We start from the raw sequence: 71,256 nt of genomic DNA, 5'->3' as shown, positions 1-71,256 counted from the left end.
TGGACTGTAGCCCGCAAGGCTCCTGTGTCCACAGGATTTCCCAGGCAAGAAGACTGGAGTCGGTTGCCATTTCTTCTCCAGGGGATCTTCCTGACCCCAGGGATCGAATCTGTATCTCCTGCATTGAATGCGGATTCTTTACCTCTGAGCCGTCAGGAAAGCCTACAAGGGATATAGACAAACCTTATAGAGAATGCAGGGAGGTCTGATCCTGCCCCAGCTCAACCTCGCCTATCTACAGATCTTCCAGGGAAACATCCAGGAAACAGAAGATGAGCAAGAAAGAGGAAAGACCATTTTTCTTAAATTGCTGTACGAATTCCTTTTTCCTTGTGTCGCTTTCTAAGCTTAGAAGCATCAGTCATCCTTGTATCAGTCAGTACACTGCTCCGGTCTCCCACCGCTGCATTTCTGACTCCTCCCAGGGGAGACAGCATGCACTGCTGTCTGTGGTCCATGCTTCAGGTTTTACAGAAGCTGACATCTGCCAGTCTTCCAGTCAGGAGACTGCCCAGGTCCACAACTGACTGCAGGGGAGGAAATCCTACTTGCTTACAGGATAAGCCACATTCTCCAATAGCAGCTTTATCTATAGCAAAGATGACAATTTGATATTCATATGCCTTGTTCCTCCTCTTCTATCTCTAAATTAGTCCAGAAGTCAGATGAGGAGAACAAGCTTCTCATTTATCGTACTCCCTAAGACTCAAAATTTAGTATAAGTTGGTGCTTGGGGTCCAAATCCCAACCTTTATTTTTTTTTTCACAATCAAATTTATTTACTTTTAATTGAAAGATAATTGCTTTACAATACTGCATTGATTCCTGCCAAACATCAGCATGGTTTGGGAGGAGCCAAGCAAATGACTTGAGGCCCACAGTTGTTGCTGTTCAGTTGCTATGTCCGACTCTTTTTGTGACCCCGTGGACTGTAGCCTGCCAGGATCCTCTGTCCATGGGATTTTCCAGGCAAGAACACGAGAGTGGGTTGCCATTTCCTCTTCTAGGGGATCTTCCCCACCCAGGGATCAAACTAGTGTCTCCTGCGTTGGCAGGCGGATTCTTTATCCCTGAGTCACCAGGGAAGCTCTGAGGCCCACACAGAGGGGACAAAAAATGAGAGAGATTTGTTGAAGAGGTAGATCCCATTGGGTACTGTGGGTGAGATCAGCATCCAAGTGCGGCCTGACTAGAGAGGGAGGGGCCTTTCTGCGGGAGTGGGGGAAAGGCAGCAGTGTGCAGGAGGAGAGGTTTGTCATGGCTGGGCAAAGGGAAAAGCTCCTCTGCAGTGTCAGAAGTGGGTTTTACTCATGCCATACAGGATGGCCCCTTCATTCCAGAGGCAAGGGGGTGGCTGATGTTATAGATCAATAAAACTGGGATAAGTCGGGGGGAGAGGGGAGGCAATAAAAAGCTCGAAGTTTGATTGACAGGTTTTAACTTTTTATTTTGTATTGCGGTATAGCTGATTAACAAAGCTGTGATAGTTTCAGGTGAACATTGAAGGGACTTGGCCCAGTATCTGGGCTTCCCTGATAAATCGGTAAAGAATCTGCCTGCAATGCAGGAGACCCCAGTTTGATTCCTGAGTCAGGAAGATCCACTGGAGAAGGAACATGCTACCTACTCTAGTATACTTGGGCTTCCGTTATGGCTCAGCTGGTAAAGAATCTGCTAGCAATACAGAAGACCTGGGTTCGATCCCTGGGTTGGGAAGATCCCCTGGAGAAGGGAAAGGCTGCTGCTGCTGCTGCTGCTGCTAAGTCGCTTCAGTCGTGTCGAACTCTGTGCGACCCCATAAACGGCAGCCCACCGGGCTCCCCCATCCCTGGGATTCTCCTGGCAAGAACACTGGAGTGGGTTGCCATTTCCTTCCCCAATGCATGAAAGTGAAAAGTGAAAGTGAAGTCACTCAGTCGTGTACGACTCTTCTCGATCCCATGGACTGCAGCCTACCAGGCTCCTCCGTCCATGAGATTTTCCAGGCAAGAGTATTGGAGTGGGGTGCCATTGCCTTCTCCGAGGGAAAGGCTACCCACTCCAAATTCTGGCCTGGAGAATTCCATGGACTGTATTGTCCATGGGGTCCCAAAGAGTTGGACATGATGGAGAGACTTTCACATTCTCCCCCAAACCCCTCTCCCATCCAGGCTGCCACATAACATTGAGGAGAGTTCCCCGTGCTATATACAGTTGGTCCTTGTTGGTTATCCATTTTAAACATAGCAGTGTGTACATGTCCATCCCAAACTCCCTAATTATCCCTTCCACTCATCCTTCCCCCCAGCAACCATAAGTTTGTTCTCCAAGTCTGTGCGTCTCTTTCTATTTTGTAAGTTCATTTGTATCATTTCTTTTTAGATTCCAATATAAGGAATGTCTTCTCTGACTTATCTCACTCAGTATGAGAATCTCTGGGTCCATCCCTGTTGCTGCAAATGGCATTATTTCATTCCTTTTAATGGCTGAGTAATGTTCTATTGAATATATGTACCACATCTTCTTTATCCAATCCTCCATTGACAAGTCTTTAGTAAACATCACAGTACGTCTGAGAGTGTGCTCAAGACTGAAGACACACTCGGTGATGAGCAAAACAGGTCTGGCTCTGCCGTTGGGGCTTTATCGTAGTTTCTCCAAGGTGTCTTTTTTTCTGGTTCCTTTGAGGCTTGGGGAGTAACAGAAACTAATATTCCCTTTTAGGGGGTGCTGTCAGTACCCAAGGCTTGTGTGTGTTGACTTTCTATTGTTATGAGCCGTAAGGAGATGAGCAGGGAAATCACATCCAGTGACAAGAAATAGCTCAATTGACCAGAAATAGGAAGTCTGTCTAGGTGGTGTCCTTTCTGTCCTCCTTTTCCATGGCTAAGAAGCTTCTTATTAATACACTTATATGTCTATTTCCATAGGGGTGTGGATGAATGAGGTGTGTCTGGGTTTCGGGTCCTGAGTGTGAAATAAATGTCAACCTGTCCATTTTTCTCTCCTCCCCCTGTGCTCCCTATGAACATCAAAGAAATCAGACCCATGTGACTACACAAAAGGGATCTTGTTTGGGAATTCACCTTGTTCAGAGAGGGAAGCACCCAGCCACCACCACCAGTAAAAGCTTAGTGACCAAGGCAAGGCACACCCCTTCCTGGGGTCTGTTTCCACATCTGGAGTGGATGGAGTTGGCGTGGCTCAGGGGTTCCCACCCTGAGCTGTGCATCAGCCTCCTCTGGGAGCATTAAAAATACAGAGTCAGGACTCCAGGTCCAGAGATTCTGATTCACTGGTCTGAGGTGAGACCTGGGAGTCTACATTATTCCTAAGCAACCTTTCTCCTCTAATGATTCTGGTGCAGCATGGAATCCAGACAAACTGGGTGAAAATAGACCACCCAAGCCATGCAGATCACACGGGCTTGTAAAAAGCGAGGCTGAGGACAGAGCTGTGGCTTCAGCGAGGGTGTCAGGATGGTCATGGGGCCTTCAGCCTTGAAAGCCCAGTGGGCAGTTAGCGCTGAGCGAGAACAAGAGTGAGACAACAGGAAGCACCGGCTTCCTCCTTCTGGTGTCTGAGGAAGTGGGTCAGACCCACCCACTGGGGATGCTCCTGCTGGTACCTGTGCCCCAGGAGCCCTGGACCGATCAGTTGCATGTGTCTGGGAGACGGGGGAGTTCTCTAGTTGGAGAGTCTCCTTGTTGGGAGCCTCAGAACACAGCTCATTGTAGTAAGGATTTAGGACAGCCATCACTCCAAAGGGCTCATAAGGAAGATCTCTCTCCCTGCCGGCTGACTGCTGCTGGTAGGGATCCAGGTGCTTCCTTTGGCTGCTTACGGAGGCATTTTGTCCTTTTGGCACTCTTCCTTTATCAGTCTCCTATCTTTCCGGAGCTCCTGGAGCCCTCAGTTTCCTGATGCAAGATGAATCCAGATAGAAATCTGATCAGGCACCCCCCACCAACTTGGACTGGATCTGCAGCCACACAGTTCACTGGCCGGACATTCAGATGCCCTAGTTGGACCAAACTGCTGTAGCCAGGGACAGGGCCCACAGCTAAATTATGAGTGTGGCTGGATCCATTCAGCAGGGATGGCGGTGAAGGGAGGTGGGTGACAAGCAGTGACAGGCACCTCTGGAGAATTCTCTGCAGCCTGCCCCGTGCTGGCTGTTTGAGCGAGGTGGGGACTGAGAAGGGCAATACCCCAAGTATTCAAAGTTCACATTAGGAAATTGCTACCAAGTATTTGAGGTGAGATCCTGGGTGTCCTTGGGATTCCCAGGTGGCTCAGTGGTAAAGAATCCACCTGCCAATGCAGGAGACACAGATTCGATCCCTGGGTGGGAAAGATCCCCTGGAGGAGGAGATGGCAACCCACTCCAGTACTCTTGCCTGGAGAATCTCCATGGACAGAGGAGCCTCGTGGGCTACAGTCCATGCGGTCGCAATGAGTCAGACACAACTGAGTAGGCACATACCCTGGGTGTCTACATCAGGCCCTGCGTGAGGATGAGGTGTGACCACAGGGCTGTGCATCCAGGAGGTTTATTGCTTTCTTAGGAGGTGAAACCTCAGGTGGGCACAGCTGATTCCAGAAAATGCTGGGGACAGAGTAGGTTAGCCAGGGACGCAGCAAGCGTGTGGTGTCCTCAGCTGGGGCTTCTCTGTAGCACTGTGTGCTGTGGCCGCTCCAGACAGCTATCCCGGGAGACTGGTGGCCTGGCAGGGATACTGCTGCCCCCGACATGCACCCGGGTCCGTTTCGGGCGCTGTCTAACAAAGACACAGGAGTCCCTCCAGGGGATCTGGGAAGGAGTATGACATGGTCCCAGATTCCTGATTCTCCGTGCTACGATGGGGCTGTTCCTCTGAGCCTCCTCCCTTCCCTGGGCCACATTTCCAAAAGGTCACTTTTGGGGTGCCCTTGGCCTGAGCGGCTCGGAGGGGCCGTGCTAACAAAGGCTCTCCAGGAGGCAGGGCCTGGCTCCCTCCTCCTCACATGCATGGAAACACCAGGAGGTCATTAGATTCCCAGGAGAGCTCCCCCTGAGACCGGAGAACGCATTCCACGCCAGCTTTAGCGGTCGCCTCAGTCGCCGGGGGAAATTGCCTAGGATGCCTAGGAACCAGCCAGGCAGCAGCTGGATGGTGTGACACCCGGCCCGCATTTGAAGGGCTTGCTGTGTGGCTGCAGGGCAATGACCTTGAGCCACTTCAGCTGTGAGTCCAGGTGTTTCAGGACAAAGCCCACGCAAAGCGGAGGGTAGAAAGAGAGACAGCCCAGAGAGAGGGAAACTGGGGCCGGACACCCTCCCCCAAGCAGCGGGGGTCAAGCGACTGTATGTCCATCTCAGGGAAAGGTCACTGCAGCCACAAAGGTGTTGTCAAAAGTTCCACCACCTGGGGTCTGGGGCACAGGACTTGCAGCACGTGGGTTCCTCCTTTCTTGCCTTGGGGCATCTCAGAGGCTTCAGCCAGTCCCAGGAGCCACAGCAGCTCCATCCTCCCAGTTGCCCAGTCGTGGGGACCACGACTGAAGCACCCCTCCAGCCAGGTCTGGGCCCTTTGGGACACCTGATGCCGGCTGTGGCCTCCCAGCCTTTTCTGCTTCTATTGGATTAACCTGACCTCTGGGATGAACTTTCCCTGCTGGTTATTTGAGGTAAACCGGCAGCCCCAGGGCTCTAGTGGAGCAGACTTACCATCATTTTTGTAACAAGTTCTCTGCAAGCTAAGTCACTTCAGTTGGTTCTGACTCTTTGAGACCCTATGGACTGTAGCCCGCCAGGCTCCTCTGTCCATTGGGTTCTCGAGGCAAGAATACTGGAGTGGGTTGCCATGTCCCTCTCCAGGGGATCTTTCCAACCCAGGGATCGAACCCGCATCTCTTGCATCTCCTGCGTTGGCTGGCGGCTTCTTTACCATCAGCACCACCTGGGAAGCCCCGACCAGTTTCCTGCTCCTTTGCTTTTGTTTTTGAATTTTCACCCTTAATAATTCCGTGGTAAATACCATGGGCACACAGTATCTTTTCCTAAAGAGAGAATCCCCAAAGTGAAAAAAGCTGCATCAAAGGATATAAGAATTTTTACAACTCTTTTCAACTTACTTTCCAAAATATTGTGCCACTTTATTATGTCATCATCAGTGTATGGAGAAGAGTACCAGTTTCACCCTGGCTCCACTGGGTGTTGTTGTTTTTTAATTTTTTTTTCTAATTTAGTACTTTAAAATATACTACTTCATTAATGTTTCAAGTTTCATTTCTTGGATTACTAGTGAGATCCAATATTTTCCCATTTTTATCTACCATGTTTTCCCTTTTCTAAATTGTTCTAGACATCCAAGTATGCCTTACAACTTCTAATGCATGCATAACAAATATCACAAAGCATTAATATTGGCTACATTGACAAGAAAAACACGCTGAATTTCCAACTTTGCCCACACATCTGCTGGAAATTAAGTGTGTTTTTCTTGTCAGTGTAGCCAATACTAATTCTTTGTGATATTTGCTATGCACGCATTAGAAGTTGTAAGGCAAGCTTGGATGTCTAATAGGCCACTCAAATTTAACATATATTGAAATGGAACCCTCGATTTTCCTCCCTAAACCTGCTGTACCTTCCCGGCTCTTCCCCATCTTAGTAAATGGCATGACAATCCACCCTAGCCCACATCCTGAGTCTTTCTGGATTCCTCCTGTTCCCTGATGCCTCAGGTCTCATCCACCAGCCAGGCTCCCTCCTCCAGCCCTCCCCAACCAATCAAGCTACCGCAGTCACTATTCATCACAGAGCCTTAGGTTTCCTTCTTTCCTTCTTGCCACAATCGGAAATTCTCTTGTTCACTTATTAATTTCTTAAATAGTGTGTATCTTCTCTAGATTCTAGAGTCTAGAATATAAGCCCCCTGAGGTCAGGCACCTTGCCTGCTTGATTCATCACTGAAGGCCCAGTGCCTAGAGCAGTGTTTATTCCTTAGTGTGCATGCAGGCTCCGTTGCTCTTTGCAACCTCATGGACTGTAACCCACCAGGCTCCTCTGTCCATGGGAGTTTCCAGGCAAGAATACCGGAGTAGGTTGCCATTTCCTCCTCCAAGGGATCTTCCTGACCCAGGTGTGTCTCCTGCATTGGCAGGAGGATTCTTTACCACTGTGCCACCTGGGAAGCCCCATCCTTTAGTGGGAGCTCAATAAACACATGTTGAATGACTGAGTGAATGAAATTGACCCTTATAAACTCATTTAAATGTATATGAAGGAGACTTTAGGACATGGAGGATTAGTGCATTGGCCTTCAGGATAGAAAGTTCCAGGGTAAAACTGGGCTGTGCTGCCTACTGTGTGATCTTGAGCACGTTGCTTAACATCTCTCTGCCACAGTTCATTCACTCATTTTAAAAAATGAGAATAATGATGCCATTTTCATAAGGTTGAAAGATACATTAGGTAAGGTGGACAAAATGCTTAAAAATTAAGATCGACTGTAATTAGCACTTAGAGGAAGTCAACATTTCTTTATGAACTTTTCTCTCTGGTTTCTGGGCTTCGAAGCTATTCTCTTCTTTCCATTAAAGTCTCAATTAATATTAAATGATATTTTAGTTTTTATGGTATACTTTTTAAAAATACTTTTAAAATGTTTACCCTTTAATTGGGATTCCCAGGTATCTCAGTGGGAAAGAACCTGCCTGTCAATGTAGGAGATGTGGGTTTCATCCCTGGGGGAAAATCCGCTGGAGAAGGAAATGTCAACCCACTCTAGTATTCTCACCTAGGAAATCCCCTAGGCAGAGGAGCAGGTTGGGCCGCAGTCCATGGGGTCACAAAGAATTGGACACAACTGAGCATGCGCCCTTTAATTAGTTTGTAACTTACTTGGGTGTATCAAGTAAAATGAACTTCTAAATGCTATTGGCACCATTTGTTACGCTTTCTTTATCACACATTCACTTTTTATATATAATACGGTATTTTTCCTGGCTGCCCAGTGTGTCTCCGTGTCCCCTCTTGAACTGGGACTGTGCTGTTTCACGGAGTGGACTAGACCTCCTGAGTGTTGGAAGATTCCGCGACATTCTCTGCTGGCAGACTCAGAAAGATGTCTGTTTGGAACAAATGTTTATTCTGGTTCCAGGCCCTCGTGAGACTACTTGCCCTTCTTGCCCTTGGGTTCCTTGAGATACCAGCATATCCTGCTACAAATGTCCCCTTTTTACTTGGGCCAATTTAAACAGGTTTCTGTAACTTGTGACTGAAAGAATCCAAAGGTAAACTTCACCTTTATAATGGCCTGAGGAACATCCCCAGCCAGTGAGGCTGTATTTCTACATGTCACGGAGATTAAAATGCTGTCCCCAACATGGTGTCAGAAAGTTACCTGCCAACAGGGTCAGCAAAAGACAGGAAAGCCTTCAGGACATCCACATCCAGCCACACATACCCACCCTGCCACCACCTCGATGGTGGTAGGTACCCCAACACTATGCTACAGATTCAGACAAAGCCTGAAAGCTGGGCTGTCTGACCCATTCAAGGCTCCATCAATGCAATAGGCCATGGTAAGACCAAAAACCAGAGAAAATAAAGTATGTGGAAGTGAGTCTATCAGTTCCATAGGCCATTGTAAGACCAAAAAACCAAAGAAAATAAAGTATGTAGAAGTACTTGCAAAAAGCCATAAAAATATATTATTATTGCCTTGTTTCATTCCAAAAAGGATATGGAATTGCATACAAAAAATATTATTTTTGAATATGTCTAAGGATCTCTGTCTTAAGATCATAAAAAGGCTATCAATCTCATTTTTCAGCCTATAAAGGCATTAAGAGTAGAGATTGCTCTGGACTTGCCCTTGACCCTACATGATACTTCATCTCTTGTTTTCTTTGAAAAATCCTTAATATTCCCTTGGGTTTTACTGATTAATTGGCTCTCATTTGGGGAGGTGACATGTGACACATTTTCTTAGATATTAAGTACATGAGGGAAAATCTGGTAAAGTTGGTGTGTGTTTCTAGTTGTGTTTGGTTTGCTGTCCTAGAGAAGGCAAGGGTGCCAAGGAGAGGTATGAGAAGGGCTGACAAGACAGAGCAAAAACTTGTGACTTCACTCCCCCAGGCAGAGGGAAGAGTGACTCAGCCGGACGCTCCATCTACAGGAAAACCGTCCAAGCTTGCGCATTTCCCATCAGCCCTGCACCTACTGGGATCTCCTGGCTGGCACGGACTCTGTACGGTCACCTGGTGTCCCCGGTGCAGGACACCCCGGGGCCTTTTTCCTACTCAGTCAGTGCCAGTGGGTGGGGCCGTCTTCCAGTTACAGGCAGAGCTAATAACAGCAGTCAGTCCACCTGTGGATCGTGCAACACAAAGCATTTCAGAAAGCTTGAACACACAGAGAGATCTTGCCTAAGCAGAGGGACACGGCCTTTTGTGCAAAAAGGCACAAGCCAATTTAGAAAGTGAAAACACTTGAGTATTCGATGCCCGCTTCGTGCTGCTCTAGGTTTACTGCTGGCTGTGCCCTGGCCTCCCTAGTCTTTACCACTTGCTCCTGGTCCTTCTTGTAGAAAGACTCCTGGAGTGGAGTGGCCACATTTCTACCTCTTTCCCCTTTCTCTGTTTTCTGGGAGGTGACTCTGTGGAAATCCACCTCAAATGCATGCACAGGCAAATGAAGACCCAGAAAATGTGCTGGGGCCATTCTAAACACTGAAAGGTTAACACGGGGGAGAGAAGCATCTTTGAGTCCCAATACAGGAAACTCCTTTTTCCCCTGTCCTTCTCAGAGGCTTGTCAACCAGGGGATGTGTGCGTGCATGCTCAGTCATATCTGACTCTTTGCGACCCCATGGACTGTAGCCTGCCAGGCTCCTCTCCATGGGATTTCCCAGGCAAGAATACTAGAGTGGGTCGCCATTTCCTTCTCTAGGAGATCTCCCTGACCAGTGGATACTTCAGGGGAAATAGAGGCAAATTTGTTTTGTTCTCACTGCTCACTGTATCCAGCTCAAAACAACGTCTGCTGGCAGCTGACCGCCTCTATTTATCAGGAAATGCTGGTCCCCTTGCTTTTACCACCTGCTTATTCAAACATTTAGAGCAACAATTTACATACACCCCATTAGAAGTTCTTCCCAATTCAAATGAGTAACTGCTAGAGGAAATCTTTTTTCCATGACCTGGAGATTTGCTTGAAAATGAGGGGATCTTAAGCAAAGAAAGGCAAGTGATAGGCTTATGCTGATGTCCCAAGCTCACTCCACTATATGGTTCAATGGTAGGTGAAGGTAAAGTCTACGACAGGCCAATAGTTCATCTCCCAATTAAACGTCTCATGGCTCTTTCTGGTCTGGAGAATGTATGTGATGCCCCAGGAATTGTCCAAGTGGCTTGTCCATGCCTGGTGGATACCTTAGCACTGGTCTTGGATTTCCTGGACCTAATGGGCCTGTGAACTATTCAGATAACTCAGACAGAAACTGACTGATTTAACAAATACTTCTGTGAGTAACTGTTGCATGCTACGGACCATGCCAGGCCTCAGATGTGGAAATTTTTGCATTGTTTCTCATCTGGATCTTCCTGAGGAAACTCAGCTCTCAGAAGCTCCTAACCTCGTACACAGTCTTAGGTCTCCTTAGAGACTCAGATTTTTCAGCTATGAGTCCTTTCTGCTGTGTGAGACCTTCCCTTTGAAAAGTCACAGGGACAAAGGGAAGTAAGAGGTCTGGGGGCCCCTTTCTTCCTTGAACCAACCCTCAGTTGTGTTCTCTGATGAGGCCTCTCTTTGTCCAGGAATGCACCCTGGGTTCTGGTTCCTCTGATAGGAGTGAGTTCTATGCACATGTGGGAACTCGCAGAGGAGCAGATTGCTTTAGGGCATTTTGGAGGCTCCTGGTAGGGAGGTTCTTTCCCTTCTCCAGTGTTGTTTCCAGTGTTTCAGTGATGGTGTTGCCCTCCATCAGGTTTCTGACTGCATTAGCTATCGGCTTCAGGACAACAAACTATCCCCAAACTCAGTGGCTTAAACCAGTAATGATTACTATGTTTTGCGATCCTGTTGGTTGGCTGGGCAGTTAGTTCTACTCTACATTCCGTGAGCTGTCACTTATGCGGCTGCATTTGGTTGAGAGCTTGTCTGGAGCCGGAACATCCAGGATGGTTTCACTCACATGTCTGGCCCCTCAGCTGGGGCTGGAAGAACAGGGAGCTGACTGCGCCTTTCCCACCCCAGGCAGACTCTCGTCCGTCAGTTCTCCGGCCTAACCTTATCCATGGTGGCCAAATCCCAAGAGGCCAAAAGCAGACCCTATCAGGTCTTATAAGTCCTTGAGCTTGGAACTGACCGAGCACCCCTTCCTCCACATTCTTTTGCCAAAGATGATCTCTGTTTAAGGGGAGGAGAGAGAACTTGCACTGTGTTAGGAGGGGCGGCATGACCTCACATGGAGGATGGAATTGTTGGCGCCATCTCTGAAAACAATTTGCCACACTAAAGAAAGAAAGGAAGTCCACAAAGGGATAGATGTTTGTATGGCTCAAAGAACACACAAGTTGCCATTTTCTTCAACGTCAGTGGGCTTCCCTGGTGGCTCAGCTGGTAAAGAATCTGCCTGCAATGTGGGAGACCTGGGTTCGATCCCTGGGTTGGGAAGATCCCCTGGAGAAGGAAACGGCTACCCACTTCCGTATTCTGGCCTGGAGAATTCCATGGACTGTATAGTCCATGGGGTCTCAAAGAGTCGGACGCAACTGAGCGACTTTCACTTTCAATGTTTATATTGTCTCATGTTGCCCCCTTGCAGGATTTCCAGCAGAATCAAGTAGAATGCCACTTTATTGACAATAGTATATTCTCATTAAAATCAAAGGCCTTTAAAACTAATCTGTAGAGACAGAAAGCAGATCATTAGTTAGTTGCCTGGAACAGGGGGGTTGGGAGGGGGTTGACAGCAAAAGGGCATGAGGAAACTTCTGGGGGTGATGGAAAATATTCTCTATCTTGAGTATTTGTGGTGGGTACACAATGAGTTTGTCATAACTCATTCAGCTGCACACTTAGAACAGGTGCATTTGATTGCATGTAAATGATACCTCAATAGGGCTGGTTCAAAAAATCAAAACTGACTTACTAAGAATACTCAGAAAGACCAAGTTTGAAAAAGTGGTTAAACAAAGCCAGTGTTCGGGGTATATTATATTTACAAACAATAGCAAATTCCTTCGGGGAGGGAAAGGAAGCAGCGGGCTTCAAGGGGATGTTTTGTTAGTTACAAAGCAGGATACACGTTACCATGTGCTGCTGCTGTAATACTTAAAAACATCTGCTATCATTTTCAGAATGTTGAGTAGGTGATTTTTGGTATTTTATAGATTATTGAAGAGTGACTACATCCTGCTTCCTGGGGTGCGGGAAGAGCTGGGGTCACCTCAGAGCAGAAACAAACAACAAAATGTGTTACACCATCTCAGAATTAAACTGGTACCTGCACTAGGAAAAGCTGAGTGGTGAACCTACAGGGACTTCCCAAACGTCATGAGTCAAGATCCTGCAAAGCTGACGCGTTATTTGGGCTCTGAGGGGCAAGCTGGGTTCTGAGGGTCAGGAAGGGCTGTCTTGGAGGACGTCGGGGTGTGGTGGGTACATGGGAGTGTTAAGTGAGTTTCATCTGCCAAACACATCCCCCCTGGACACGTGGTAACAGCACCAGGGACTGCCCAGCTCTGAGATCCAGCCCTGGAGAAACAGACTATCTTGGGTGAGCAGAAGAGGGAAGAATGTTTAGATTTTCTTACGCATTACAAAGGCTACTCAAGAATGCCTGCATCAAGACTTCCAGGGGTTAAGAATCCACCTGCCAATACAGGGCACATGGGTTCGATCACCGGTCAGGGAACAAAGATCCCACAAGCCGTGGAGCAACTAAGCCTGTGTGCCACAACTACTGAGCCTGCCAGGCCTAGCGCCCATGCTCTGCAACAGCAGAAGCCATGGCAATGAGAAGCCTGCATACCACAACCAGAGAGAAGCCCCTGCTCACTGCAACTAGAGAAAGTCTGTGTGCAGCAACACAGCCAAAATTAAAGAAACCAAAGAAATGGGAAGGTCTTAACATTTCTCCCTCTAGAGACTTTGGATTAGGATGTTTTAACCTTAAATCGGGGCTTCCCTGGTGGCTCAGTGGTAAAGAATCCACCTGCTATGCAGGACGGAGAAGGCAATGGCACCCCACTCCAGTACTCTTGCCTGGAAAATCCCACGGACGGAGGAGCCTGGTAGGCTGCAGTCCATGGGGTCGTGAAGAGTTGGACACGACTGAGTGACTTCACTTTCACTTTTCACTTTCATGCATTGGAGAAGGAAATGGCAACCCACTCCAGTATTCCTGCCTGGAGAATCCCAGGGATGGGGAGTCTGGTGGGCTGCCATCTCTGGGGTCACACAGAGTCGGACACGACTGAAGCGACTTAGCAGCAGCAGCTATGCAGGAACTTCAGGAGACATGGATTTGATCCCTGGGTCAGGAAGTTCCCCTGCAGGAGGGTATGGCAACCCACTGCAGTATTCTTGACTAGAGAATCCCTTGGACAGAGGAGTCTGTTGGGCTATAGTTCATGCGGCTGCAAAGAGCTGGACATGCGTGAAGTGACTTAGCAGCAGCAACTTTCTTAAATCATAGGGATAAAAATGTCTAAGGGTAGATTACACAATGGGGAGATCAGAAAACCTCTCCTTAACAATATTGTGTAAGGAAAAAAATCTTCCTAGGATTAGCATTCTTCCAATGAAGCCATATATAAAACCACTCCCGGCACGTCCCTGGTGGTCCAGTGGTTAAGACTTCACCTTCCAAAGCAAGGGCTGCGGGTTCAACCTCTGGTCAGGAAACTAAGATCCCACGTGCCTAGGGCCCAAAAAACTAAAATATGGAACAAAAGCAATACTGTAACAAATTCAAAAAAGACTTTAAAAAATAGGAGAAAAACACACACACACATCACTCCACCTAACCTGCCCCTTGTAAGACCCCAGAAAACACGAACAGCATCCCCTGAGGGTTGTGGATCATCTGGAGACATGGGTGTGATTTTATAGTAGCTAAAATTCCTATGCCTTTCGGAATGTCCATTTATACTTGGTTCTGTCTTCTTTTATGCTTCTAAAATTCTCAAAAGTCTCTCTACAACCTTTAATTCGAGGGTCAGAGTTCTTGGTGCAGGGTTTCCAGGATACCCTTAGAAGTAAAGGCACAAAGACAGACAGACGCACAGTACCTCTGGTTCCCCATGTGCTTACAAACTGTCAAGTGACTCAGAAAGCCCAAGCGCTAACCCTGACAGAGTCCAGAGGGAAAGGATGACTTCATCTGAAGCCAGCCCAACGGAGAGGGCGCATCTGTCATCTCCGTGACAGTGTTCCAGGCTGAGCGCGGGCTCCTGGAGGGGGATGCGCGTCACGGCTCCGCTCACAACGGGCTGCCTCATCCCCGAGAGCTCCCAGCCCCAGAAAGGTCAGGAACACTTTAGGCACGTCTCCCCAGACTGGAAATGGGGACTGGCCACCCAGCCCTTCGAGAAACTGACTCTGAAGGGTGTTTTCCCGAAGCTCCCTCTCCTGTGCCTGAGGAAACCATGTGAGTAATTCCTCGCCTCTTCCAGATGGGGCCTTCTGCAGCCACCAAAAACCCATTTGAAGCTTTCCTTATTCATGTGGACCGAGGTCTCTCTCCATGGCCGCTCAGGGCTTAAAGGGGACCAGCTGTTCTGCAGTCTCCCCGAGGCTCTGCAGCTGTATCTGGGAATTGATGTACACTGTGGTGTTCACTCCTGATCCTCCAGCACAATTCTGCCTGGCTAGAAAAACAAAAGGCTTCACCTTCCAGCTGCTAAAATTGACCAACTACTTACCATCATGCCATGAAGTAATATATCATTCAGAGCCCTTAATTGCAAACAACAAGAACAACAAAAAAATCCACACTGCAAGGTTAACTAGCAAACTGATTTACTGAAGGATATTGTATGGCTTACGGAATGCTCTACACCCTGGAACAATACGCAAATCACCTTCCCACCATGACTGGACTGCAGGTCCCATTGGCACTTTAGATACGGAGATAGAGAGGCTACACCACCTCTGCCCCTGCTATCCCGAGATCCAAATGAGTGCTCCCCTCAGCCGCTAGGAGAGAATTCCTTTGTGCTTTCTCACAAAGGTGCACCTGATTGATGGAAACTGGGTCACATGCTTGCGTTCTAGCTACAAAGCATTCTGGGAAATTTAGTTCTGCCCTAAAAGTAGGGTTAGTCACTCCGTCGTGTCCAACTCTTTGAGACCCCACGGGACTGTAGCCCACCAGACTCCTCTGTCCATGGGAGTCTCCAGGCAAGAACACTAGAGTGGGTAGCCATTCCCTTCTCCAGGGGATTTTTCCAACCCAGGGATTGAACCCAGGTCTCCTGCATGGCAGGTGGATTCTTTCCCGACTAAGCCACATGTCTCTGCTCTTTCCCTTCACCCAATGCACTTACCAAATTCCAGCTGTAACATTACTTCCTCCAAGGAGCCGCGCAAATCCTCTGCCGTGTGCCCCCATAACTTGGGTCCTTCTCCATCCACACCACTCATGCTATGTGTTCAATGCCTGATTCATTGTCCAGACTTGACTCTAGCAGGGCAGGAACCATGACTATTATTCACTGCCATATCCTCCAAACCTGGCATATAGTAGGTGCTCAGTCAAGTACTGGTTGTTGAGACAGCAAGGGCGCCTGAAAGACAGGGGCCTTCCAGGGTAGCCTGGCGTATGTGAAGAAACAGTGTCACAGCTGGGGGAGTGGTCAACCACGGAAGCCTGGAAAAGGGAAGCCCAGGGTAAACGTGGCAGAGACCAGCCAGGCACCGTGGGTTGCTTGAGCTCAACATCATAAGCACCTATGATGTGCCACTGAGCCCCTACTACGTGCTAGATACTAAACTAACCAAAGAGTAAAACCTTGTGAAGTCTAATGTGGGATTTATAGGTAGTCCAGGGGAGAAAAAACCGTCAGGCTTCTAGAAACTCTGACTCTCCCAGCAGGCATTACACTCACCTGTTGTTGAGGGTGATGTTCCAATTATTTAAGTGATATGGCAGAGGTACTGACCAGTCAGGACAAGATCCAGCCATTAAAAACTTTTGGAGTCATTGGGAGGAACTTCCTGGTGGTCTAGTGATTAAGAATCCACCTTCCAGCGCAGAGGATGTGGGTTCCATCCCTGGTCAGGGAACTGAGATCCCATATGCAACTTCCACAGACCACAGCTACTGAGCCGCTGTGCTGCAATGCAAGATCCTGAATGCTGCAGCTCAGACACGACACAGACAAAAAATAAATTAAAAAAACCTTTTGTGGTGTCATGGAGTATATATTTTGCTGAATATCCACTCTGAACACAAGCAGAGACCCCTACCCTTTACCCTGGAATTGTACTTCTTACCATACTTGCTCTGAACAACACCCACAAAAGAAAGGCCCTGCCCCCATCCCATTCCCCACCCACGTCTGTTGAGTTGATCGGGCTGATAGAACTGGAGCACCTTATTTCTCTAAGTGATGGCTTCATGGCACTGGTCTCCTGTGAACCTCCTTAGGTCCTAGCACCACTGAGCTGTGGTGACCTCCTTTCTTTAGGGCCAGCCTAACTTGTGAGCCCCCTTCCCTGCAACTCTGGACCTCTCGGGGGTGCCAGGCAGCTGTTTTTGTTGGCTGCCATCTGCACCTATGAGTGTGTGCTGGATCAGAGCAGGTACGGTGGCCTTTCAGAAGACAGGCCCGGAGCAGTCTTCTAAGAGGCTCCTTCTGATGTTGCAGTCATGCGGGGGCTCAGTACCTAGTAATTACAAACTGGTGACAGATTTAGTCTCAGATCTCAATACCAGACACAGGGCAGATAGCCAAGGGCTGCTACCCGGAGGCTTAGGAATTAGTATAAGAATCAAGCAAGAAGGCGATGGCACCCCACTCCAGTTCTCCTGGAAAATCCCATGGATGGAGGAGCCTGGTAGGCTGCAGTCCATGGGGTCGCAACAAGTCGGACTCAACTGAAGCGACTTAGCAGCAGCAGCAGCAAGCAAGAAAGTGCTGAAAGGTGGGAGCCTGGAGTGGCAGGGAATGGGAAATTAGGCAACTTCTGTGTGTGTGTGTATGTGTGTGTGTGTGTTCATTCTCGTCAAAGATGCAGCAATTTGTGCTTCTGTGTCTAAAAGACCCCATTTGTGTCAGACTAAGTAGTGCTGGGAGCCCCCCTCCCAATTGTTGCTTGGGCTTCAGGTTCTCCAAAGTGGATTTCTTTTTCAGCAGTCTTAATCCTGGCTCTCCCAGACATGAGGAGGGTAATGATTGATCCTCAAACGTGTTGACGTCAACTCTTTCCAAGTACCATCAGAGCTGGGGGCACCATACAAAGGCTGAATATTAGCTACAGACTGGCTGCTGGGCTGTCCTTAGAGAACAGTGGCAGTTGTTAGGGCTGTACAGGGTGTTATGTGTGTGTTTGGAGGTGGTGTTGAGAGAAGCCCCTACAGCAGGGAGGGAAAGGCACAGCCAGACCCTCATTTGGGCGCTTCTATCCCAGGAGCTTTCTCCCAAGAGCTGTGAAATAAATGAAAGCCCTTTAGAAGGCTGCCTGGCCCAGGGGAGTCACAGAGTGTCAGCAGGAAGAGGCTGAGGACAGAATAGGCAGCAGGGGTTAGAACTGGGGTGGGGGGCAGACGTCCCTGCTGGTCCAGTGGTTAAGAATCTGCCTTCTTATGCAGGGGACGCAGGTTTTAGGCCCGGCCGGCGAACTGAGATCCCACATGCCACAGGGCAACTAAGCCTGCATGTCACAACGAAAGATCTGGCATGCCGCAACTAAGACCCGATGCAGTAAAAAATAAATTAAAAAAAGAACTGGAGTGGGGGCTGCTGGGAGACACCATACTTCAGACTCTAAGACGGGGGTTGCCCAGGCGGCTCAAAGAAGTGGTCTCTAACTGAAACAGTAAAATGCATGGAATTCCTGCATGGAAGAGAAAACTTATCTTAGAACTCTCACATTGGGTGAATGGCATGAGAGGACACAGGCCAGAAGAAATGTTCTCAAAGTGTGGTTTGAGGATCCTCTGCCTGAGAATAAGTTTGAAATCAGGGCTTCCTTGGTGGTTCAGATGGTAGAGTCTGCCTGCAATGTGGGAGACCCAGGTTCAATCCCTGGGTCGGGAAGATCCGCTGGAGAAGGAAATGGCAACCCAGTGTTCTTGCCTGGGAAATCCCATGAACAGAGGAGCCTGCTGGGCTTGTTTGGGGTTGCAAAGAGTCCACGGGGTTGCAGAGTCGGACACGACTGAGCGGCTAACGGCACACTGCCTGAGAATAAAATAAGGTGTTTGCCAAAAAGGCAGATTCTTGGGCCACACCCTGGGCCTACTGAGCTGGAACCTCCCAGGGTGGGGCTTGGGTGTCTGCTCTTTTATCTGGTGACTCTTAAAACCAGCATGGTCCAAATGCTACCAGGAGGTCACACAACCCAGTGAGGAAGCAGAGGGGATGGCTTCTCAGCTTATTAGGAAGTACCACAGAGGAAGGCAAAGTAGACAAACGCATCTTCCTTTGGATCCTGAAATTTTTGTCTTAAAATTTTGCTTTGGTTTTGAGAACTTAAAATGTGAAGAGACAAAGGCATGGCTTCTCCACCTTCCCCCGGAACCCCCATGGGCCTTGAGTAATCTGTGAAAGGTGATCTGTTTTACCCCACCCTCACAGCCCATTTTCCGCAGGAACTTGACTTCTAGAGGGGGTCTCGGCCAATGTCTCCGAGAGAATATGCTGTTCCTGACTCAGTGGGGTCTCCAGGCCTGAATACCCAAGGCCAACATGGAGGACTTAAAAATAGAGGCAGGAGGTGCAGTCAGACAGAAAGGAGCTGGAGGCCTCCCTGGATCGACACAGAATGATCCGAACAAAGGAGCCTGACGCCCTCTAGTGGCCATAAGCCGCTTCACAGCCCTGGTGGAGGGGCAGACACACAAACAGGGCTGGATGCCCTCCAGGTAGTCACAAACGTTGGGTGACAAGGCCCTGGAAACGCCACCTCCCTAAGATTTTTGACTAGGGGTAGAAAGAGGAAAAGTTGTGCTCCCTGGGTTTTCCTGCTGCCATGTGATTTTAGAATGCACTGCCATAAGGCATACTGTTTTCACGAGTGCCTTCCATTATCACTGGATTTTAGACTCTTGTCGTTATTTCTTAGGGAGATTAAGGCTCGATAGTTACTCAATCGTGTCCAGCTCTTCGAGATCCCTTGCACTGTGGCCTGCCAGGCTCCTCTGTCCATGGGATTTCCCAGGCAGGAATACTGGAGTGGGTTGCTATGCCCTCCTCCAGGGAATCTTCTCCACCCAGGGACTGAACCTGCATCTCCTGCATCGCAAGTGGATTCTTTAGCCTCTGAGCCATCGGGAAAGCAGGCTACTACTAAGAAATCCACACACAACATATAATCTGTAAATATATCCAAGCACCTCAGACTGCCACAGAGAGAGATCTGTCTTTGGGAAGGCTATTCTCTCACGGGGAGATCAGAGACTTAGGAGAGGTCTCCAGGGGATGGCATAAGAGGAAGGAGAGGCATCCAGACCAGGAAACCCGGCTTAATCATTCCAGGTACTCTCTATGGGGACAGGTGTCTCTGCTGGCTAAATTGTCCTCTCACCCGAAGATATCAGCTCAGGTACACTTAAATCAGAGAAGGTACTCCTTTGTATACATTCTGAGAAAGAAAATGCACAGAAGAACAACTGATATACAAATAAGATTCTAAAGTGCCTACTTTGGATTTGAAGGAAATCAGATTGTGACTAAAAGACACCAGGATTTTTGTAAAAGCTTAAAAATTAAACATGCATACCACCACACAGCCATTAGGATGGCTACTATGAAAAAAATTTAAAAAAGAGACAGAAAGACCAAAAGAAAGAGAGAAATTAAAATGTCTTGCTGAGGATGGAACTCTTATGCAATGTTAATGGGAATGTAAAATGGTGCAGACATTATGTGGAAAACAATTTGGTGTTTCCTCAAAAAAAATTAAACATAACATTATCATTATATGATCCAGCAATTCCACTTCTGGGTATATACCCAAAAGAACGGAAATCAGTGTCTCGAAGAGATATTTGTCCACCCATGTTCATAGCAGCATTGTTCATAATAGTCAAGAGATGCAAGCAACTCAAGTGTCCTTTGATGAATGGATGGATAAATATAATGTGGTCCATCCTTACTATGGAATATCATTATCTTAAAAAGGAATGAATTCTGACACATGTAATAACATGGATGAACCTTGAAGACGTTATGCTAACTGAGATGAGCCAGACATAAAAGAACAAAAATTGTGTGATCCTACTTATATATATGACTACTTATTCCAGTAGTCATTACGGATGTGAGAGTTGGACTATAAAGAAAGCTGAGCACCGAAAATTGATGCTTTTGAAGTGTGGTGTTGGAGAAGACTCTTGAGAGTCCCTTGAACTGCAAGGAGATCCAACCAGTCCACCCTAAAGGAAACCAGTCCTGAATATTCATTGGAAGGACTGATGCTGAAGTAGAAACTCCAGTACTTTGGCTCCCTGATGGGAAGAGCTGACTCACTGAAAAAGACCCTGATGCTGGGAAAAGATTGAGGGCAGGAGGAGAAAGGGATGACAGAGGATGAGATGGTTGGATGGCATCACTGACTCGATGGACATGAGTTTGAGCAAGCTCCGGAAGTTGGTGATGAACAGGGAAGCCTGGCGTGCTGCAGGCTGACACATACAAGAGGTACCTAGAGTAGTCAAATTCAGAGACAGGAAGTAGCACGGTGGTTGCCAGGAGCTGGGGGAAATGGGGAGTGGGGAGTTGTTGTTTAATGGGGATGCCATTTCATTTTACAAGATGAATTGTGTTTTGGAGAACTTTGGATGATAATGATGTGTCAGTGTGGGTTCGTGAATTATAACAAATGTACCACTCTGGTGCAGGATGTTGGTAGTAGGAAAGGTTGTGTAGAAACAAGGGACTCTATACTTCCTGCTCAATTTTTCTGTGAACCTAAAACTGCTTTAAAAATAGTTTAGTAATTAAAAAAAATTTTTGGAGATGGATAGTGGTGATGGGTACCTAACAATGCAAAACATACTTTAATACTACTGAACCGTATTCTTAAAAATGGTTAAGATGGTAAATTTTATGTTATGTCTATATTACCACAATTAAAACTAAAATTACAATAAAAAACAAAAAACAGAAGCAGAGGTGGTCTAGGAACAGATTACAATTTGGGAAATTTAAAACAGTATACATTTTAAAATGTTATAACTAGATTTTAAAGTGTTTTAAAAATATATTTTAAAGTCTATTTTATAGGAACAAGAAACAATTTTTTAAATTTCAATAAAGAAAAGTTTCTAGAATAAGATGGTTATTAGGCAAAGACAAGAAGGACATGTGGTAGGCAAAGGGAAGGAAGAAGACGGAATAAATGTTAGGGCCCTTGCTCTGAAGGGACATCACTAGGGGCTTGGAAGGAAGGAGGCATGGAACAAAAACCACTCAGCCCTCACCTGGGATCCAGATGAATCACTGTGACTGTGCTGATGTCATCAAGGGAGGAAGTACCTGGGCAATTGTTGGGGAGGAAGTTTGAGAAAAGATCTTTTGTACCTTCCACCCTTCAGATACCTTTCATCAAACTCCAAACCATCAAGTGAGAACAAGAGAGATGAAAACTAGGAGGTAAAACATGCAGAAATAGTAGAAGCGGGGTTAACATTTGCTTTTCACTTTGAGCAGAAGGGAAGTCTGTAAGTGCTGCTTAGGTCCAGGCTTTAAGGAATGATGCATGCAGGAGAAGGGTGGTGACAAGCCAACAGGAGCGAATTCATCCAGAGAAAAGTCCCTTCAGAGTCATCTCTGCGGGGAATGCTACCCACCACCCAGTGTCCGTCGGGAACTCTGATGGTAAACATTTCCAAAAGAGTGGACCAGACATTCCCTTTAATACTTTCTCTGTTGGCAAATCTTTGTCCTTTCTGGGGTAGATTGAACTTTTGGAAACAGCCACAAGTTATTCACAACCAATTGATGTGAATTAAGAAAACCATAGCTGATTTCCCCTTTGTGGATCATATGCTGATTCTTACATCAATCTGAAGAGAAGAACTCTAAAGCATGTTCTAAGCCAGGCACCTGTGCAGTGCTTCCCACAGCGATTAGGGAGGATAAAAGTTACTTATCAACGTAAGCTGGAGACACACAACTTTATCCTATCATCATGTTTTGCAGCACTCACAGTTCCCAGATAATTCTCCTCTCATGGTTTTGCTGCTGGTGGTGTTCAGTAGTTAAGTCGTGTCCAACTCTTTTGCGACCCCATGGACCGTAGCCTGCCAGGCTCCTCAGTCCATGCAGTTTTCTAGGCAAGAATACTGGATTGAGTTGCCATATCCTCCTCCAAGGGATCTTCCCAACCCAGGGACTGAAACCCATCTCCTGCTTGGGAGGCAGATTCTTTACCACTGAGCCACTTGGGAAGCCCCTCACAACTTTAAACACCCTCAGAAAAGCACTATGAATATCTCTGGAAGATCAACACTAATTTCCTGCTGCTTCTTGAATCTGCAGATGTTGCTGTTGCTGACAGTGGTTGTCGTGTAGACCTAGCTTTGAAAAAGGCTCTGAGATCAATGTTCTTTTCAACTTGTACCAAGACCAGCTGCTCTTTGAGAATAAAGTGTAGATGCCACTAAGCCTGGCATTGGGATAACTCTGTAAATCAGACTCAGGCACCTCTTACCTCATGTACTTCCAACTGCCCCCAGGTCCCCCGGTGTGATGCACAAAGACCAGAGCCAATCTTCAAACCATCATTTCCTCAAAGATCCATATTTATCAGATGTACAACACTCCATGAGTATCACAGGATGGTTATAATATTCCATTTAGAGCATTTTCCTATTTTTCAAATAACTATTTGGCTTTGTCTTCTTTTGAGCGTTTCCAGGACTGTAGTTTTGTTTTAATTTCAAGGAAATGGGCTAATTTTGAGCTGTATTAATCAGAAAATGAGGCCATTTAGACAAAGATAGTCATGTGCAGGAAAAGGATCGGTGCCCCTTTGAAGAAAGGGTGACCCTCAGCTCTCAGCTGAATATCTGCCTCCTGCTTTTCTACCATCTCTTGTCTTTGGCCAGAAGAAGCAGGACCTAGAGGCAAAAAGGTCCAGGAAAGGAACTTAAGAGGTGAAAAGAAAGCCCTTTCCTCTCTACCCCTGGAATCCAGCATTCTCCCCTCCAAATTCTGGACAGATTAAAGAGAATTACAGAAAAATTAGAAAAGAAAAATGTTTTCAAGTTTCTACCTAAAGCAAAGACTCTTTAAGCTTTGGATAAAAGAAAGTATTTTAGAAGACAAGAAAAATGTTTTCAATCTTTGCTATTTATTTTACAATACTGCATGTTTACAATAGAAAAGAAAAGACTGGAAAAACCCAGTTAAATATATCTTATTTATCTTTGACCATCACCTTAAGTAGCACTTATTTTTCAGATATTGGAATGTCATAACAAATATAAATATATATTAAATACATTTTATACAATGCATATATTGAAATTTACATACAATAAATTTTATATTTATATTAGATATACAATTCAATGAGTTTGGATATATGTGTAAATACTCATGTAACCATCACTCTGACAAATAGACAACAATTCTGTCACCCAGAAAGTTCCTAATACCACCTCCCAGTTAATCTTCACCCCCTACAGGAAACCACTGTTCTGATTTCCAGCCTATAGATTAGTTGGTCCATTCTTAAATTTTTTTACAAATGCAATCATACCATATGTACTGGTATGCCTGGCTTTTTTTACTATAATACTTTTTTGTGATTTATTCATGTTGTTGCATGTTATCAGTACATTAATTTTTATTGCTGAATATTCTATTGTGTAAACATGCAACAATTTGTTTATCCATTCTGTTGATATTAGAGCTGTCATCAGTTTTTGACACATGAATAAAGCTGCTATGGATATTCTCATTCAAGACTTTTTCTGGACATTATGTTTTACTTCTGTTGGATAAATACTTAGGAAAAGCATGGAACATTTGGGTCATAGTGTGGATGGATGTGTAACAGTTTTCCATGATGACTGGGTTATTTAACACTTCCACCGTGTAACTGTCAGCTGCTTACTGGTTCTCACCACATTTGGCATTGTCAGGGGGAGAAACTGTCAGAGGAAGAAACTGTCAGGGGAAGAAACTGTCATTGGAGTTTAAATTTGCATTTCCCTGGTGACTAATAATGTTGAACATCTTTTCACTCCTTTTAACCATGTTTATCTTCTTTTGTCAGGTATCTGTTGAAGTCTTTTGCTCATTTTTAATTGGGTGGTCTGTCTTTTTGTTATTTATTTATTCCAGTTCTTTACATATTCTTGATGTAAGTGTTTTGTCAAATATATATATTGCAAAAATTTTTCAACAGTCTGACTTGTCTTTTGGTTTTACTGCTGCTGCTGCTGCTGCTGCTAAGTCGCTTCAGTCGTGTCCGACTCTGTGCGACCCCATAGACAGCAGCCCACCAGGCTCCGCCGTCCCTGGGATTCCCCAGGCAAGAACACTGGAGTGGGTTGCCATTTCCTTCTCCAATGCATGAAAGTGCAAAGTGAAAGTGAAGTCGCTCAGTCATGTCTGAGCTCTTTGCGACCCCATGGACTGCAGCCTACCAGGTTCCTCCATCATGGGATCTTCCAGGCAAGAGTACTGGAGTGGGGTGCCATCGCCTTCTCCGTTGGTTAATGATGTCTATTAGAAGAAGAAAATTTAAATTTCCAAAAGGTCTAATTATCAATTTATAATTTGTTTAGTGCTTTTTTGTGTCTCTGCTCTAAGAAAATGTCCCTAACCCCAAGTCATGAAAATAATCACCTAAATTTTTTTTTAGAAGTTTTATAGTGTTGGCATTTATGTTTAGGTCTATGATAGGGGACAAGGTTCATTTTTTTCTATACATTTATCTAATAGTTACAGCACCATTTGTTGGAAGGACTTTCTTTTTCTAATTGAATTACATTGGTAACTTTGTAAAAAATCAATTGATTATCTAAGTGTGGACTCTCTATTCTCTTCCATTGATCTATTTGCCTTTGTGCCAATACCATCTGTCTTGATTACCATTGGAATCTTGAAATCAGATTTTGTGGATCCTCCAACTGTTCCATTTCAAGATTGTTTAAGCTATTATAGGTTCTTTCAGTTCAGTTCAGTCGTTCAGTCGTGTCCGACTCTTTGTGACCCCATGAATGGCAGCATGCCAGGCCTCCCTGTCCATCACCAACTCCTGGAGTTCACTCAGACTCAAGTCCATCGAGTCAGTGATGCCATCCAGCCATCTCATCTTCTGTCATCCCCTCATCCTCTGTCGTCCCCTTCTCCTCCTGCCCCCAATCCCTCCCAGCATCAGAGTCTTTTTCAATGAGTCAACTCTTCGCATGAGGTGGCCAAAGTACTGGAGTTTCAGCTTTAGCATCATTCCTTCCAAAGAAATCCCAGGGCTGATCTCCTTCAGAATGGACTGGTTGGATCTCCTTGCAGTCCAAGGGACTCTCAAGAGTCTTCTCCAACACCACAGTTCAAAAGCATCAATTCTTCGGTGCTCAGCCTTCTTCACAGTCCAACTCTCACATCCATACCGGACCACTGGAAAAATCATAACCTTGACTAGGCGGACCTTAGTCGGCAAAGTAATGTCTCTGCTTTTGAATATGCTATCTAGGTTGGTCATAACTTTTCTTCCAAGGAGTAAGCGTCTTTTAATTTCATGGCTGCAGTCACCATCTGCAGTGATTTTGGAGCCCAAAAAATAAAGTCTGGCACTGTTTCCACTGTTTCCCCATCTATTTCCCATGAAGTGATGGGACCAGATGCCATGATCTTCGTTTTCTGAATGTTGAGCTTTAAGCCAACTTTTTCACTCTCCTCTTACACTTTCATCAAGAGGCTTTTTAGTTCCTCTTCACTTTCTGCCATAAGGGTGGTGTCATCTGCATATCTGAGGTTATTGATATTTCTCCCGGCAATCTTGATTCCAGCTTGTGTTTCTTCCAGTCCAGCGTTTCTCATGATGTACTCTGCATAGAAATTAAATAAGCAGGGTGACAATATACAGCCTTGACGTACTCCTTTTCCTATTTGGAACCAGTCTGTTGTTCCATGTCCAGTTCTAACTGTTGCTTCCTGACCTGCATACAGATTTCTCAAGAGGTAGGTCAGGTGGTCTGGTATTCCCATCTCTTTCAGAATTTTCCACAGTTTATTGTGATCCACACAGTCAAAGGCTTTGGCATAGTCAATAAAGCAGAAATAGATGTTTTTCCTTTAAAATTTTTTAATCAACTTGTCATTTTCTACCAAAAGACACTGAGATTTTAACTGGTACAACATTGAATTTATAGATAAATTTGGAGAGAATGGACATCTTCCTACGGTAGGTAAGCATGGTGTCTTTCTCCATTGGTTTAGAGTTCCTTAAATTTCTTCATGATTGTCAGGTGGTTTTCATGGTAGAGTTCTACATGCATTTTGAGAACTTTTTTTTCCTGATTTTTTTTTTTTTTGTTTTTGGATGCCATTAAAAAGAGATTTTAAAATTTCCATTTTTATGTGCTTTCTATGAGTATATAGTAATACATTTAACTTTTGCATATTGACCTAGTAATCTGTGACCCTACTAAACTCACTTATTAGTTCCAGTGGTTGTTCCATAGACGCTTTATATGTGTTTGTGTCAGCTGTAAATACAGTTTTTCTTCTCCCTTCCCAATCTTTATGCCTTTTATTGCATGGTTGCAATCATTATGGCTCTAGTACAATGTTGAATAAAAGTGAGAACATTCTTGCCTTTTTCTTAGGAGAAAACATTCAATATTTCATCATTATGTATATTAGCTACAGGTTTTTCATAGGTGACTTTTATCAGAATGAAGAAATTCCCTTGTGTTCCTGGTTTTCTGAGATTTTTATTATGAATGAGTGTTGCATTTATTTTTTCTTTTTTTTTCAAATGCTTTTTCTATACTTCTACTGAGATGGTCACATGGTTTTTCTTCTTTATTCTGTTGGTACAATAAATTATGTTGATTGATTTCCAATATGAAACCAACATCGCACTCATGGGATAAATCCCATTGACTTGATGTATTGTTCTTTTTATACATTGCTGGATTAAATTTGCTAACATTTTGTTAAAGATTTATGTATCCATATTCATGAGGGATATTGATCTGTAATCTTCTTTTCTTAAAGCATCTCTGTCATATTTTGGCTTCAAGACTGTTTATTGCTGGTGTCATCAAATTGGAAACTCTGCCCTCCTCCTTTGTGTTCTGAAAGGATTTATGTAAGATTGACACTATTACTTTTTCCTTAAATGTTTTATTGAATTTACCAATGAAACTATCTGGCTCTGACGTTTTGCTTATGGGGAGATTTTTAATTAGAAATTCAACATCTGTAATAGACAATATTTGTAAAAAGGGACCATTAAATTTTTGTATTTATTTTCATGTCAGTTTTGATCATTTGGATTTTTCGAGAAATTGTCTCATTTCATCTAAGTTGTCAGATTTAGTGTCATTATTTATAATATTCATTACCTTTTTAACACCTGTAGAATCTGTGATGATTCTCTTTCATTGCTGATACTGATAATTTATGTTTTCTTTCTCTTTTTTTTCTCTTTTTTTCTTCTTAATCATTCGTCTAGTCAAAGCTATGGTTTTTCCAGTAGTCATGTATGGATGTGAGAGTTGGACTGTGAAGAAGGCTGAGGGCCGAAGAGTTGATGCTTTTGGACTGTGGTGTTGGAGAAGACTCTTGAGAGTCCCTTGGACTGCAAGGAGATCCAACCTGTCCATCCTAAAGGAGACCAGTCCTGGGTGTTCACTGGAAGGACTGATGCTGAGGCTGAAACTCCAGTACTTTGGCCACCTCATGTGAAGAGTTGACTCATTGGAAAAGACTCTGATGCTGGGAGGGATTGGGGGCAGGAGGAGAAGGGGACGACAGAGGATGAGACGGCTGGATGGCATCACCGACTCGATGGATGTGAGTTTGAGTGAACTCCAGGTGTTGGTGATGGACAGGGAGGCCTTGCGTGCTGCGCTTCATGGGGTCGCAAAGAGTCGGACACGACTGAGCGACTGAACTGAACTGAACTGAACTGAAACTTACATTCTTTTATTTATTTCTTTTGGCTGCGTCAGATCTTGGTTGCACATGCGGATCTTCCATCTTCGTTGTATCTTTAGTTGTAGCAAACAAACTTTTAGTTGCATCATGTGGGGTCCAGTTCCCTGAAAAAGTGGAAGAAAGTTAGTCACACAGTCGTGTTCAACTCTTTGCGATCCCATGGACTGTAGCCCGTCAGGCTCCTCTGTCCTTGGAATTCTCCAGGCAAGAGTACTGGAGTGGATTGCCATTTCCTTCTCCAGGGGATCTTCCTGACCCTGGGATTGAACCCGGGTCTCCTGCATTGCAGGCAGATTCTTTACCAACTGAACTTTAAGTAAGTAAATTAAATGTGTACTTTTAAATATAGATCATTTTAATGGGCTTGATATACCACATTGCTGTGTGAGATAGCCACACCCAAAATGAAAGCTGGCCCTCCTGCAGCGTGTAAGAAGAAATCCACAAAAGCCATTCTTTGTACTATGGCAGTAATATTCCATGAAGGCTGTCTGTAAATATATATTAGAGGAAAAGAGAAGTGTTGTAGCAAGGAAAATAATTTGCTAGTTTCAAAGTATATCTACATCTCTATTTCCTTTCTATGCAATTATCTTACATATTTTCAAAATGTGTTATCTGCAGAGAGCTCTATGAATGCTATTAGCATGTGGTCCTCAAGCCAAAAATACTGAAGAGGCTTTAAAAGACACATACTGCAAACTGCCATGCATTCTGTTGCTTTGTATGAGACTATTACCTGGGTATCTGAACTTGACTAAAGGTCTGACCATTTATGGTATAATCCCATGAGATTTCTCAAATGCTTTAATACGATCTGATACATGTCAAAAGTGAATTATCTGGTCATTTCCTGTCACTACTCTCTTTCCATGAAAAGTAATTCAAACAACCTTGGCCCCTGCACTGGAAGCGCAGTCTTAGCCACTGGACCAGGAGGGAAGCCCCTATCATTTGTTTTTTATTTTGTTGATTTCCGTTCTTATCATTATTATTTTTTCTGCTACTCACTTTGGGTTTAACTCACTCTTTTAGTTCTCCAGGTAAAACAGGTCATTAACTTTAAATCTTTCTTCTTGTAAGCATTTACTTCTATAAATTTTACTCTAAGCACTGCCTATATGCAGTCTTTTTGATATATTGTATTTTTATTCAGCTTGAAATAGTCCCTCACTCTTCTAGTGATTTCTTCCTTGTCCTATGGGTGCTGCTTAGCACCCATACGGGTCCCAAATATGTGGGACTTTTCTAGTTATTATTATTGATTTCTAATTTGTTTCTGTTGTCAAAAGAGAACATACTATATAAGACTGAAATGTACCAAGACTTATTTTATGGTTCATCATAGAGTCAATTTTGATAAATATTCCATATGCACTTGAAAAGAATTGATGATGTTTGTGATAGACTGAACAGTGGCTCCAAAGTTAACTGTGCCCGATTTCCTAGAAACTTATGTTACCTTATATGATGTATTAGTCAGGTACTTCACAGAAACAGAACTAATAGGCTGTGTGTGTGTGTGTAAAGTTATATATAGAGAAAGAGATGTTAAGGAACTGGGCTTGTGCAATTGTAGAGGCTGGAAAATCCAAAATCTGCAGGGTAGCTGGCAGCCTGGAGACCTAGAAGAGAGCTGCAGCTTGAAAACTAATAGGCTGTGTGTGTGTGTAAAGTTATATATAGAGAAAGAGATGTTAAGGAACTGGGCTTGTGCAATTGTAGAGGCTGGAAAATCTAAAATCTGCAGGGTAGCTGGCAGGCTGGAGACCTAGGAGAGAGCTGCAGCTTGAGTCCAAAGGCCATTTGCTGGCAGAATTCCCTCTTCTTCCAGGGAGGTTGATATTTTTCTATTAAGGCTTTGATGGATTGGATGAGGCCCATTCACATAACGGAGGGTAATCCATTTCACTCTAAGTCTACTGATTCAAATGACAATCTCATCTAAAAAGTGCCCTCACAGAAACATCTAGAGTAATTCTTGACCCAGTGTCCAGATACTGCGGTCTAGTTAAGTCGACACACAAAATTAACCACCACATATGGCCATAGTCTTTGCAGATAGGCTTATGTTAAGAATCCTGAGATGAGAAGATTATCTTGGATTATCCATGTGGGCCCTAAATGTGATCACAAGAGTACTTATAAGGGAGGCAGAGGGAGATCTGATTATAGAGATGGAAGAGCGGCTGATGTAATGATGAAGCAGAGAGAAATGTGAAGAGCCATGAGCCAAGCAATGTAAGCTGGAACCTGCAGGAGGAAACGGGTAGAAGCTGGAAAAGGAAAGGCAATGGATTCTCCCCTAGAGCCTCTGGAGTGGGCACACCCAGGCACCTTGGTTTTGGCCCCATGAAACTAATTTCAGATCTCTGACATTCAGAGCTATTGATAGAAGAGAGTGAATGTGTGTTGTTTTGAGCTGACTAATACAGATTTTGCCTGGAAGTGGTGTGCTGTTACAGGAGAAGGCAATAGCAACCTACTCCAGTACTCATGCCTGGAAAATCCCATGGACGGAGGAGCCTGGTGGGCTGCAGTCCATGGGGTCACTAAGGGTCGGACACGACTGAGCAAATTCACTTTCACGCATTGGAGAAGGAAATGGCAACCCACTCCAGTGTTCTTGTCTGGAGAATCCCAGGGACAGGGGAGCCTGGTGGGCTGCCATCTCTGGGGTCGCACAGAGTCAGACACGACTGAAGCGATTTAGCAGCAGCAGCAGCAGGGGTGCTGTTATAACAAACACCTGAAAATGGAGTAGCTTTGGATTTGAGAAAGGGATAGAATCTGGAAGAATTCTGAGAAACATGATAGAAAAAGCCTAGCTCATTGTGAGCAGACTATTAGTAGAAATATGGTTGTTAAAGACACTGTCAGTGATGGCTCAGACGCAAATGAAGAACACAGTAGAAAAGCCCACGTCATCTTAGAGAATACCTAGATTATCATAAACAGACTGTTGGTTAAAAAAAAAAGGGGGATGTTAAAGGTGCTGCTAGCAAAGGTTCAGAGGAAATGAGGAACATGTGACAGGAAATTGAAGGAAAGAGAATCCTGAGTCTATCAGGGCAGAAAGCCTAGCATAATTTGTGTCCTCCAGGCCTGAAGGCAGCAGAGCTTACAAATAAGGCACCTGGATGTTCAGCTGAGGAGGTTTCCAAGCAAAGTGCAGAAGGTGCAGCCTGGTTTCTTCTCGCTGCTTGCAGTAAAATTCCAGAGGTAACAGATAAACTGAGGGAAGAACTGTTAAGCAGGAAAGAACCAAGACTTGATGATCTGGGAAACTCTCAACCTATCCCAGATTGCAAAAGATGCTAATTCGGAGACTGACTGTCCGAAAAGCAGACTGTGGAGAGAAGGCCGAGGGGAGAGCCACGTTAGCACTGAAGAGATGAGGCACGTGACCGTGCATCCCCTCAGCCACTTGAGCAGAAGCCAGAAGCCAAGAATAGAGGTGGGGGACTCCAGGAGCCTCTTGTTTCATGGTGTGAATCTCCATGACATACACAAGGGTTTTCAGAACGTCCGAAAACCGCCAACTCAAACTGAGAGGGTGAAATGAAAGAAACTGGTCACCAAGCTTCTATAGGCCAGAAACAGGCAGATAAAACTCCTCAGCTGCAAACAGACAGCACACTTTCAAGAAAAAGGAACATGGGGAGGCAGGGGGCAGGGCAGGGAACCTAATGGGAGTTTGGCTGGTGGGGTTTCAAAGTTGCTTGGGGCTGGTGACTCTCTTTTTCTTCTGTTCTCTCCCTTTTCTTTTGTATATTTATTTGGCTGTGTTGGGTCTTCGTTGTGGCAAGCAGGATCCTTGATTTCAGTGCACAGACTTTCTAGTTGTCCCGCCTGGGCTCAGTCGTTGCAACAATTCTCTCCCTTTTAGAATGGGAACGTCTATAGCTGTCATCCTGTACCTGTCCTACAACTGTATTTTGGGAGCAGATAACTTGTTTTCTAGTTTTACAAGCCCAGAGATGGAGAGGAATTCTGCTCCAGGATGGATCATACCCAGTGTCACTGATTTTAGATGATAAATATGATGAAATTTTGAGCTTTATTGCTGATGATATTTAGACAACATCTGGGGCTTGAGATGCTGCTGTCGTGGGTTGAGACGCAGGAAGACACCTGGATGGGGTGACTGTTTTGTGTGCAGGATAGACATGACTATGAGAGCTGAGGGTTGGGCTGTGGTTGACTAAGTAATGATTCCCCCCAAATATTCAGGTTCTAGTCCCTGGAACTTGTGACTATTACCTTATGTGGCTTTAAAGGAAACCTCAGTCCTCCTCCAGGGCGTCTCTGCTTTACTCTCACACTGACATTCACAGCGCTCCTAGCACTAGATGTGTGAGAGTTTTTCCCACACTAAGCAATTCTTGTGACACCGGCTAGGTGTCCGGTTTCTTCTGATCTTTTGTGTTAGCTCAGAAAATATTCATAGCAAATATCTGAAAGGGGCCAACTTAAAATCTATCATTATGCAATGTCCTTCATGGGACTTTCCTGGTGGTCCAGTGGTTAAGATGCCACACTTTCAACGCAGGGGGCCCAGGTTCAATCCCTGGTCAGGGAACTGTCCCACATGCCACAACTACATAAAGAATTCACATGTGTGACTAAGACCTGTAGCAGCCAAATAAATAAATAAAATGCCCTTCATCTCTGGTGAAGAGGTCAGCCATGGCTTTGGGAATTTACATGCAGATTTGGGGAGCCCTCTGGGGGGCCTCCCCTCTTTGGCTCCTTCTTCCCAGGATGGCCTCCCTCAACTTCCAGTTATTCTGCCGGCCTCAAACCCCATACACTGGTCCCTGACTATGTGCCTTAGGATAAATCTGATTGTGTCTATGACTCACTGTGGCTTTCTACGTGACAACATGTAATGAAATTAAATATGGTCCAAATGTATACACATTAAAGGGGCTTCCCAGGTGGTTCAGTGGTAAAAAAAATCCACCTGCCAACGCAGGAGACGCGGGTTTGATCCCTGGGTTGGGAAGATCTCCTGGAGGAGGAAGTGGCAACCCACTCCAGAATTCTTACCTGGAAAATCCCACAGACAAAGGAGCCCGGTGGGCTACAGTCCATGGGGTTGCAAAGAGTCAGACACGACTTAATGACTGAGCATGCACGTACATGCATGTGAAAAGGTAAACTGAGGGACATTTAAAAAAAAAAAAAGTTTGAGTTCATGTTGATTTGAATCGGACAGCACCAAACCAAAGGTGATGAAGAGCTTTCCACTGACAGGAGCTAGGGAGGGGTTTGACAGAGAAGAAGCAAAGCAGGGAGATTATTTGATTGGCCAAAGCGGAACAGTTGCCTTATTTGGAAAAGCCAAGTTGGCTGTTTGCAGTTGGTGGCTCTCAAGTTTCATTTTCACTGATTGAAGTGCATTAACTCTGGCTTAGGTTTTGGTTTGCTTGCATGGGGCACCAAGGCATTAGAGCCAATTCAGTCTCATGGCCTCCTTGTTTAATTTCCTTTAAAATCCATTACATCTTTCCCCTTCACGTTCAATGAAGTCATTCCCCACTAAGTGGGAATGACTACTGGGCAGTTACTCCTTTCCTTCCTAAACCCAAACGTGTAGAATGGTACACACAACCAAGAAAATAACAAAGCGGAAGACAGGCTATTAAAAAAATGTTTTCTGAGCTGTCTACAAAGTATGCAGTGTTAACTTCATAAATCTTGTAAGAACATGACAAGATGATATGCACATCCTTAAAGAAACAAACACCAAAATGCTAAGCCCACCCCCTACGTATCATAGAAACATGGAATGAAGGTAGAGGCCTGAGAGGAAACAGCTTCAACTGGATGGTTTTCCAAGCATGATCTGCAGACCACTAGGGCAACATGATTTTTGTACTAATACTAAAACTTTATTATTACTCTTTCTCACCATGTTGACATGGGCACTGATGGAACAAAAGCAAAGGTAGATAAAACTTCTGGGGCCTGAGTGTGGGGGAAACTCAGTGGCACAAAACAGTACTGGTCACCATTATAAAAGTCAGGGCCATGAATCAATGACTTTTTAAAAGTGCCAGATTCAACTGAAAACTTACAGAAGAAAGCAGTAAAAATTGCCAATTTTGTTTAATCTCTACCCTTGATTGTGTAATATTTTCATATAACACATCTGCATAATATTTTGAATATTCTGTGTAGTGAAATGGAAAGTCGGCATCAAGCCTTACTGCTACAATCTGAAGCGTCTTGGTCATCTCCATGAAAAGCACTTCTGTGATTATACTCATATGTAAGCTGCAGTAGCTGCTTTCTCTAGAGAATATCATTTTTGCTTGGAAGTATGACGGACAACTGAAAGTTATTCAGACTTGTGTATCTGGCAGACATTCTCATGAAAATGAACAAAGTGAGCCTATTATTTCAAGGGAAACAACTGATGGGAAAATGCTGACGGCATGTGTTGCTAATGATGTGAGAATTCTAGAAAACTTGTATGTGCCATAGGGACTTGAAGAGCTTCCCAGCTATTTTAGAGAAGACTACTGGTGATATTAAAATTTTGTATTTTTATATCATATAATGAAGAATGTCAACATTTGGAAGAGTTGCATAGTTCAGTGAATCAATGTTTTTCTAGACACTCAATACATGATGTTATAAAATCATGCATGGGTAAAAAGATCCATTTTTGCAAGAGAGATCAATGGATTTTAATGTAACGGAGATGAAAAGTTCATTGATATCATTTTGGGCTCCACTCTGCAACTAACAATTAGGAAATTACAACTGTTAAATTTAGTGTAGTATCAGAATGATCCCCAGTGATCTGAGAAGGCTACTGAAGCTCTCTTACATTTTCCAACTTTAACAATACACAAGGCCAAATTTTCCTTATATACTTCAACCAAAGCATCCTATCACAAAAGACTGAGTGTAGAAGCAGATGTGAATATTCAATGGTCTTCTTATAAGCTGGACATTAAAGAAATCTGCCAAAATGTTGCGTTAGTTCTCTCTTGATGTTATTAAAACAAAAACAAAACCCAACACAGTCACTTACCAGCACACACTGCCTTACAGTTTCCCAGGGCAGAAGTCCAATACACCACTCACGGGGCGAACATCAAGGTGTCAGAGGGCTGTGCTCCTTTCTCAAGGTTCTAATGAAGACTGTTGCTTTGCCTTTTCTAGCTTCTAGAGGCCACATGCTCTCCTTGGTTTGAGATCTCTTTCCTCTCTATTCAAAGACAGAAACACTACATTCCCCTCTGACTCTTCTTTAGTGGTTGCATCTCCTTTCAAACACAGCCAGGAAAGGCTCCACACTTTTAAGGATTCATGTAGCTAAATCCACCTGGACAATCTAGGAAGATTCTCCATCTCAGGGTCCTTAACCCTAATCACACTCACATATCCCTTTTGTCATTTAAAGTCACATACTCACAGGTCCTAGGGAATAGGGTTTAGATGTTTTTGAGGGACATTATTCTGCCTACCACAAATGTAAAACAGTGTCACTTTCCTCACTAATTCTTTTGGTATAAAATACAGTTATTTTCATTAAAATGTTAACATATCACTGGTTGTTATTACTTTAAAATGAAAACATTTTTTAACTTTCTCAGTTTTAATTTCTAATGTGATAAATATTGATAGATACAATTCACATAAACAAAAGCTTTTTTGGAATTCTCAGTTTTAAGAGCATAAATCAAACTTTTAGCAAATCAAAAAAAAAAATTTTTAGTAAAACTCAAAATGTATTAAAGACTTAAACATAAGACCTAAACCATAGGTGTTAGGAAATCATAGAACTAGAAGAAAACATTGGCAGTATGCTTTTCGACATTGGTCTTAATAATAATTTTTTGGATCTATTTAAGCAACGGAAACAAAGGCAAAAATAAACAAATAGGACTACATCAAACTAAAAAGCTTTTGCACAGCAAAGGAAACGATCAATAAAATGAAAAGGACACCTACTGAATGGGAGAAGGTATTTGCAAAAAATACATCTGATAAGGAGTTAATATACAAAATATTTGAATATAATATATCCAAAATAAACAATTCAACATTAAAAAGAAACCTAATTAGAAAACAAGCAGAGGAATTAAACAGACATTTTCCCAAAGAAGATATACAGATGACCAACACACATGAAAAGATGCTCAACATCATTAATCATTAGGAAAATGCAAAGCAAAACCACAATGAGATATCACCTCACACCTGTCAGAATGGCTGTTATCAGAAAGATAAGAGATAACAAGTGTTGGCAAGGATGTGGAGAAAGGGGAACCCTTGTACATTAGTGGTAGCAATGCAAATTAGTGCAGCCACTATGGAAAACAGTATGCAGGTTCCTCAAAAAATTAAAAATTATTTACACTTGGGCTGCTTCCCTATCTTGGCTATTGTAAATAATAGTACAATGAACACAGGCGTGTGTATTTGGAGTGTGTATACCTCTTTGAAGTTGTGCTGTCATTTTCTTTGGATAAATATCAGGATTGGATTTGCTGGATCACATGGTAGTTCTATATTTAATTTTTTGAGGAAGCTTCAAGTCCCCTGAACAACAAAACCTGAAGCAGAAGCCACCCCTTTCTGAACTGAGGTCAGACTCAGAAAGGCGCTTACTCATCCTTCACAAACCAGCATGCGAAAAGCAGCTGAGAATGACAGTCTCAAAGGAGAAGCATGAAGGGAATTAATTCATCAAAGATCATGCAGCCACAGCCCAGCCAATGCTCTGACGTGGAACTTTCTAAGTGGGCTAGAGTGGGCTTACGCATCAGGCCAGACACACTTGAGGTTCGCACTTAATTCTGCCCCTCATTATCCATGTACATTTGGGAAACCAGTTTTTTCTCTGTCAACTTCCATTTCTCCACATAAAAGAGCAATAATGTTCCACCTCTCACAGGGTTGCTCTAACAGTTAAAATAAGATAGATAAAATGTAAAGCACATAAAAATGGGATCCAAGAACATCCACTCCCTATCCCTCTTTTTCTTGCCTTAAGGAAGTTCACCACATGGCAGGAATCTAAGAAATGTACCCTGCTTTAGAGATGGTCACAGGGAGTGAGGAAGACAAGCAACTAGACCTCTATAATCCCTTGCAGTAGGTGCTGTGCAGAGGGATGCTAGCAGTGAGAGCTGCGTGTGCTTTAGCGCAGCCAGTGAGGCAATGGTGTAAGGGGAATAGGGCTGGAAGCATCTTGTGTATTAAGCAAACTTTGGTTTAGTTCCATGTGAGGGACTCACAAATAACAAGATAAAATTGCTTTTCCTCCCTAAGACAGAGTGTTAGTTGCCCAGTCATGTCTGAATCTTTGTGACCCTATGGACTGTAGCCTGCCAGGCTCCTCTGTCCATGGAATTCTCCAGGCAACTAGTGGGTTGCCATTCCCTTCTCCAGGGGATCTTCCCAACCCATGGATGGATTTGGATACCCAGTCTTCCGTATTGCAGGCAGTCTCTTCACTGTCTGAGCCACCAGAGCAGCTTGAGACAGAGTAAGGAGGTAAGCAATTTTAAGCTAGTGGCTCCACAATTATCAAAGACACAGCTCCTTCCATTTTACTGATTCTCCATCCCCCTGGTTGACATGGTCCAAGGTGGCTGCTTGAGTTCCAGCTATCACCACCATATTCCAGATAGCAAGAAGAATGAGAATAAGGATGAACCCCTTCTCCTTCCAACCTATTAGCCAGAACTTTCTCACACAGCTTTACCTGGAGTGATCTGTGGGATTTCTGAGTAGAGTGGTCCATGGACAGTGGTCCACACGTCTGGGGCTCTGAGGAGAGGACTAAGTTGGAGATTCATCGACACAGAGGTGACAGCTTGGGTCATGGCTGGATTCCCCAAGAAGAGTGTGCACGGTGAGAACAGAACCCCACTGATACCTGGAAGCAAAAAAAGGGCAGAGGAGGTGAAGTTCATCATGAAGGAGGGAAACAGGAGAGCATGGCTTCAAGGAGAAAACTGTTCAATCAATAGTGTCCACTGGTAAAACTGAGGCTATTTAGGAATGATGTTATGGCAAATGACAGACAAGGAGCTTCAAGAATCAGTCCCTCCACTTAAGCAACCATTAGGCTTATAAAAACTGGCAGAACCAGCTTTTTTAGGACTCTGTAATCTAAAAAAAAAGAAAAAAAAATTAGAACAACCAGAGGAGTGACTCATGAAGAAAGAGCCTGCTAAATTTCAGTGAGAAATTGTTGCAGCATTTTTGCTTACCTACCCACCATCTCCCATTCTCCCAGCAGCAGCCAGGAGGACAAACAGCCTGAACCCCTGCTGTGGCTTGCTGGTGCCAGACTGGGCTATACAGACCTTGTTCTCAAAAATGTGGTTTTCCATTGTGGCCCAACTGGCAGTCCCCTGAGGCACTGGTACAGAGGCTGACCTTTGTTTCACTTCCCTCAGACTAGAGTAGCTTCCCAAGGAGCATCTTTTGAAAGGACTTAAAAGACATACAGAAGCTTCCCTGGTGGCTCAGACAGTCAAGAATCCACCTTCAATGCAGGAACCCCAGGTTCGATCTCCCTGGGTCATGAAGATCTCCTGGAGAAGGGAACGGCAACCCACTCCAGTAATCTTGCCTGGAGAATTCCATGGACAGAGGAGCCTGGTGGGCTGCAGTCCATGAGGCAGCAAAGAGTCAGATACGACTGAGCAGCTAACACACACACAGACATACAAGACCCATAGTTGTCTGGGGCAAGAGGCAGCAGATCGGCTAAGCAGCAGATCAACCAAAAAGTCTGGAAGGGGGAGGCTAAGGAGGAAGATACTGGAAGCAAAAAGGCTTTGAAGTGCTACCTCTTTTACCAGGGAGTCCAGACTGCAACACACAAGTCCAGGGCTAGACACAGGCTCAGAAAAGATCCAAGAGGACCCGAGGCTTGCACTTTTGGCTGACCTTCCACGCAAGCAGAAAGTAAAGAGTAAGGCAGAGTTCAGGTGGCCTGGTTAAGTGCAGCAGGACTACCCAGTTCAAGACCAATCTATAAAGACCAGGAGAGGTTTCTTCTCACTTTGGGAGTGGGAGGAGTTGGCTCCAGGTGTTTAAGGAGATCTAGGTCAAGTCAGTGGCTGGCCAATGAGATAGTGGAATGGTAGCCTCAGTGATTACTTGTGACAGGAATACAGTCTGCACATGGACTCTACTGAAATGTCCATCAACAGAGAAATGGATAAAGATGTGGTACATATATATACAATGAAACATTACTTAGCCATAAAAAAGAATGAACTAATGCCATTTGCAACAACATGGATGGACCTAGGGATTATCCTACTAAATGAAGTAAATCAGACAGAGAAAAACAAATATATGATATCACTTACATGTGGAATCTAAAAAAATGATACAAATGAACTTATTTACAAAACAGAAACAGACTTACAGACTTTGAAAACAAATTTATGGTTATCAAATGACCAACCTAGACAGCATATTGAAAAGCAGAGATATTACTTTGCCAACAAAGGTCCGTCTAGTCAAGGCTTTGGTTTTTCCTGTGGTCATGTATGGATGTGAGTTGGATTGTGAAGAAGGCTGAGTGCTGAAGAATTGATGCTTTTGAACTGTGGTGTTGGAGAAGACTCCTGAGAGTCCCTTGGACTGCAAGGAGATCCAACCAGTCCATTCTGAAGGAGATCAGCCCTGGGATTTCTTTGGAAGGAATGATGCTAAAGCTGAAACTCCAGTATTCTGGCCACCTCAGGCGAAGAGTTGACTCATTGGAAAAGACTCTGATGCTGGGAGGGATTGGGGGCAGGAGGAGAAGGGGACGACAGAGGATGAGATGGCTGGATGGCATCACAGACTCGATGGATGTGAGTTTGAGTGAACTCCAGGTGTTGGTGATGGACAGGAAGGCCTGGCATGCTGCGATTCACGGGGTCGACACGACACGACACGACTGAGCGACTGAACTGAACTGAATTGAACTGAAAGGGGAAAGGTGGTGGCAGGAGGGATAAATTAGGAGCTTGGGATTAACATACATACACTGCTTGTGTAGTTGGTAAATCGTGTCTGACTCTTTGCGACCCCATGGACTGTAGCCTGCCAGGCTCCTCTGTCCATGGAATTTTCCAGGCAAGAATACTGGAATATATTGCCATTTGTTACTCCAGCTGGGGGGTGGGGGTGGGTACCACTGCGCCACCTGGGAAGCTCACATTACAATACTGAAAGTTCCCAAAATAAGAAATATGCCTGGGCAGTCCTTTCTTGGGGATTCTGCAGAGATGGTTCATACATCAGTTAGAGTTGGAGTTTGTGTCCCCTGAGGATCCTTATACTTTTAAGAACCTATTACTTAATAATTCTTTCTGTTACTTGTAATTAATTTCTCTAATTCATCAATGGTTATTCCTTGGATCATTATTTTGTCTGTCAAAATGCTGACTTGCCCTATTTCCATCTTGGATTAATTTCCATTTAAATAGCTCTTTTTAAAATTTGGGTTTTTTCCCATTTATCTATAGCCCATTGATTTCTGACAAGGAGGCCAAGACCATTCATTCACCAGAGGAAAGAACAGTCTCTTCAACAAATGGTGTTAGGACAATTAACCACATGCCTAAGAATGAAGCTGGACTTAGACCTCATACCATATACAATAATTAACTCAAAATGTATCAATAATCTAAATGCAAGTTCTAAAACCATAACACTCTTGGAAGAAACACAGCGGTAAATTTTAATGACTCTGGATTTGGCAATAGATTCTTAAATATGACACCAAATGCATAAGTAATAAAAGAAAAAACTGATAAACCAGACTTCATCAAAATTAAAGGGTTATGTACATTAAAGGGCTCCCCACATGGCACAGTGGTATCCATATGTTAACACAGAGAATCCATATGTTAACGCAGGAGATGTGGGTTCGATCCTTGGGTCAGGAAGATCCTCTGGAGAAGGAAATGGCAACCCACTCCAGTATTTTTGCCTGGGAAATCCCATGTTCAGGCTTGGTGGGCTACAGTCCACAGGGTTGCAAAAGAGTTAGACATGACTGAGCAACTGAGCACGCAGATGCATGTGCATTAAAAGACATTATCAGAAAGTGAAAAGACAGCCTACAAAATGGGAGAAAATATTTGCAAATCATGTATCTGACAGGAGTCTGATATAGAGCAAATATATATAGAACACTTAACTCAGCAACAAAAAGATAACCTGATTAAAAATGGGCAAAGGACTTGAACAGATATTCCTCCAAAGATATATAAATGGTCAGCAAGTGCAGGATGCTCAACATCACCAATTAACAGGGAGATCTAAAACAAAACCTTTATACCCCCTAGGAAGGCAACAACGACAATAATAAATTTAATGGAAAATAACAAGTGACGGATGATGTAGAGAAATTGGAACCCTCCGTTCATTGCTGGTAGGAGTGTAAAATGGTTCAGCATGGAGAGCAGTTTGACGGTTCCTCAAAAAGTTAAAAATAGAATTTCCATATGATCTAGCAATTCAGCTCCTAGAACTGAAATTCAACTAGAACAACAATTCAACTCCTAGTACCCCAAAGAATTGAAAACAGGTACTCAGACAAATATATGTACAGATTTGTTTGTAGCAGCACCACTGACAATTGCCAAAAGGTGGAAACAGCACAATGGCCCATCAGTGGATGATCAGATAAACAAACTGTGATATACATGTAACTGAATATTATCCAGTCTTAAAAAGGAATGAAGTGCTGATCCACGCCACAATGTGGATGAACCTTGAAAACATTTATGCTAAGTGCCAGAAGTCAGGTACAAAAGGTCATATACCCTATGATTTCATTTATATGAAATATCCAAAATAGGTCAATAAGTTGCCAGGGACTAAGGAGAGAAGAGGATGTGAAGAAAACATTTCAGTAGGTAGGAGGTTTTATTTTGGATTGATGGAAATGTTTTGGAAATAGATCAAGGTGGCTGGGATTGAACCACCTACATATCAAGTGAAGTCACTCAGTCATGTCCAACTCTTTGCGACTCCGTGGACTGTAGTCCACCAGGCTCCTCTGTCCATGGGATTCTCCAGGCAAGAATACTGGAGTGGGTTGCCATTTCCTTCTCCAGGAGATCTTCCCGACCCAGGGATCCTGCATTGCAGGAAGACACTTTAACCTCTGAGCCACCAGGGAAGCCCAACCTACATATCGGGAATGTACTAAATGCCATTGAATTGTACACTTTACATGGTTAATTTTACGTTACATGGATTTCCCCTTAATTTTTTATTTTAAGTGAACCTACTCAGAAATATCAGATTACTGACCGACCATCTCAACTCACCCCATGGACCGCAAATCCTGGAAACAATTTAGGTCAATTCTCAGGGCATGGGTAGCAATTTCATCCATGCTTAATCTGATCTAGTGCTCCTGGTAGTTTGGAAGCTCTAGAAAACAGACCAGGAAAATTCTCAAGATGTTAGCTCACACCAGTCTCTAGCGCTCCCTTTTCAATCCTGGGGGTGGGATGAGGTGGGGGGGACGCCGGAACCTAAAACTGCAAGACAGGAGATTGTCCACAAGCAAACGCACTACCGCCCCATGGTGCGCAAAGCCTTCTCACATTACAGGTGCGGCCTCCACTCCCTCTCAGGTCAGTGCTCAGCCCAATGTCAGGTTCCTGCCCCAGTCCCTGCGGCTCACGGTGGGAAGCCCGGCCCCTCGCCTACGCGGTGCCCGGGCTCCAGTGCGGCCGGACATGGACAGGGGAGCGTGGCGTCGCCGACGGGGCGGGGCCGGGGCGGGCTGGGGGCGGGGCCTGCGCCGGCACCGGGTCTGCCGGGCGCTCGGCCAGCCGCGTAAACACCGCTGGAGCGGCGCGGCGGAGCAGGTGAGCCGGCTGGATGGGGCGCGCGGGTGGGGGCCCGATCGCCCGCCGCTCAAAGGGCGCGAGGTGGAGCCGCACTCCGCAGGCGGGGCCCTGCCCTCCGCACGCCCCTCGCCGCGGCTGGTCGCGCCTCGGAGCGGTTCCGGGGAAGCGGCCCCAGCGGCTGGGGAGGGGAGGGCGCCGGGACCGCTGCGGTGGGGGCTGGCCCGGAACTGGCGAGTGGAAGGAGCGCGGGGAGCGGCTCCAGGCCTCGGGCCTTCAGCGGGGCCGGGTTCTCCCCGCCGCCGGAGCCCCCGCCGGAGTGGGCGCGGTGCGATCTGTTAAAGGGCCGGGACATTTAAAGGAGCAGCGCACGTGGGTCTCAGAGGCGTGCGGACGCGGCACTGTGTTCCTCCCTCTGGCTGGATGGGCGCCCAGTCCTGCCGGCCTGCGACACGCGGCCCCGGGCTCTGCTTGGCAGTGGCAGGAGGGGAGGCGGAGGTCTTTCCCCCGGCGTGAGGAACAGGACCTAAGGACGGGCCTGGAGCCATAGTTTCGTTATCTGCGATGTTTAGCTGTTTTTTGATCAGGCATTTACAGCTCTGAGGAGACTCCCAGAATCTAGCTTTTGAAAAGCTGAATGAACCCGAAACAGGAGCTAATTCCCATCTCAAATTTTATCAATGAAGAAGCTCAAACCTCAAAGCTAAAGTGACTTTGTTCAAGGTCACGCAGGTAGGATATATGAGAGCCAGGCTTCGAACCTGTTGTTCTGGACTCTAGTTCTCTTGTCCAGACCTGGGACTAGACCTCAGCCCTTGGACAGCTGGATGAAATGCCCCAGTCTGTGACTTAATGAGTATTCCCTTTTGACGGTATGAACTGTGGATTGTTGCAGTAGCTGCATCCTCATTTACAGATGGAGAGCCTGAGAGGCGGTTCCATCCAGAGCAATCGCAGAGCCACGTTGACCCAAAATTGACAGCGTGGGTTACCAGCCTGTCCTGAGAGTAATTGATCATTATGGACTGGAGCTCTTCGCACATGGATGGCCCTGAGTCAACATAGCCCCTTCTGTAGACACCTGAGTCTCCAAGGACTTCGGCTAAGACCTTTGGTAGTAATTAAAGGCTTTGTATAAGCTGCTGCAGGTGTATGAGCCTCAGGTTCCCCTCTGGGTAAATGTGGCTGTGTGGTGGCAGGAAAGTGTGTTAGCAGCTGTGTTTTCTGGGCCCAGCTGGTGAAGGGGCCTGAAGTCTTGTCTGCAGCTCAAAGCTGCAGCTTCAGCTACTCATTAAGCAGGCCATCCAGGTTCTTGCCTTGGGTGAATGTGGGAGCATTCAGGGCAGAGGCTGGAGGTGGAGGACTTGGTGGGATGTTACTGTGGAGTGGGATGATGGTGCCTTAGGTTTTCAGGAAAAATTCTGTATCATTTGGTGTTTATGTACCAAGAGTCTGATGTATGCAGGGTTGGGAGGTGATTGCTTTGAGCCTGTCTGTTTGAGGAAGAGGAGGACAAGGAACAGCCTGGCCAGAGGCTGCTGCTCAACTGTGCCTCGGGGCCCTTCGCCCCGCCAGCTCAGCTCCTCTGTGCCTACTCGCAGCCCCTCTGCATACATGCACACAGACTTTGCCAGAATGAGAGGTTCCACCTACCTTGGCCCCTCTCTTACATCATTGATGGTAATAATGACAATAACATCACTTATAAGTTTGTTATATACAATAAAAAGCCATTTTGTACAGTGGTTGTCACAGTTATCTAAAGAGTTACCATCACACTGAAGTGGAAAGGGGAAGCTAAGGTTTACAGAAGGAGAAACTAAGGTTCAGGGAATTAAGGACCTTGTCCTGTTGTGTGGCTTCTGTGACTGTGAGTGCCAGCATTTGAACCCAGCTGGCTGTCTTCTGCATCTTTTGAGTTTTTGCTTGGGAGACCTCCCACTCTCCCACCCTACCCATGTGCCTGCACGACTGCCCAGGACATTGCTGTAGGATCTCTGTTAGAAACTACTTGGCAAAGCCAAAAAAAAATTTTTTTTTAAAGAAACTAAAGCATTGTGTGTATAGGTCACCTTATGTTTCTATTGAAGACACGTTTGGCTGTTTTTCAGCTGTTGATTTGACTTTTAGACACTGTTTAGTTGGTAAGACTGGCAAGGCAACAAATGTTTCTGCAAATATTTCCACCTGTTCCTGGACTCCAGCAGCTGGGGGTGGGGCTGGGGGTGGAAGGCAAAGGGTTCTGAGGTTGGCATACCTTCCACGTTGCCCCTGGCCAGGGCCTAGGGGTTTCTCCTCACCTTGAGCTGGCTGCATCTGACCTGGCCTTCAAGCCTTGTAGAATCAGGTTGGCTTCTTGACCAGGAGGTGGTGAGGCTGTTGTGTGATTACAGTCTGGGCAGAAGTAGTTTCAAAGTGATCCTCAGTGAAGACCGGATGTCTGGGAGGGGGATGATTACTGTCCATTCTTTCCATTGCCTGGGAGAATGGGTTGCTCATTTGTCTTTGCTAAAATACAGTCTTCTCAAACAATGGGAAGAAAAGTTTAAAGGGCACTCACTTTCTTCTGTACCTTAACCAGAAACTTTCTGACTTTTTAAAAATGAAAGCATTATGTGTTCACTCTAGAAAATTCGAGAAACTTTTTTCTTCAAGTCATCTGTTAGACCCTAGTCCAAAGAATCACTCTTAACATGAACTTCCTTACAGCACTTTATGCACATACCTGTATTCGTGTATTAAAATATTAGAAGTAGGAAACTGAAAGTGAAGTTTTGTATCCTGCTTTTTGTGTTAATATCTTGTGCCTTCAGAATTTTCCCTTCATTGAGTGTTCTTGGAAATCCACTGAGTATGTGACCCTCTCAAGTACTTGGAGCAGCAGGGAAGAGCTCCTCAATGGAAGTTTGGAGACCTGAGCCGTAACTGTGGCTTCTGGTCATGGGCCCTTGTCCTTTTGTCCCTCTGGGCTTCAGTTTTCCCAAGTATGAAATGGAGTGCTGACTGGATGGCCCGGAAGGTCCTTGCCAGCTCTGACCTCAGTCTATGGACGTGCCCTTTTGTTTGACAAAATGTTCATGTTGCCAGCACGCCCTGAGCTGGGGCTGAAGAGGAAAACACCCAGGGCCTGAGTGAGGTTTGACCTTGGTGCTCAACTCATGTTTGATGGTTTAGCATTTTTGTAGCTTTCCAAGGGGGCCATCAACAGGCTTCTGTTGTCCGCTCTCACTGTGTCCCTGCCTTTATTTCCTTATAATTACCACTTATTGAACATCTACTCTGTGCTGGACACATTACACATTAGCTCTAGTTTTTACAGTCATCTTGCAAAGTGTGCCTGTCTTACTTTTTACACAAGAGGAAGTGGGTCGTGTGAAGTTAAATTGTCCAAGTATGTGGTTCAGATCAATTGGCTAGCTGATTCAAACTCTGTCCATTTCTAAGGCTCAGCTTTTTGACTGCTGTCTTGCTGCTTTTCCTTGAAAGCAAAGCCACGGTTTATGGGAGGCTGCTCAAAGGTGGCGGGGTGGCGCACGGCCAGCGTGGCTAGCTTCGCAGCATCCCTCTGTCACTTCCAAACTGCCCCTTTTCCAGGCTCCTTCAGGAAGAGAGAGGAAACGTTTACTGAGCACTTTCGAGTAGGAAAGGGCAGACAGAGGGAAGTCTAGAGCCTGGGTCAAGGTTCAGGAGGCCCCAGAGGGTCACCTGGGGCCTGTGACTCAGGAGAGTGGAGTGGTACTACAGGGCCTCCCTGGGGGACGTGGGCCCCTGCTCCAGCTGAGGCCGCCTCCCTGTTCTGGGGAAAACCATCCGGCAAGTGATGTGCATCACATTATGGGCTGGATGGATGGACAGATGGGTGACGGTCAGCCAGGCCCATACATGGTCAGGTGCCTGGGCCAGGGGAAATAGGCAGGCAGGCAAGCTGTGGGAATTTCTAAGGGAATTTCCTCACCCCGTATAAGGGAAGGCTGGGAACGCAGGAGTCATGGGAGCTCTGTGAAGTAGCCATGTGACCAGAGAAAGTGACCTTTTTAAAACCATTGCTGCCCTTTTTGAGGGAGCCCTGAAAATCAAAATGAACAAACAAGACAAAACAGAAACAGATTCATGTTGATGTTTGGCAGAAGCCAACACAGTACTATAAAGTGATTATCCTTCAATTAAAGATAAATTAATAAAAACAAAAACAAAAAAATAATGCTGCAATGAATATGGGGGTGCATATATTTTTTTGAATTAGTATTTTTGTTTTCCTTCAATAAATATCATAAGGAGAATTGAAAAAAAAGAAAAAAGCAAAAATAGACCAGCAGATCATGGTTACCAAGGGGGAGGTGCAAAATAAAAGAGGATTAAGTGGGACAAACAACCATGTATGAAATAAATGATACGAGAATGTAATGTATAGCACAGGGAATATAGCCAGTGTTTTACAGTAACCTTATATGGAATGTAATCTGTAAAAAATTTTAAGTCACTTTGTTGTACACCTGAAACTACTGTAATGTTGTAAGTCAACTGTACTTCAATACTGCAAGAAAGGAGTACTATTAGGCCTGTGGAGACAAAGAAAGCAAGTACTCAGATCCAAGCCTTTCTCTTTGGCCCCACCTGTTGACTCCCAATTTTCTTTTGGAACCAAAATTTCCATGTTTCTCCTCAAGGCACTCTTGTTTACGATGGAATTTAAAAATCGATTTCCTACTTAGGTAGGAATCTGTTTCCTAGTTGGGTCCATTGGCCTTAAATTTTAAGGTCAAAATCTTTGCATTTTTCTGAAATGAAAATCAGGTTGAAGAAATTGGGTCACCAGGGTTCCATAATAATTGCGGGAACTGCTGACACAGGCAAGGTTGGGGAAATTCCCTGGGTCAGACTCCCTTGGCTTGGCTCGGCTCATTCAGCATTTGGATCCTATTCAGCTGATTAATGGGAGTGAATAGTGGCTTCTGTGGATGTTTGGTTTTACATCCTAATCCAAGGAGTTTTCAGCCACAGTGCCTTGTTCTGGGAAGGGTTTCCGGGATGTAGTCTGGGGCACCTGTTCTTCCCATTGGCTTCTCTGCATTATCCTGTTGCTTCCTCGGAGAGAGTGGAGAGCTGGTTGCTATGGGGTTGATAGGATTTGACATCAGCAGGAGAGTCGCCCAGCCCCACCCCTACCAGCCTGTGAGTCAGCCTCCCGGCGGGAGTTCTTGGCGTCACTAGTGCTCTGATGTGGACAAACATCTAGCAAGACTGTTTATCTGCATTTTTTCCCTCCAAGGATTGCAGAGTACCTTCAGGTTTCACTTCCAACTTAGAAGCCAGAGGAATCCATCCCAGCTGCTCTGTTCTCCTTCAGGAGCCAGGTAATAAGAGGGGTTAGGAGAAGGTGTGAAAGCGGCTTCCAGTGAGAGGGGATGTGGGAGAAGGCAGCATGGAAGAAAATCTGCCTAAATGTTGATTCTTGTTATTTCCCTTTTAAAAATTAATAGCTTTACAAAAAACAGCAGACACAATTCATGTTTTGTTATAGAAGTTTTAAAAAATGCAGAAAAATATCATGTGTCACCTGCAATCTCACTATCCAAAGATAAGCACCTTTAATGTTGTATAATATTTCTTGCCAGTCCTTCATATATATACACATTTTTCTAAGAAAATTCAGATGCTTATATCTGTGGTTTTAAATCTACTAAATTTAGCATCTTGGGTTTTTTTTCATGTTAGTAAATATTCTTTGAAGTAAGATTTTTATTAGTCATATATCGGATGAATATATTATCATACAAAGTCAGACATCTTAGTCATTTTCACTTAAAAAAATTATAAATGACTGCAACAACCATGTTTTCAGATAAATCTTTTATTATTTTCGTAGGACAGATTCCGAGAAGTTAGCATTTCAGGATCAAAAGGTGTGAGTGTTTTTAAGGCTCTTGATGTTTACTGCCTTCAGAAAGGCTGGTGCAGTTTGCACCAGGGATGCTTGAGACCCAGTTTTTCACACCCTCCTTCCAGGTGGGCATTGCATACGTACCTTGTCAGTCAGATCACTGCATTCTCCTCCTGTAGCTCTCCTAGTCTGAGAAAGCTCCTGTTGCTCTTCCTCCCCAGTGGATCTCAGCCCAACCACAGGGTATTCAGGAGAAAGGACTGCTCATTCTTTCATGCCCGCATTCAGCGAGCAAGTTGTGCAGAGCAGCAGGTGTGCTAAGGTAGGTGAGTGAGGCCCTGCCCTTGCGACAAGGAGGTAAACTGTTACTGGGCACTTTCAGTACCAAGTTTGGACCCAGGCTGGGGCATCTCATTACTTGGCAGGAGCAGCTCCAGGGAGGGTTTAACACCAGCCTAAGAATCGCGGAGGGACTGTCTCAAAATGCAGATCCCTGGACCTTTGGCCAGAATGAAACTTAGGATCTGCATTTTAAGTAAGCACCCTAACATAGTGTTTAAGAGCACAGAACTTGACCACCTCGGTCCAAGGATGACTTTGAACTTATCACTTTTAAAATCTTTTTCCTCATCTGTAAAATGAGGAATAACGGCAGCACAGTAAGTGCGCTGCATCGAACAAGTTCTGTTCCAAGAGGCCATAAATCCAATTTGTTCGTAAATCCAACAAAGTTAGCCTAGGTACCCAACTAACAAAATCAGCTATATATTACTGTACTGTAAGAGGTTTATAATGCCTTTCACACAAATAATACATAAAAAGCAAACAAAATTTTTAATCTTTCAGTACATTACCTTGAAAAGTACGCCAGGCATGTGAACTCACACTCCTGGGCATGCAAACTCATGTTCGAATCTTTGAAAGTGTGCAGGTTGAAGGTTCATATGTAGGGAACTGACTGTTCCTCGTTCCTGACTTGTGTTTAGTACACAGTGAGGGCTCAGCAGCTGCTCTGCCACCACCCTTCAGGTGGCCTGGGCCATGTTGCGAAACAGCATCTCCAGCATCTTACAGGTTTCTGAAAGTCCTAAGCCATGCCCTCAGATGCTGGGAGCCCCAGGAAGCACCTCCAGCTGTCCCCACCTCCTCCAGGCCCAGAGGGCTGTGATTAGGATGCCCTTGCTCCAACAGCCAAGACCAGCTCTTCCCAGCCGCAACCTCTCCATGCCCTGCTTTTCTGGGAGTCCTGGGCAGCATCCACGGAGGGAAGGAATCTGCTCAGGGAGCATTTGTTTTCTGGTGAGAAGGCCATGCATTACATTTGGTGGATGGCAGAGCATGTTTTGTAGTTTTCTGACGTTCTCCCTCTGCAGTGCAGTTTCACATGGAAGGGATATAGTCTGTTTTTAAACGTGCTCTCCCTGGGTGTGTCCGCAGACTTTGGGAGGCAGACGTGTTTTCCTGGGATTTGGTGTCTGGCTGAAGAAATGGAAATTGGAAAGGACTTAACTCCTACTTGATCGTGGGTCCCCTGCTTTTCTCTCCTCACCTGCCCTGTGGCTCCCTTTCTCTATTAAGAAGCATCTTAGCCTCTTATTTGTCCAGTCCCCTCATGCTTTGCTCTAGGGACTGAGGCAGCCTGGCTGCCGGCAGCTGTGGTTCTGAAGGGTGAGCTCGCCTCTGCCCTGGGGGCTGCAGCCCTGCCGTTTAGATGCAGGAACTCCTGATCCACTCCTCCAGTCACTGCGAAGATAAATCCCAGGGCCTCTAAAGGCGTGGGAAGAACAGAAGGAGGGAGATGGTAACTAAATTATTAATTCATAGCCCAGACAAAACAAAGTATTGAAAGAGCCGCTACACTGTTCAAGATAGGCTGTCCTAATTTAGCTTGAGGTGCAGCCAGCTCTGTGTTCCCTGTCGCTCTTTGAGTAAGAATGGACTCAGCGTTGCCACGGGGTCAGTGAGGGCATCTCCTGGGCCCCGGGCAGGTGTATGTTTAGGATTTATCTAGCGGGGCCCACCCTTGCAGAGGAGCGCTTTAGAGTTTTTCTGCCTGGGTCTCCATTAAGTAATTTTTTTCATTACTGTTAGCATAGATGAAGGACGCTAAGAGCTTCCCAGCGTCCCAGCCCAGTCCCCTCTAATGGGGCTCTTAAGTAGACTCTGCTGGTCCCAAGGTCTGGGCGCTGATCCTCCTCCTGGGTCCTGGGCGGCACCGCTCCTGGGGGCTCTGGGGAAGAGGGAGGAGGGCTCAGCCGGCCCTCTGCTCCCACCCAGTGCATTCTGGTCACATCCCTCCTTAATTTAGAAACCTTGGCTGCCCCCTCCCCTGGCTAGCTTCAGCTCTTCCTCCCCTGGCCAGGCCCCCACGGCCCTCCCTCAGATGGTCCCACCTCCCATCACTGCCTCCGTGGTTCCCACGCTTCAGCCACCTCAGCTTGCTGGGTGTTTCAGAATTTCAGTCAAGGCCCCCATCCTGCCATCTGTTTACGAGGCTACTTCCAGGTGCCCCACTTACTTCAGCCTCTGCCTGGAAAGATCTTCCTAACCTTTGTGTCTCGTTTCATGTCCCTCTTCCTCCTAAAGACTTGAGACGTCTACTCCCCACCACTGATAGATTGCCCCCCCTGCCGCCAAGTCTTAACCCCAGTAACACAGCGTCCTTGTCACCTCTCCTGGAAGTTACCTTATTCTGCTTCCTACGGATATCACTACTGCTGTCGCTCTTATACTTGTTTCTCTGCTGAACCCGGGGGAGCTGAGCTTGCTCATTTCGAATTCCCTGTAAGAGCTACGGGAAAGCCTTCTGTAAGGGCCCGAGTCGGTGAGTAGGATCAGGCTCTGCTGTGGGCTTGGACTTGGGATTGGAGCTGAAGTCCAGCTCAGAGTAATGCAGGCCATGGCCTGGGACACTGTCTTCAAAACAAAGCAGCAGCCTCAGAGCCTCTGCCAAGATGAACAGAACTGGCTGCGTCGGTGGAAGGAACCCTGCCTGCCCTGTCCACTTGAAAATCATAGGGACTTCCCTGGTGGTCCAGTGGTTAAGACTTAGCCTTCCAGTGCAGGGGATGTGGGTTTGGTCCCTGGTTGGGGAACTAAAATCCTGCGTGCCCAGTGGCCCCCTCCCACCCAAAAAAAAACAAAACATAAAACAGAAGCAATATTGTAACAAATTCAATAAAGACTTTAAAAATGGTCCATATATTAAAAAAAAGACACTATAGAAATAGAATAAAAATGATCATAAATTCTGAGGGCCACTGACATGGAGATGAGCTTTGAGACGAGAGCAGACCTGACCGTTCCTACTGGCTTGAGTGTCCCCAGGGTCCCAGGAGGCAGGTGATGGGGGAGCTGGCCCTGCTGGCGGCTCAGCTGACCTGCCCAGGGTGTTGGTAGGTGTTCGGCCTGCCCCAGCGTCCACATGGTGCTGCTGGGTCCACACGCCACCCGGGGCAGCACAGCAGTGTTGAGGGGACAGGCTCCCTCCTCTGTGGCCCTTTCAGCTTTGGTTTTTCCTGTGGGTCCTGCCCTCAGCTATACTTCCCCAACACACACACACACACACACACACATATGCACACTCCTCTCTTGTGGTCTCAGCTCACTGCTCCTGTGGCCACAGCATCTAAACCTATGATTCTCATCTCCCTCCCCTCCAGCTCAGACCCTGGCCCTCAGCCACCTCCCCGCTTTCAACCATTTACATTTAGCGGATTTCCTGACACCTTGTTCCCCCACCTCCTCCATCCTACCCCCTGCCTGGTCATTGTCCTGGACTCTGTCCTGTTGTGTCCCCAACATCTTGTCTGTATGGATTCGTTCCCCTCACTCTCATCCATCTTGCTGCTACCTTAGGCCCTGTTCATGACCCATCATTGTCTCCAGGGAGGTCACCTTTCCTTCTTTTTACTCCTTTTTCAATCAGTGACCAGACTGAGATTTCTAACCAGAGATCTGATCTGTCACTGTGTCCTCGGGGGACAAAGCACACCTCCTTAGCATGGCGTTGGAGACCCTTCACTTGTCCATAGCAGCGCCCCCCTCCCCAACCCTGGCAGTGCCAGGCTCAGGCTGAGACGCTCTTCACGCCCTCTGCCCTTCCCTCCCACCTGGGAGAATCTGTGTCCATCACATGATGGTATCTTCTCCAGAAAACACTCTTGATCTCTGAGATTTAGTCCCTTCTGTTCCTTTTAGTGAACGCTTGGATTATAGAATTTGCTGCATTGGATTGGTTTTTCTTCTTTTAGGACAAACGTGTCCGTGGCACAAGATAGATGGTGGTCAGATATTTGTTGATTGAACGCATGAGCATGCTGAGAGTTTAGAGAGGCCCTGATATGTTTCCGGTTGGTAGTTTCGGCCCCATGGCCTGGATCCTCTCTAGCCAGTCCCTCTCAAGACTGCTGCAGCCTCAGTCGTGGCTCCTGGGGACTGTCCTTTTTTCTTAAATGTTTATTTATTTATGGCTGTGTTGGGTCTTCATTGCTGCTCAGGCTTTTCTCTAGCTGCAGAGAGCAGGGGCTGCTCTCTCGTTGCGGTGCACAGGCTTCTCGTTGCAGTGACTTCTGTTTTGGAGCGTGGGCTCTAGGGCACGTGGTCTTTAGTAGTTGCAGTTTCCAGGCTCTAGAGCGCAGGCTCAGTAGTTGCAACACATGGGCTTCATTGCTCCTTGGCATGTGGGGTCTTCCCGGATCAGGGATCGAACCCGTGTCTCCTGCATTGGCAGGTGGATTCTGTACCACCAAGCCACTCAGGAAGCCCTATAGCAGTCCTTTGACAAATGCATCCTGGATGGTCACTGTGGGCAGGACCTGTGTCCAGGTTTTAAAGTCACCTCTCACTCTCCACTGCCTTTGCCTCTCAGGAGAGTGGCATGAAGATCCCTGTGCTCCTTTTCCAGGCACTTCTGGAGGCAGGGCCATGCTCACATTCATGGCCTCTGACAGCGAGGAAGAAGTGTGTGATGAGCGGACGTCCCTGATGTCGGCCGAGAGCCCCACGCCGCGCTCCTGCCAGGATGGCCGGCAGGGCCTGGAAGACGGAGAGAGTACCGCCCAATGGGTAGGTTCCTGCAAGCAGCCGTGGTCTCCAGACAGGCCGCTGGCGTCCCATATCTTATGGATGGAAACCAGGCCTTCCCTGATGTGGGAGGGAGGGGAAGTGAAGGTGAAAACTGGCCAAAGGGGCGGGTGGCCCACCATGGTGGATCCTAGGTCTGCGAGGGCTTGATCGTGGATTCTGCACGTGCACAGCCTGTCACAGACCGACTGTAGTAGACTGCGTGATCCACCCTGGCCCTGTCCCTTTGGTTCACCTTCCTGAGCACTTACTGTTCCCACAGGAACCTGAGAGTGAGTGGATGCTGGGGCAGGCAGCACAGAGGCTGGAGGGAACCTTTTTTGGCAGATGGCTGGAGATGGGAACCAAGAGATAAGCTGATTTTGTGTTTGACTTTTGAGCTGGGGATGTGTTTTAGTTCGTTCAGGCTGCCATAACAAAAATACCATAGACTGGGTGGCTTATAAAGAGCAGAAGTGTATTTTTCATTGCTCTGGAGGTTGGGAGGTCAAGGTCAAGGTGCTGGCAGATCTGATGTCTGATGAGGGCTCACTTCCCGGCAGCTGTGTTCCCTCTGTGTCCTCACAAGGCAGAAGGGTTAGGGAGCTCTCTTGGACCCCTTTTATAAGGGTGCGAATGCCATTCTTGAGGGCTCCCCCCTCATGACCTAATCACCTCCCAAAGCCTGTATCTCCAACACCATCATGTTGGGCATTAGGTTTCAACATATGAATTTGGGGGTCACAAACATGCAGCCCATAGCAGAAGGGGTGTGCTGCACTGTGAGCTTGCCTCTGCAGCCCAAAAGGCAGGAGATTATAACAGTATGAAGCGGAGCGCGTACTTGGGAGAGTCACTTAGTCAAGCTACCTCCCTCCTCATCAGGGTAAAACAGTATCTGAATTTGCCTAAATCCTATTCTCTATTTTGCCCATTGTAGTATTTTTCTTTCTTCCAGCCAGCCTCATTCCCCTTTGCTGTAACTTGAACTCACTTCTTCTCCTGTCCTCCTCTGGGCTCTAAGAGAGATCTCAGCAGCTCAAGGCCATGGCCCCGCTACTCCTTAGCCAATTCTTGCTCGTCGTTTTATCTCCTGGACTTTTTGTGCATTTCAGTTGTTTCAGTTCCTGTTCATTAACAGTTTTCCTTTCCTTCTCAGTTGAATATCTAGATGGAATTCTCTCTGCAAAAAGCTGATACCAAAGAGCAGTCCCTTTTGATTTCTGTTTCACTTGGCTTTGTCTTGGCTGTTACTGTAATTAACAAGGCAGCCAGTGATCCTGAATTGTCACAATTCTGAAACACATTCTTGAAGATCAGTGTATGTCAGTGTCTGGCAGGCATCCTATCCTCCTTTGCTGCCTCCTCATTTATACTCTCCCACTTTCCCTAACCTGGATCCTCCCACATGCTCAATGCCTAGTTAGCCTCCGGTTCAAAGCTGCAAAGTTTGCATGCTTGATTTTGGCGGGGGCAAAAATTTCAAAGTAATTTCTTTCTCTGCAAATTCCCAGTGCCTTATTTGTTAATACAATCAAAGAGAGTCCCAATGTGTGCTGACCATTCTGGTTTGTGATTTTTGAACCAAAAATGTTTAGTCTCTGCCTTCCTCCCATCATCTGGCCTAGCTCCTCCCAAACTAGTATGGCCATGTGACCAGAACTGAGTCCCTTCACTGACGGAGGGGCCAGATCTGCAGACCCATTCTGCAGACTGTCCACGGCCACCATGGCCTCCCTTCCTGCATCTGTGATGGCTAGTGCCAACTCTCAATCTCTAGTTGTCCTCATAAACTTCTCAATGTCCTGGAATGCCACCACTCCCACATCTAAACTACAGCCCACAGACTGGTTCTTACATCTGAAAAGCGACATTCAAACTTTGCGTTTCCAGGTCACACACACCCTTGCTCTGTGTCGGTAGGCCTCTGCTGGGGGGTACTCCGTGGTCCTCACAGCATGGTTTCCCACAGAGAAGCCAGGAGAGTGAGGAGGACCATGAGGAGGAGGACCCTGACCGCTACGTCTGCAGTGGGGTTCCCGGGCGGCCGCCGGGCCTGGAGGAGGAGCTGACCCTCAAATACGGGGCAAAGCATGTGATTATGTTATTTGTGCCTGTCACGCTGTGCATGATCGTGGTGGTGGCCACCATCAAGTCCGTGCGCTTCTACACGGAGAAGAATGGACAGCTGTGAGTTGGGGGCCGGGGGTGGGTGGGGGAGCGGGACTTGGGGAGGAGGGTGTAGCCTGTGTTGGCCACTGTACCTGCGGCCCCATGGCAGCCACAGCAAAGAGCAGGGGTGGGGAGCTGCCCGAGTCCCCATCCTGGTTCGTCCACAGCCTCCTGGTTGTGTGACCTGCCAGGCACCTTCCTAACCACTCTTGGCCTCAGTCTCCTCATCTGTATGATGGGTTTGATAGCAAGGTTACCAGGAGAACCGAGAGAGTTAATCCACGTGCAGTGGCCCTGCACCCTGCTCTCACTGCAGGAGGCAGGGTCTCTGCTCCATCTCAGGTGGGGCGGTGCCACCCATTATTGCATGACCATGGACAAGTCTCTTTCTCTTTGGGCCTCTCATTCATACTCCCGTGGATGTAAAAACTAAAGAGGACCACATGATTTCTGAGCTCACTCCCAGACTCACAAGGGAGATTTTGTTTATCTTAATAAAGAGAATCCAGGAAGAAGCAGCAGCCTGGGAAAATGGGAAGCTTCCCTCTGTTCCCTCCCCCAGCCTCCCATGGTATCACTGCTGAGTACCTTCTTGAAACTTTTTTTTTTAAAGGGAGTTTTTGTTACATTTTGTTTATGATTTTGATAATGAAAGGAGTAGAGAAAGAAGCCCTCACCCTCAGGAAGCATATAGTCTGTTGGGGACTCAGAGCAGCTCAGGCAAAAAGCATTGAGACCTTGAGAACTTGGCAAGCAGTTTGCTTCCCTAAGAGTATGGGATCAATGAATTGCCTCCTGAGTTTATAGCTGCCGTGCTGTGATTCATGGGGTCACAAAGAGTTGGACGCGACTGAACTGAACTGTGCAGCTACTGGGCTGCATTGGGTGTGGGTAGGGGTAGCAGTTGGGGTGGAGGCAGCCTAGGCTTGATGGGGAAGTGGGTACAGAGCTGGGGAGTGGGGTCAGCTGTTATAAGCACTTCTGGGAGAGGTTTTGATATGGGGGCCCGGGAGGCCGTGGTAAAGACCAGTGGCTGCATCAGCTCAGTTAGAAGCTGGAGTTAGGTGCCAGGGAGGCAGGACAGCTGGTGAGGATGGTGGGCAGCACTCACCAGGGCAGCCAGAGTGCTGTGCTGAGGGCTGGGGGTGCCCAGGATCCCTGCATCTCCCTGGGTTGGAGGGTGCAAGCCGGCGGGGTGCAGAGTTCCAGCCCTTGTCTCCTTCAGCATCTACACGCCATTCTCCGAGGACACGCCCTCGGTGGGCCAGCGGCTCCTCAACTCCGTGCTCAACACCCTCATTATGATCAGCGTCATCGTCACCATGACGATCTTCCTGGTCGTGCTCTACAAGTACCGCTGCTACAAGGTGAGCCGGTCTGCCTGCTCCCCGCCTCCTGCCTGCCTGCCACGCCTCAGGGCCTCTTGTGCAGCAACCCTGGCTTTCATGCCTCAGGGCCTCTTAGAAGCAACCCTGGATTTCATGCCTCAGGGCCTCTTACGCAGCAACCCTGGATTGTTTTTTTAAACAGAGTTCCTTTTTTCCTGTAAAATAGACCTCGCGTTTTAGAGCAATACCTCATTTTATTGTGTTTCACAGATACTGTGTTTTTTTTTTTTTTTTTAACAAATTGAAGGTTTGTGGCAAACCTACATTGAGCAAGTCTGTTGGTGCCATTTTTGCAACAGCATTGTTTTCTAATTAATGTTGTTTTTAACATTTCTTTTTTAGATATAATGCTATTGCACACTTAATTGACCTCAGTATAAGCATTAACTTTTGCGTGAGGTGGGAGACCCAAAAATTTGTGGCTCTCTTTCATGTGATACTCACTTTATTGTGATCTGAAACTGAACCCGAATATCCCTGAGGTTTGCCTGTACTTTCTACCACCCCACTCCTGCCCCACCATGGGTTACCTGATACTCCTGTGCTTACCACTTACACTTAATCCCACTTAACTGAGTTCCTCCTTGCTGTGTTCATAGGGTCACTTCTCATATTCAGAAGTTAATTTTATTTTGCCTCTCCTTCTGAAGAAGTCAGATTTTCTACTTTAGGCTCCTTTCAACATACACTTCCCCTCCAAGCTTATTTTTATTTTCCCATTTGCCTTTCAGCTGGGGGTGTACAACTGCTATACCGAGGTCTTCCAGTTCCCAGAGACCTTTGGGTGGGCCCTGCTCTGGAGAGCAGCTCTGGGGAGGAACAGGGGAGTTGAGTCCCACCTAGCCCAAATCGTTCACAGAGATCTATAGCTTTTAGGCACGAGTTTCAGGCTTTTCTCCCAAGGAAGGCTTTGAAGCCAGGACTGAAAGGAAGTTGAACAAGACGTTACTGATTTTTAAACTGTTCACACGCAGGTGTGTGCGGCACTGGATATTCAGGCTGCTGGCATCTGTGGAGCAGGTAGAGAGAGATGGAGAGCCTCAAATAGAGGGACTGGCTGGGGGTGAGCAGTGGGAGGGGGCGTGTCCAGGAGCTGGAGCTGCCTGTGTAACCGAGGCAGAGTTTGTAACTGGGGCAGAGGTGGCCGTGGATGGTGGGAAGTAAGGTGGAGGGCTTTTGTTTGGAGCAGAGGCTAGGGTGTGCATGAGGGCAAGCCAGGAGCGGGGCCAGGGGAGAGCCGGCAGAGCCGTGGTCAGCAGCTGTCACGTGACCACGCTGGGAACTGCTGGGAGGCTGCCGAGCCTCCGTTCAGTCAGATTTACTCCACGACACGGACAAGAGGTGACAGTGGTCTGGGCAGGCTCGGGTGGGATGAGGAGGATCAGCACATACCAGCGTGCCCCTTCCGCTCTGAGCAGACAACCAGGTGGCTGCTGCGGTCCCCAGTGGCCCAAGCTGGTGACTGATGGGTCTGTCCTATGAGGAGGCAGGTTGAAGTGACAGCCCCCTCACCTTTGACCCTCCCTTATTTGGGCCAGGAGAGGAGGAGCCTGCCCTGAGCACTCTGTCTAAAATAGAAGCACCCCGTGGGTCTCTTGTCACTTTGCCCAGCCAGTTTTTTTCACCGCCCTTATCTCTTCCTGCTAGTGTGTGTCTGTGTCTGTTGTCTTACTGCCCGCACCTGGGGACATAGCACGTGGGAGCAGAGACCCGGCCAGCTTTCTCTCTAGAGCCTGGAATGTGCCAAGGTTCTTTCCAGGTGAACAAGTAGAGAGCTAGGTGTTCAGGCATGAAGGATTTCCAGCTCCTCTGTATGCTTTCTGGGTTACCTGGAGAGAACACCTGGAATGTCTGTGCCCTTCTTACCTGTAAAACAGCCACCTTCCAGCACAGTCAGGCGGAGCCTAAGGAGGAAGGGTTTCCAGGCTTGGGAGTCAGTCCCGAGGACCAGGGGCCTGGGGGCCTGCAGTCATGATGCCTGTTTCCACCCAGTTCATCCACGGTTGGCTGATCATGTCCTCTCTGATGCTGCTCTTCCTCTTCACCTATATCTACCTCGGGTGAGTGGCTGCTGGGGGGCAGCAGGGCCTCGGGTGCGTGGCTGCCAGGGCCAGCAGGTCCCCGAGACCCCTTCCCTGTGGCATGGGTGGGTCTGAAGGACCCGGGAGGGAAGGGCGCCCCTTGGGCTCTATGTTTGCCCCTTGTTGCTGGTCCAGGAGCCTGGCCTCCTTGACACTGGAGTGGAGCCCTTCACTGGGCCACATGTCTCCTTCTGGTTCCTGATTTAAAACAAAGACTCAGAGTCATCACAGAGAAGGCTGTGAACGCCAGCAGAGGCAGGGATCAGAAAGGCCTCAAAATTTACATTCCAATCTTTGGGCTGGGACTGGGTCCCTCCTAGTTTTGGGGGAAGGTAGTCTCTCTTGCCCTGGATTTAGGACATGAGCCTAACCCCGGGGCCCAAAAAGACTGCAGGCACAGGAGAAAACACTTTTCCAAAGATCTTTTCCTTGGGCAGAGGGTCATCCAGCCCAAGGACAAGATGTCGGTATAATCCCCACCTTGTTTCAGAAAGTATTTCAAGGGGTTACCTGTAGGGCTCATGGAAATGGGGAAGGCGATGTTAATAAATGAGCCCGAGATTGGGAAAACCCAGGCTGGGACTTGATGATTGAGGGTGTTGGACTGCCTGCCTCCGGGCCTGACATCTCCGGTGAGTGTCCCAGTCCCCGGGCTCCACTTTGGTCCCACAGGGAAGTGCTCAAGACCTACAATGTGGCCATGGACTACCCCACCCTGTTCCTGACCGTCTGGAACTTCGGGGCGGTGGGCATGGTGTGCATCCACTGGAAGGGCCCCCTGGTGCTGCAGCAGGCCTACCTCATCATGATCAGCGCGCTCATGGCCTTGGTGTTCATCAAGTACCTCCCGGAGTGGTCCGCCTGGGTCATTCTGGGTGCCATCTCCGTGTATGGTAGGTGGGCCACTGGCCTGGTGGGAGGCCGTGGAGTGACATCCAGGGCTGAGTCCTGACTGCTGGACAGGCTTGGTGGGTGCTGAGACGTGCCCCCTCTCCTCCCTTCAACCCCCCAGGGAGGCCTGGATGGTCTCCCTTCTGAGAAGTTCACCTTCATAAAAAACAAACCGGGTCTTATGGAATCATGACTGTTGACATGATTACTAATAACAGCAAATGTTTACTGAGCACTCACACCCTTAAGCACTTTGCACTCCAGAAGTCATTTACTCCTCAGAACAACCCTGCGACTGGGCACAGTACCAGTAAATAATGAGTGCCCCAAATGCGAGCTGCTCTTTAATTAGTATAATCTTGCCTCGGTATCCTTGGGGGACTGCTTACAGAATCCCCTGAGGTACCAAAATCCAAGGATGCTCAAATCTCTTACATAAAATGACATAGGATTTGTATATAACTTATGTACATCCTCCCAAATACTGTATGTTTAAGATTTTTTTTTGGATGTAGACCATTTTTAGTCTTTGTTGAATTTGTTACAGTGTTGTTTCTGTTTTATGTTTTGACCTTTTTTGGCTGTGAGGCATGTGGGATCTTAGCTACCCTACCAGGGATCAAACCCACACCCCCTGCATTGGAAGGGGAAGTCTTTACCACTGGGACAAGGAAGTCTCCTTCCAAATGTTTTAAATTATCTCTAGATTACGTATATAGTACAACATAAGTGATATATAAATAGCTGTTAATAAAATGTAAATGACATTTATAATTGCCAGTGTGCGGCAAATACTGGTTTTGGGAACTTGCTGGAATTATTTTCTGAAATTTTTGATCCATGGCTGGATATGGATACAGAACCCAGAGATCTGGAAAGCCGACGGTATTAGTGAGATTACCATCACCAGTACTTCTTCTTACATTCTTAGGATAAGGAATTTGGGGCTCAGAGAAATGGGACTTCAAGCCCATCCTCTGGGTGTCTGAGCCACAACAACAGCAGTCCCTGTTTGCAGTTAGCCTGCTCAGACCCCACCATGGGCTCCAGCCAGTGTAAGCTCTAGGGACTGAGGGTGAAACCCAAGGGTGGGGTTGCTGAAACAGGGGGGCATGGTTGGAGAGCCTTGCCCTGAGGTTCCAGGATACACTCACCCGTGCCTGGTGTTAGAGTGCTGGCTCCTGTCTGGGGGCTGGCTGGGAATAAACGTCTTTCTTAACTTTGCTTTCTCAGATCTTGTGGCTGTGCTGTGCCCCAAAGGGCCACTGAGGATGCTGGTGGAAACCGCCCAGGAGAGAAATGAGCCCATATTCCCTGCCCTCATATACTCATGTGAGTGACCCCCATGCTTCCTTCAGATGTGGGAACCAGGGTTTGCATTGGCCTTGGCTTTCAGAGTTGATGGGGTGACAGTTAACCTTCTTCCTGACCAAAGGAGGGGAGGTAGCCTTGGTGATCCCAGGAGGGGTCCACCTTCCTGAGATGAAGGTAGGCTGCGTCCTGCTGTGGAAGCTTGGACATTTAGAGCAGGAAGAGGGCTTCCAGGAGTATGGCCTTCCCGCAATTGCATCTCACCCAGGCTCACGCAGTGGGCCTGGGCCACGTTCCCATGAGCCTGAGGCCATCCACTCAGCCCTCCAGGCCCCTGGAAAGGGACTTTGGGGAGGGACTGTTCAGGGAAGGGGTCTGGGGAGGCGGGTGGCAGGATGCCTGCCTTTCCCTGGGCTTTCTCAACAACTGAAGTTCAGTCTCTAAAGAAGCGTTCTCAGGGTTGCTGCTGGACTCAGGGGCAGTGTGCAGGTATCTCTATTTATAAAAGCATCAGCAAGCATGCCCTGACGGTGGGCATTTTGTGGTGGGCACTGTGCTGGGTGTTGGATGTGCAGCGGAGTCTGGACCCCCAGAGGCCCTATAACAGAGGCCATAAGCAAATACTCACAGGGATGAGGGTCCCATGCAGGCTTTCTGGGGACACTGACTGTCCCACTTGCCTCCCAGGCCCCGGGGGCAGCCATAGTTAGTAGTGTCTGAGGCTGGACCCTTTTCTCCTTCCCCAGCTGCCATGGTGTGGACTGTAGGCATGGCCAAGCTGGACCCTTCCTCTCAGGGAGCCCTTCAGCTCCCCTACGACCCAGAGATGGGTGAGTATCAGGGGACTGACAGCCCATCATCATGGGGGGTGCTTTTCACTGCACCCCGCCCAGCCTGCCTGGCCTTTCTGGGAGGCACAAGGACAGGAAGGGCAGGGAAGACTGTCTTCGGGCACGCACACCCTAGGGATCGGGTGCAGGTGGAACTTCACTGCCTCGGCCCCGCTTCTCTCCCTTCCCTTCCCTTGCTGTGTGGTCTGGAGAACCCTCTTTGTGTCAGGCTGGGCATGGTGCAGGGTGGGGCAGGGAAGCCCTGGGCTCAGAGAACCCTCTGACCATCTCTTGTCTCTCTCCCTCCTCACCTGACAATGGACACCCAGAAGAAGACTCCTATGACAGTTTTGGGGAGCCCTCGTACCCTGACGTCTTTGAGCCCCCACTGCCTGGCTACCCTGGCGAGGAGCTGGAGGAAGAGGAGGAAAGTAAGGCGTTCAGATGGATGGTCTACGTGGGCCTGGGGTAGGGCTCCCTGAGGTCAGGGAGGAACCCGTTTGACATCAGAGATGCTTTACAAAGTCAGAGAGAAGCCTGCCAAGGCACAGTCCTATGGGCAGGCTACGGGGACTTAACGCCCAGGGTACCTCGTGTGTGGCAGACGTTGGCTGTATGCCCACTCTGCACCGGGCGGTGATTGTACGGGTGCTTCTATGTAGGCCTGGGCACTCACCACTCTCGGGAGCTGGGAGGACCGCACAGAAGCACATAGGGTGGTAAGGGCACTGACAAGGCCGTTGACCTGCTTGAGGGGGTCAGAGGAAGTCTCTTGAGGAAGTAACTTCTGAGCTGAGCTCCAGAGGCTGAGGATGCAGAGAGGGACACACAGTGCAGAGGGGTTCGGTTTCCAGCCGAGGGCATCTTGGGAGCAGTGACCCTGGGGCTGACTTAGAGGAAGCGGAAGCAGGATGCTGAGACCCAAGTGCAGAGATGGGGCCGGGAGACAGACAGGGGCTCCAGGGGCCTTCTGGATCAAGATGGGGATTCTCATCTGTGTCCTGTGAGCAATGGGAGCCATGGGACAGGGAGGGGTTTGAGCTGTGCGGGAGGAAGGGCAGGGCCAGGGCCAGGGCTGTGGCTGGTAGAGTGTGTGCTCGAGTAGCCTGAGGCCGTCCCAGTGCAGCCGTGGGGTCGCAGGCGTGGGCCCTGTGTTCTGGGGGTGAGCTGGGCTGCTCAGGCTGGCGCTACCACACTGCCCCACACTGGGGCTGTGGAGCGTAAGATGGGCAGAGTTGGGGTGCAGGCTTCCCCCAGGCAGAGCCCCGAGTGGCTGGGAGCAGAAGGAGCAGGTGTGGAGGACCATCTTGAAGACTCGCCCAAAGACCTTCTGATACATGGTTGTGTTTCCAAGCGGATTAAAATAACCGGCCAGCACACGTATATGGACCACGAGCGTGCGCCTGGAGGCTCAAGGGGCCAGGGAGATGCTGCTGCATTAACACAGCTGCTGCCCATGAGAAGTTCCCCACGGAGTAGCCCGTGTCAGGGGAGGCTGGGTAAAAAGTACTCAGGATGGACATGGGGAAGGCAATAGGCTGGAGGCTGGCCTGGAAGGATAAGTCGGCAGTCACACAGTACAGAGGCAGTGGGCCAGAGGCAGGCCTGGCGCTGAGCCTCCACCCGAATCAGCATGGGTCCCACGTGGGCACCATCCCCACACAACCACCCACCTTTCACATGCCAGCCACAAGGTCCACCCACACTTCTGACCGACTGGCTACAAATCTGGGGATTCTCACAACTCCATCAGGTTGGAAAATTTACTAGAATGACTCTTGGAACTCAGAAAAGTGCTATACATACCATTACAGTTTTATTGATATTATAAAGGGTATAAATGAGGACCAGCCAGCCAAATGAAGAGCACGTCGCATAGGGTGAGGTCTGGGAAGGTGCTCTCTGCTCCTGGGACCTGGGAATCACCCCTACCCCTGCACATGGATGTGTGTATCGAGTTTCAGTGTCCAGAGTTTTTACTGGGGTCTCATTCACTTCAGTTCAGTCGCTCAGTCGTGTCTGACTCTTTGCGACCCCATGAATTGCAGCACTCCAGGCCTCCCTGTCCATCACCAACTCCCGGAGTTCACTCAGACTCACGTCCATCGAGTCAGTGATGCCATCTAGCCATTTCATCCTCGGTCGTCCCCTTCTCCTCCTGCCCCCAATCCCTCCCAGCATCAGAGTCTTTTCCAATGAGTCAACTCTTCGCATGAGGTGGCCAAAGTACTGGAGTTTCAGCTTTAGCCTCATTCCTTCCAAAGAAATCCCAGGGCTGATCTCCTTCAGAATGGACTGGTTGGATCTCCTTGCAGTCCAAGGGACTCTCAAGAGTCTTCTCCAACACCACAGTTCAAAGGCATCAATTCTTCGGTGCTCAGCCTTCTTCACAGTCCAACTCTCACATCCATACCGGACCACAGGAAAAACCATAGCCTTGACTAGATGGACCTTAGTCGGCAAAGTAATGTCTCTGCTTTTGAATATGCTATCTAGGTTGGTCATAACTTTTCTTCCAAGGAGTAAGCGTCTTTTAATTTCATGGCTGCAGTCACCATCTGCAGTGATTTTGGAGCCCAAAACAATAAAGTCTGACAATGTTTCTACTGTTTCCCCATCTATTTGCCATGAAGTGATGGGACCAGATGCCATCATCTTTGTTTTCTGAATGTTGAGCTTTAAGACAACTTTTTTGCTCTCCTCTTTCACTTTCATCAAGAGGCTTTTGAGTTCCTCTTCACTTTCTGCCATAAGGGTGGTGTCATCTGCGTATCTGAGGTTATTGATCTTTCTCCCGGCAATCTTGATTCCAGCTTGTGTTTCTTCCAGTCCAGCGTTTCTCCTGATGTACTCTGCATATAAGTTAAATAACAGAATGTGGTCCACTGGAGAAGGGAATGGCAAGCCACTTCAGTATTCTTGCCTTGAGAACCCCATGAACAGTATGAAAAGGCAAAATGATAGGATACCAAAAGAGAATCTCCCCAGGTCATTAGGTGTCCAATATGCTACTGGAGATCAGTGGAGAAACAACTCCAGAAAGAATGAAGGGATGGAGCCAAAGCAAAAACAATACCCAGTTGTGGATGTGACTGGTGATAGAAGCAAGATCCAATGCTGTAAAGAGCAATATTGCATAGGAACCTGGAATGTCAGGTCCATGAATCAAGGCAAATTGGAAGTGGTCAAACAAGAGATGGCAAGGGTGAACGTCGACATTCTAGGGGTGAATTTAACTCAGATAACCATTATATCTACTACTGCGGGCCGGAATACCTCAGAAGAAATGGAGTAGCCATCATGGTCAACAAAAGAGTCTGAAATGCAGTACTTGGATGCAATCTCAAAAACAACAGAATGATGTCTGTTCGTCTCCAAGGCAAACCATTCAATATCACAGCTATCCAAGTCTATGCCCCAACCAGTAACGCTGAAGAAACTGAAGTTGCTTTTATGAATGGTTTTATGAAGACCTACAAGACCTTTTAGAACTAACACCCAAAAAGGATGTCCTTTTCATTCTAGGGGACTGGAATGCAAAAGTAGGAAGTCAAGAAACACCTGGAGTAACAGGCAGATTTGGCCTTGGGATGCGGAATGGAGCGGGGGTCTCATTACATAGGCATAATGGGTTGAGTCCTTGCTCATGACACGGAACCCCATCTCCAGGCTGCCTCCTCTCTGCAGACTCAGCCTAGCCTGGAGTCCCAACCTCCTTATCACATGGTTGGTCTTCCTGGTGACCAGTGGAAATGGCACCCCACTCCAGTGTTCTTGCCTGGAGAATCCCAGGGACAGAGGAGCCTGGTGGGCTGCCGTCTGTGGGGTCGCACAGAGTCGGACACGACTGAAGCGACTTAGCAGCAGCAGCAGCTCCATCCTTTCTCTTGCATAAATGATCCAAGGGGCTGCTAAACAACAAAGACACTCCCATCACTGGGGAAATTCCAAGGATTTGGTCTCCCTCCCAGAATGAAGGACAAAGGCTGGTTAGATTCTGTTCCACAACAGCACTGGCAAAGGCTCAAATGAGAGGGGAGGAAGCCATCTGGGAGCTCTGGGATGTTTGGTGGCCAGAGAAGCTGGGGGCCAGCCCTTCAAGGGTGAGTGGTACTCGTGGGAGCTCAGACTTCACCCTGGAGGCTACGGGGAACCATTAGGGGTTTGTTGCAGGGAATTAAAGTGAGCAGAGCTGCATCCCAGGCAGATCCCAGGCAGCAGCGGGAACACAGACTGCTGGAGGATTGGGTGAGGGAAGAGCCAGAAGGGCCCGACTCGGGCACCACCACCTGCATGGGATGCACCGGGAGGACCCGGCTGGACAAGGGATGGGCAGGGAGGCGGGGAGAGGGATGAGAGGAGGGGCCAGCAGGTGGGAGGCTTTGGAGGACCTCAGGTGGAGAAGCCAGAGACACACGAAGGGGAGTAGTGCTCAGGAAGCTCAGGGTTCCAGGCCCGAGGAGGAGTCACCAAGATATACTTGCTGTCAAAACTGTGGGTCACCAGAAGGGTGCAGGGTCAGAGTGGAGACCAGAGGGCCTGCGTGGGCGATGTTAAGGGGATGATGGGAAGGTCGCTTGTGGAGGATCCTGGGGAGTAGACAGGGCAGGGTGCTGAGATAGACAGCGTGGGGGGTGTCCATGGGGCCAGGTGGTGGCCTTGCCTGAGCACATTGATTGGGGGAGGTGGGACTTGCCGCCTCTGGTCTCTGTAGTGCATGCAAGGTGAGCGCAGTTCCTTTGAGAAAGAACTGATTGAAAACGGAGAGAGAAGAGAGCAGGCAGAACAGGGAGGCAGGCGTGGGGGTGGTATCAAGAGACCCGCAAGAGCAGTCCTCTCTGTAAGAGGGCAGAGCTTACATGCTTGCCAAAGTGAGGAAGTTGGGAGTGGTGGTGGGATGCAGGAAGGGACAGACTAAGGTGAGGTGCTTCTTGCTGGGAGCCCAGAGAGGAGAGGAGTGGGATCAGACGGGGCAGAGCATGTTTCCTTGATGCAGACCCGTTCAATTCCAGTCTGTTTCATAACCATTTTTATTGTCCATGATGAATGAAATTATCCTATAAGAAGGTGTACAGGGCAATTGTACTGAAGGAAACAGAACATTCTAGAAGCTCATTTCCTTTTCAGTAATGGATACACTAGTTACAAGTTACGTTTATCTTCCCTGGTGGCTCAATGGTAAAGAAGCTGCCGACAGTGTGGGAGAGTAGGTTTGATCCCTGGGTCAGGAAGATCCCTTGGAGAAGGAAATAGCAACCCACTCCAGTACTCTTGCCTGGGAAATTTCCATGGGGCCGAAAGGGTCGGATGACCTAGCAACTACTCCGTGACCACAGAGTTGATTGACAGTATACGTTTACCTCTTAAAGAGACATTAGTCTCCAGAGGACCTCGGGTGTCATGTGTGTTCTTAAAAGCAATGAAATTAAATTTCCTAAAAAGCATTTATAATTCATACTCAGCACTCAGTTGGGTGACTTCCCACCAGCCCTGGACAATGGATTTTATTCACTCTTGTCTTTACTCAAACCAAGTACCAAGCACCAGTTTTGAGTGAATTATCAGAAATGCTGTCTTTGCACAGCCCAGAATGCAAGTCAGCCAGACCACAGGTTTCCCCCTTTTCCCCACTGTCTGCTGTTTTTCTGAGACAGCTAATCCTTGTCCCAGAGTCCAGGTGAGGTGGGCTAGGCAGTGACACCACCCATCAGCTCTCTGAGGTCCCCAGGCCTCTGGGCCCTGGGTGCCCTGGGCTTGGCCAAGTGCCTGGGCTGTTCGGCTGGGGTCAGCCTTCTCTGCTGCTTCCTCTGGGGGCTTCTGAGACCTACGGGTTCCCTCTCTATCCACCACACAGGGGGCGTGAAGCTGGGCCTCGGAGACTTCATCTTCTACAGCGTGCTGGTGGGCAAGGCGGCCGCCACGGGCAGCGGGGACTGGAACACCACGCTGGCCTGCTTTGTGGCCATCCTCATTGTGAGTGGGCCCACGGTGCTCCCCACCCGCCCCTGGGCAGTGGGGGGTCTTCCTGGGGGGCCCAGGAAGCCCAGGGAGTTTTCAGATGCTGCTGTCCCTCGGAAGGGCTGGGCAGGGTTGCCAGAAAGATCCTCAGGGTGAGACCAAGGTTCACAGGAGGATCTGGTCGTCAGTAGGTCCAGGCACAGTGCAGGGAGGGTGTCCAGGAGCTCTGGTGTTACTGAGTGCGTACTGGGTGCCAAGGTCTTGGCTAACTGTGCGTTGTCTCACCACACCTGTGAGGTAGGGATGGTGACCTGAGATGTTTGGAAGATGGAGCAGGGTGAGGGCCTGGCCATGGGCACAAAGCTGCGAGGCCCGAGCTGTGATTTGAACTCGGGTCTCTGACTCCGGGGCTGTGTGTTTTCCCTCCACAGCACCCAGACATCATGCAGTTGAGTCCCCATGGGATCTCTTGGGGCTTGAGAGGGGGGCCCCTCACTTTGAACCCCAGCGGTGAAATTTGAAGGCCCCTGTCTTCACTTAGGGGCTTCCCAGGTGGTGCTAGTGATAAAAGATCCCACCTGCCAATGCAGGAGACACAAGAGACGCAGGTTCAATCCCTGGGTCAGGAAGATCCCCTGGAGGAGGAAATTCCAATCCACTCCGGTATTCTTCCCTGGGAAACCCCATGGACAGGGGAGCTCAGCAGACTACAGTCCATAGGGTCACAAAGAGTCGGACACGACTGCAGAGACTTGGTACACATAGTCGCTTATCATGATCAGCTACACGTACAGGGGACACATCCTGGGATGACTGATGGAGGTGAAGGCCCTGAACGGCCTCAGTGCTCTGCCTGGTGAACCTTGGGTATCACGTGGCATGTTAGGACCAAGGCTCCAATTCTTTGGACATTTCTCTTTGCCCACAGTGTGTGACAAGGACCGGGTTGGGGACACCCAGGCTCCTCCACTTCCAGACTGTCTGCCCGGAAGCCCTGCTCTCCCCGGGGAGAGGACAGGCACTCTGGGTCCCTGTCCCCACCTTGGCCCGTTGCCTGCATCGGCTGGGGCAGGGACAGGATAGGCAACCACCGCACCTGCTTGCGGCGGGGGGCAGGGGAGGTGGTCACTCGGCATCTTGGTTCCCTTGGTGTCCGCTGAGAACAGTGCTGCCTTTCAGTCAGACCCGTCCAGTTCTTGTGTAAATACATGTCCCCTGGGGGAAGGCTTCATGCCATCAGGTCACAGGTCACACGGCCAGGGGAGGTGGTCTGGTAGCAGCAGCCCAGTTCAGGAGGCCTGCTTGCTGGTTCATCCACTCGTGTGCAAGGCGTTAGTACTGGCTGAGAGCCTCCGCCCCCACGCACCTCACAGAGCTGCCGAGAGGACCAGGGGAGATGCTGGGGTGTCAGGGCTCCTGAGCCCACGCCCTGGGCCGTCACTAAGTGCTCCCCTCCCCCCGTCCACACCGGTGGTCACCTCCGCCTGCTCCCCCCGCCTCTGTGTCCGGCAGGGTTTGTGTCTGACCCTCCTGCTGCTCGCCGTGTTCAAGAAGGCACTGCCCGCCCTCCCCATCTCCATCACATTCGGGCTCATCTTCTACTTCTCCACGGACAACCTGGTGCGGCCTTTCATGGACACCCTGGCCTCCCATCAGCTCTACATCTGAGGGGACGCGGGCACCATGGGCTGGAAGCTGTAGGACGCGGTAACCGGAGGCAGCTGTCTCATTTTACACTCGAGTGCCATATATTTTTAAGACTTTGCTTTCCTTTAAAAGAAAGTGAGAATGAAAAAGGCTTGTGTTAGCTTCGTGAAGAGGAAGGGCCAGCTTTGTGGTGCCAGTGGTTTTGTCACTAGGCATGGCTCACCCCGTCGTGAGCACTCGCTTCACCGACAGGAAACCCGGGAAGTCGGGCCAGAGGAGCTGAGGACGGTTCCGAGACGTGGGGGGCGCGGGGAAGGCCCCCTGCTCTCACCCCCCGAGCCTGGTGTCCTCGGAGAAGGGCCCAGACGGAGGACGAGGCAAGGACGTCTGGGACCAGGAGGCCATGCCCGGGATGGCACGAAGAGCCTGGTCACTCTGACTAGAGAGGAAAAGCCAATTTTCTCTGCAAGGAATGTTCCCAATGCTTTGTCTATGATGTCATCATTATTTGATTACCTTTAGAGTCCTTGTCACAGCAGTCGTTGCTGGGAAGTGTCTTAATATTACCATCAATAAATAGCTGAATCCTGTCACAGTGCTGGGGTTTGGTCTGTTTGTCAAGTGTGGGCCCTCTCCCTGCCTCTCCTGGGAGAATGTGTGTGCCCTGGCCATGGAAGGGAAGAGATCTGCCCAGTTGTGAAGGAGACAGGCTTAAATGCCCCCCTTTCTGCATCGTTTTCTTGAACTAGGTTTCCTAAGCAGAGGCATGCTGGCTGGCAGCTGGGCAGGTGCCGGGCCGGCTGTCATCAGAAACACTGCAAGGCTGTTGCCAAAACACCAGAGGAACGCACAGTGCTGGTT

The 71,256-nt window shown here is 47.5% G+C and overlaps 1 protein-coding gene across 6 annotated transcripts; it reads left to right on the top strand.

Moving 5' to 3' along the window:
• Positions 1–43,126: 43,126 nt before the first annotated feature.
• On the top strand, positions 43,127–70,990 carry PSEN2 (presenilin 2). Of its 6 annotated transcripts, none has more exons than XM_040263650.1 (14): positions 43,127–43,193; positions 48,442–48,526; positions 49,039–49,075; positions 49,233–49,375; positions 53,960–54,120; positions 56,090–56,307; positions 57,515–57,656; positions 59,670–59,737; positions 60,431–60,651; positions 61,883–61,981; positions 62,707–62,790; positions 63,123–63,221; positions 68,645–68,763; positions 70,261–70,990. In XM_040263650.1, the coding sequence occupies exons 5-14, from the start codon at positions 53,980–53,982 to the stop codon at positions 70,414–70,416; spliced, it is 1,347 nt and encodes a 448-aa protein (XP_040119584.1). In that variant the 5' UTR covers positions 43,127–43,193; positions 48,442–48,526; positions 49,039–49,075; positions 49,233–49,375; positions 53,960–53,979; the 3' UTR covers positions 70,417–70,990. The 6 variants fall into 6 exon arrangements, with proteins under 6 accessions (XP_040119584.1, XP_040119581.1, XP_040119583.1 ...); XM_040263647.1 differs by having other exon boundaries at positions 63,120–63,221; XM_040263649.1 differs by having other exon boundaries at positions 49,044–49,075; positions 63,120–63,221; positions 70,261–70,989.
• The last annotated feature ends 266 nt before the right edge of the window (positions 70,991–71,256 follow it).

The sequence above is a fragment of the Oryx dammah genome, unplaced genomic scaffold (assembly GCF_014754425.2).
Source record: "Oryx dammah isolate SB20612 unplaced genomic scaffold, SCBI_Odam_1.1 HiC_scaffold_21, whole genome shotgun sequence".
Lineage (NCBI taxonomy): Eukaryota > Metazoa > Chordata > Mammalia > Artiodactyla > Bovidae > Oryx > Oryx dammah.
This window is presented reverse-complemented; position numbering and strand designations above follow the sequence as displayed.

Excerpts from the sequence above, each read along its gene's own strand:
- PSEN2 (XM_040263647.1), top strand. The coding sequence starts at position 53,980 with ATGCTCACATTCATGGCCTCTGACAGCGAGGAAGAAGTGTGTGATGAG. Across the intron at positions 59,738-60,430 it reads TTCACCTATATCTACCTCGG|GGAAGTGCTCAAGACCTACA; the intron begins GTGAGTGGCTGC and ends TTGGTCCCACAG. Across the intron at positions 60,652-61,882 it reads GGGTGCCATCTCCGTGTATG|ATCTTGTGGCTGTGCTGTGC; the intron begins GTAGGTGGGCCA and ends TTGCTTTCTCAG.